Here is a 72,089-nt window from a genome sequence, read left to right on the forward strand (position 1 = left end):
GGCGGTGATTTGTTATCAAGCTCATTTTCAGGAAATAGAACTGTTACAACACTTACAACACCAGGGCCGCCAGCTTTGGAGGCTAATTGATCCTGACAGAGATTTTCAGTTAAATCAGTTTGAGAAACACGTCTTTCCTTTCTCTCTAAATGTTCATTCATTCAGTGCCAATAAAGTGTGCTGAGTTTTCTCTCAGCCTGACCCCTGCTATAAAGAGTATCTCTTTTACAACCAAGGTTTTACTGACTCCAGCAACATGTACCTGACACTGAGTGGACACTTTATTAGGTACATCTGCATGAAGTAACTGTCTGCTGATCCACAACTGTCTGAATGCCATTAAGGCCTGGATGGCTGGCAACTTCCTACAGTTAAACACAGGTAAGACTGAGGTGCTTAGTATCACTTTAGAAGCCTGGCTGGAGATATTCAGCCTGATGTTTGGCCTCATCGACTGAGAGAACAAAATGAGGGCCTTCTCCTCTTGCACACTAACTGTTCTACTTCGATCCTCGAGTAAACTAACAGGACACTCGTTTATGCACCAGATATTCCTGCAGGAGGCCCAGCATTTGGCTTTGTGGCCCTTCAATCAGCTCATCTACAGATCACACAAAGCACTGAACTGCTGTATAGGACCTGCTGTTAATCCCATAATTAGTGTCAAGTTCCCAGAATACTGCAGTGAATGTCAGTGACCTGAAAGCTCTGTAGGCCACTGTCATGTTCTCACTTTGTTATCCACACGGAGTATAAATGGAGACACAATGAACAATGGCTTGTGAAGCCTCCACCCCCGTCCTCCTGCGAGGACCACAGTGAATGATATTCTCTGTTTGGACCCTTATAGCAGGGGGAGCATCTTTATTATTCATGACAGGATTCCTCAGTGGCACCAAACTGGAATGCAGCTCATGCATGGAGCTGCCAGGAGACGCTTGGCAACTCGCTCACCATCGCCATGAAGAAGATCCAGTCCTACACACTGCACAGATCTGGTAAACACAGTCCTACACAGTTAATCCCAGCATCAGCGACAAAGTGTTTCCTTCAGCACGAAGGCTGAGTCAAGCATTTGCAGCCTTTAAGTCAAAGTTAAAACAGTTAACCTAAACTTAAAATTTTGATGAAAAATCTTGATGAGGTAACTGAGGAGGAGGTGGCGGAGGTGCTGGAGGTGGTGGAGGGGGTGGAGCAGGTGGGTCTCAGCTGAGCAAAAGTAAAGTTGGGTGAACGAGCGCCGAGCTGCACACATTTCAGGACACTGGAGTTCGTTTAGTTCTAATTACTTCTTTCATTGCAGCACTGTCTCTTCTGTTGCTTTCAGGGGAGCTCAGGTGTTCTTAGCGTCAAAGTCAAAGTTACAATTTAATGGAGCTTCCCTTCAGCGAGAAAATAACTGAATCGAACCAGAGGCCGTATGTGTTTTAGCCCCTTCAAAAAGTGCCTGTTTTAACTATTTTAATTTTTCGTCCTTTTCTTTAATTCCTGAGCAGCAAGACGAATCTGCTTACTGGGACATACTGTATTAAATAGAGATGTTTTTTTTTCTTCTTTGGGTTGTCCCAGTTTTGTTTATTTAGAGGATATCAGACTTTTGATTAAAGCTGAAGCAGACAGAAATGGTGCAGCAGGAAGCATTTTATCTAAATGTTGATCGGACTTGCACAAGATGCTGAGTGTAGACAAGGATGTGAGCCTGCTTTCTGTTTCAGCGAACTGATCCAGGATAAAACAACTGAATCCCAGCATTGGCCCAGTAAACTGTGCTGCTGAGCCCCCGTCTGAATAATTTTAATTCTGGGAGATTTCTTCAATCCCACAGAGCTTCCACAGAGTCCAACAGCCTTCTCCACCACACACTGTAAATACCTCCTGTAAAGAAAATAAAAGTCGGATTAATTTCATATAAAGCCAGATGGAAGAACAAAGAGAAGCCAAATAAACCCCCGACCCGAACGAATACTCTGATCTTATAAGCCTCAGAATCAGTCCCGATGGCTTCATGTTTCAGCCTCAATCCGGGTCAGGACATCTGATGAGATTTATTAAGCACGGTCAAATCTAAAGGAATGAATAAAACATGGGAAAGAGGTTTTATTTTAACTAAATGCTGCCTCAGTTATTTTTCTGAAGCCTTTCACATCCATCTGAAATTCTCACTACAGTCACAGCATTGAAAAATGACAAAACACATCAGTTTTCCTTGTGTGGAAAGGTGGATTGGATTTTGGATTGGATTGGATGGATTGGTGGTTGGATTTTAATGGATGGAACTTTTGACTCATTTTTATCCATTGCTGATTCATGATGTGCTCATTTTCTCCTGTCGTCTGTGGTCTGGAAAGAACGTGATCACCCGTTTTGTTAAGTGTCTTCCATAAATCACCGTCTTCACCAGGTCATACAAAGTGATTGCACATTGCAGGAGACGCTATCTAAAACATGGATTCGATCTCATTCTGATGGTTTTCTGAGTCTGTGAAAAATCAGCTGGCGTTTTAAAGTACACATAAGAAATGTATTATCACTTTTAAGCTGAATCCGAACTGCACTGATGGGTGTGAACTGTGGTACCAAAAAACCACAGAGGCACCTTGACGGGCTTCAAAGGGTACGTCTTTTCGCAGAGAGCATCATTCTGTGAGCGCTTCCTGCCAGGAGATGCTAATTTGTCTGTCAGGCAGGCGGCGCTGAGGGGAGCGTCCATAATCAGGGAAAAAAGATTGTTTCTTGTGTGACAGCGACAGTGAGTGGTGATGCTATCCTGAGGACATCAGCTAGCGTGTGTGTGTATGTGTGTGTGTGTGTGTGTGTGATCTGAAGACATCTTGACTCTAACACAGACTGACACCAGAGTCCAGCAGACCTCACTGCTGTTAGGACACGGACTTCACATGTAGCCGTGAAGTCCAGGGAGTCGATTTTCTACTGGGTGTTTGAAGCCATTTCTTCGATCCATCATCTGCCACATCGGTGTAGTCCTGAACGCAGATCACTCCACCGATACGGAGCCAGAGGAAGCAGAGGGGAAACCTTAAACCTGCAGCTCGGCCTGCAGTCACCCCACTGCATACGCATATGATGGAAGTTTCATGCTGCTGACAGCTCATAGCTCTGAATTCAGACACTTCAGTAAAATGGCACAGTTTAAAATAAAGTTCTGTCTACTGATGAACTTCAGTAAACCCCAGAAGGGAGATCAGTTTGTCATCACTGAGACAAACACAACGTACACAACGTTACGACACCACAGGAACACCAACCTTCAGTTCAACTGTGGTCGTCACAAAATCAAAAAACTTCTCAAACAAACAGGAGAGAAAGAACAGAAGAAAGAAGAGAAAAACTAATCTGTGGGCTGCGACCAGACCTCCATCATCATGTGGTTGGTGTTGTGAATCTGTTGCAGCTTAAGTTCGGTTGCATACGTGACTTAACGTAACCCAACGTAGATTTCTGATTTCATGTGGCGCACGAACAGCAGCCTTGTGGGTGAAGGTCTGGGTGTGTCCCACCCGTCCATCCACTCCTCATCCAGCTCCTCCACCTTACAGACTTTCTGTCCTCTCTGAAACATAAACAAACGGCAGGTTTATGGAGCTTTTCACTGACCACATCAGATGTCGCAGTAGCTCATTCTCTAAGGAAACAACTCAATTTGAAGACAAGATTAGGATAACAAAAAAGATTCAATTAATGAGAAGTGTTGAAATATTTCATGACATGTTGCTGTAAAAGATGTAGATTCATAAAACTAAAGCTACAGTATAAAACAAAGCAATTTAAATTTCCTTAAAGAAACACAAGGCCCAACACAGACAAAGTAAAATATGATTTGAAAGAGTGAAACAAAAAAGAGAGAAGAAGCAAAACAAAAGCAGAAGCAAACAGCCCCACCTTAAAGCCGACTGAGGAGTTTGGTCCAGATAAACGGAGCATCAGGTCTTTAACACACAGGAAGTCAGCCAGTCGGACCGGCTGGCTTCTCCTCTGAACTCCCCATCCTACCTGAGCTCCGCCATCCACCAGCAAAACTCACCTTGACTGCAGATACCAGCAGCTCAAATGAGTTGAGAGTTATGATTATACTTATATATCACTTTTCAGAGAAATGAAGACCACCTACCACTGCACAATAAAAATACATTCATAGCTTTTACACAGTTGGAGTTAACTTGTTCATCTGAATGATGAATATTTATGCCTTTATAATCGTTCCTCTCCTAATAAAACGAGGCCATAACGTCTGAAAAGTCCCTGTGGTGAAGGCCTAAGTGTGCTGCTGCTGCTCTGATCCACAGCCACACTGAACAGAGATGAAATCTGAAGGTTATCGTCGATGCCTTGTGAGCACACTGAAAGGTTCAGCTGAGCTTTTGAAATTCTCTTCAGGTTGATGAAGTCTGAGGAAGAGAAGGACACGACGGGCCCATTTGTCGGCAGGGTCAAAGGCCAGCAAAAGCAGCGGAAATAAATTTCACTTTCATTTGAATCGATTTTTTTCCTGAACTTCCTCCAAGGTGTTGAGGTGGAGCGCTGGCTCGGGTGATTGACGGCGGCTCGATGGTTGCAGGTTAGGCCGCGGTCTCGGACACGCGTCTCGGCTGAGGCGGAGTGACAGCTCGCCCTGCCGACCCCTCAGGTGGTTACCGTAACAAACACACTCCGCCGGTGACCCCTGAACCCCGACAGCGTCGAGCCTCCACCGGCCACCAACTGCCCACGCCGGGCTGTCAGTCTCAGAGACCCCTCAGAACCCCGTGAGACACAATCACACCACATTCAAGTGACAGGTAGAGGACACATCAGGAGGAATAAAGACATACTCAGAGAGCTCTGGCAGCAGCGTGTCCCCAGTCGTCCAAAAAACTTCAGCTGGATGTTGTTATTTTTTGACAGAAACACGTTCCTGAATGAAAGACGCAGTAAAACATGATCAGGAGCTTCTCCATTTTCCGTCATCACTGATGTACTGAGTTGAGATTCACTGAGTCGGGTGGAGGAAGAGCAGTGAGGAAGACTGGACAGGAAGGAAAGTGGAGCAGACAGAGAAGGGAAACCGGATGTGTCCCACATTTTTACAGACAATAACACGGGACATTTTAACAATATATTGACAGGTGAACTGGAAGCGTCCCCAGGTTTCACATCAGGAATGCGGCTTCAGAGACTGTGGGGACACCCGTCACCTCCTCGCTGCACCCCGTCAGCACACACTGATAAGGCTGTGAGTTACTGTTGTGCCTCTTGTGAGAATCAGAAAACCCCGTCTGGCCTAATTTAACTGAACCGCAAACCAAACGCAGCCTGCTGGTTAACGCGTCCCGTCAGCAGCTCTGAGACCAGCAGTGAAATGTGAGCCAACATGGATGTCTCCTCTCTGCCCCTGCAGTGATTTCCAGCTGAGCTGTATGTTATCAAAGGAAACATGCAGCCAGCACATTTCACTGACGTGCTGTTTGCCTTTTGATTATTAAAAATAAATGTGCCTCATTCATACGCAGCCTGCATGCAGATCATTTACTGTGACGAGCTGAGAGACCCAGCAGAAATCCACAACGCATCCAAGACCCAAATTCAAAATGACTTGTTGTAGTTATGATGAGTCATAATCTAGTTCACAGATATATTTAAAAACATCTTGAGACCTCAGATCAAGATATCACTGGTCAAAATTCAATCACTCATATGTGAGACTGATTTATGACTACAGCTCAAATATCTGATGACCGTTTAGCTTTACAGCAGAGATGATCAGGCCTGCAGTGAGCAGGAAAAGGCCTGGTGAAATATCTGCAGGGCTGACGAGGGGATGACGTGCAGGTGTGTAGATGGGCGGGGCAGTTAGGTGATGAGGAAGCTTTGGGAGCTATGACCTACATGTGGACGTGCTTCTTCTCTTCCTACTAGGAGGCATGAAAATGAAAAAACTCATTTGGTTTGTCCTCTGCGGCTCCTCCTGGCTCATCGTACTTTCAGCAAAAAGCCAGACATCAGATCATGGAGGACGTAGTTTTATAAAACCATAAGTCCTTCTGTTCAGTGGATGCTGGGATAAACTTCAGCCCTAAAGCTCTGAGCGAGACCGACTAACCAGGAAGACAGATAATAGACACACAGTCGTTTACTCCAACTCTTCTAACTCCTCCCTGCAGCAAACGGCTTGGCGAGGGGCTTTTTTCCACAGTGCTGAACAAACAGCAGTGCTGATCTTCATGCAGAAGCTGTAATCTCATCAGCCGAACCTGTAGACGCATAAACATTTGAAATATCACAGCGGTGACCTAAAAGTGTCAGAGCAGCTGCCAAAACCAAAGCAGCTGCAGCGACCTCGGGGGACATGGGGTTCCTCTGTCGCTCTGCCTGTGTGTCACTCTCTTCACCCTCACCAAAATACAAACTCCTGTCAGTGAGGCCTGAACCTCCTGAGACACAAGTGAAATTCACAGCGATGTAGTCTGACCCAGTCAGCAGCCCACAGCTTTGACCGGAGGGTCAGCTGGTGTTCAAGTACTGAACTTTCACAAACCTCATGTGTTCTAACCTCCAACTGCCACATAACATCAACAACACGCTTTAAAAAGGCTTCAGTATCTGAAGCCTCTTCGGTCCAAAGGTGCCCTGTGCTTTGCCTCGTGGTGACTCTTCAGCTATCGGTCCAGGTCCAAACGGGATGGCACACAGCTCGGGATCTGGACTGTTGCCTGCCTGTTGGTGATCTCGAGGGGAACCACAGCTCAGTGGACTCGGATAGAGCCGATCCTGATTTGACGTAGTCTGGACGAACAGTTGTGATCCGTCACATCTAGATTTTCTGAAGGTTTAAACCTGACAGCTGTGGTGAGGTGGAAAAGCTGCTGCTCCGTTGGGTTTTTGGACAGACTTGGAAGAGTGCGAATCAAATGATTCGATTTGAATCGATATCTCATAACCCCTCACCAAAAAAACAAAAGAAAAAGAAAAAAAACTCTTCACTGTTTATTGGTGAGTGTTGTGCAGAAAAAGTTTTTACTAAACTGACTGGGACTCCAAAATACTGAACACCACATTCAGACATCAACAGTTTGATACTCAAAAAGTCAGAAAAACGTCCAAAATACACAAAGAGCTTCTACCTGGAGTCCAGATGTTAGTGAGGCAACGGGAGGGAATCTGGCTAATCCAGGGAAACAACAAAACCAGATAAATCCTGAGGGAAAAGAAACTCAACGATGAGCTGGGCTCAGCGAACAGAAGAGGAAGGATGAAGTGGATGGAGTGATGGAACAACTGGGCACAGATGCAGCCGGAGAGCCTGTGTTTTAAACTGCAGGCGGGTCAGGTCACCAGGACGAGCCCCAGAGAGGGACAGAGGAACAGGGACAGAACAAAACACTGGGAAGAGGAACCCTGGAGAACAAAAAGCTGAGGAGAGAGCTGGCAGATCCGGACCGACTCAGTCCTGACGTGTTTCCTGACTTTTCCTCGCGAATCTGCGACGACGACGCTGCTCAGATGAAAGTCACTGGTGAGCAGATGTTTGTCGCTGACAGATGGAGCAACCAGATGGCTGAAGGCGCCCGACTCTTCATGCTCACTGATCTGTTTTCTCACTAGTTCACCAAGTGCTCATTAAAAACAGCCTGTCTGAAATGTGGCCTTGTAATGTGCTCAGTAAAGAAAGTCAATGAGAAAATGGCAGGATGCATGACTTCCCCAAGCCAGTATTCAGCATGGAAACAATTCATTTTGAATTTAGAGGGGAAAAATAATACACGCAAGACATGCGATTTGATACATGAAGTTTTCAGTTAATTAAAATGGTACAAAATACTGGGACGTTCTGATGTGAAATGTGCCCCTGCCCCATGAGGACTCTGGTTTGTGCACACAGCAACCAGTGAAAGCGCCAAACGTTCAGTCCTCGCCTGAACGCGGGCATCTCGCCCAGCCCGCCTTCTCCTTCCCAATTAGCAGCGTCTTTGCCTCAAGTTGCCATGTCAGCTCCGATCAAGGCTGCTCGTCTTCTCAGAGATGACTGAGCATCCAGCTCGCCGCCTCCGGGCAGGGCGGCCCCGAGGACGGAGTCGATACGCAGAGAGGACACGAGAGAGGAGGAGGAGGAGGAGGAGGAAGAATAAGGGGAAATGAAGAAGCTCCTGATCATGTTTTACTGCGTCTTTCATCTCTGCTGCTGAGCGTTAGTGGCGTCTTATTCTGTCAAAGTCTTCCTCTGTTCACTTCTGAACCACCACAAAGTACATCCACTCAAGTACTGTACTGAAGTACTTTACTTGAGTGTTTTTCCATTTTTGGGAAGCTTATAAAATAGAACATAATGTTTCGTATTAAACCAGTGAAACACATTCACATTCACTTTTGTTTCACAGATTTTGTGAAACAAAATTCCAAATCTCGAGCACAGAAACTAACAAGGTTTCCTTTTAATCTCTCTTCTTAAAAATCGATACACAGGATTTTGTAGAAGAACACGAAGTCCCTGCGTGACTGAGCTGAAACTCTGTACTGATATAATGCTGCTAATAATTCAATAAAACGAAGGAGCCGTGTGTGTGTGTGTGTGTGTGTGTGTGTGTGTGTGTGTGTGTTTGACGGCTGTATGAACTGACTGGAGCCACAGAGATTGCAGTCTGTGATTCATGAGCTCTTATGTGCTGAGTGAAAGCAGCTTAATTAGACGGCAGTTAAAGGACATTCTGTAAGGAGGTGGAGCCGCTGACACGCGCTGCTCATTTCAATGGATCGATAATAAAGCCCCACCCCCTTATGGTTATTAATAACAAATATTCCATCGTGTGCAGAACATCATTCAAGAGCAGGAAGCCAAACAAGAAGAGAAGCTGTGCCAACACATGACAGCTGGCTGCCAACAAAACTCTTTACTTACTGTACGATGTTACAGTGCAAAACAACACACACACACACACACACACACACATTCCTCAGGCCTGGGAAAAGGTCCAATCAGACAAAGTGTGTTGCTGGACTGACAGTGTGTGTCTGTTCATGTCATGATGACCAGATTCTGAAAGCTCCTCAAGTATCGAAGGCACAACTGGGAAAAACTCTGAAAGCTCCAATAAATTCATCTAATGTGTCAGTGTGCGGAGCCACACACTTCTTCTTCTTCACCAGAGTGTGAGGAAGCAAACAAACGAGGATGGAAATGAGTTGCGCCCACACAGTGCAGTGCTTACAAACAGAGCCTTTATCAATCATCGTCTGCATGACATTCACGATGTCTCTGTACAGGTACATGTGCTGGATGAAGCCAACAGTAAATATGGAATGACTCGACAAACCGACGCTGTGTGTGTGTGTGTGTGTGTGTGTGTGTGTGTGTGTGTGTGTGTGCGCGCGCTGTGCAGACTCGTGGTGACATTGTGTTTGTAGCGTATTTGGTAGCACCTTCCTTAAGGCATACAGCTGCAGCCCATTATAATGTGTGACGTGTGCGCGGCGGCCATCGAAACCTTCTAGTTTGTCTGATTGCTTTGACACGTCTGAAAGGGAAGATCAGAATTTAGAGCTGAAGGAGACGATTAACTCATCAGTGGATCGACTGAAAATCAATAAGCCGTCGTTTAAAGCTCCAGTGTGTGTGTGAATTGAAGGAGCCGCCATGTTGCACCGTCATGTTCCTACAGGAGCCTGCGGGGCTCCCATGTTTGCTTCATACTGCAGTGAATGTGGGCAAAACGTGTGTGTGTGGTGGGACGACTGTTTTATAGATAGTGACTGAGTGATAATCAGTGATGTGAAACTCTTTTCCTGTATGCCTTAAGTCAAGCGTCACCAGAATCTTTTGTCCTGTGGCGTCAGTTAAATACAACACGTAGAAGACAAACACTGCGTGCTGCACAAAGCAAGTTTTGTCCACTGACAAAATTCACGTTAGATTCTACAATAAACACGTTGACAGCCAACAGCAATGGAAAAAGGCAAAAACACTGAGAATATCATGCAACTGCGGCGTAACACTAAAACCAATATATTGATTAGCGAAGTCGTCATTTTCTTTTCCCCGCGTCCCCCTGGAGCTTCTGCTTCCACCGGCGACTCTCAGGGGACGCAGACTGCACCTGTGACCACACCCACCGCTGATGTCACGGTGTACTCACACGCCCTGGAGTGCATTTCTACATCACTGCAGGAGAAGAAGACTTCCAGGTGTGTGAAGCTGCTCTTTAATGTCAGAGCTCTCACACTGACGTTGTGCTTAAGCTTTGTGAAACTCGCTTACTGCAGGTGCACATATTTGGTAGAACAGATTGAGTTTCCAGTTTCTTGCCACCTGCACACAAGGACTGAGCGACTGTTTGATGAAGCGAGTATCCGGAACAGATTATCTATCAGCCGAGTAAAATGCAACTCCTCACAGGGTTTCACTGGTTTTCTTACTCTTGTGATCAAAAACGTTGATTAAATACAGCAATTTCTGATCAACTCTTCTCACATAATGTCAGGCTTAAATTAATTATATAACCCCGCCCACTTCAGGATTAAGCACCACCCACTTGTGGTTTAAGCTCCACCCTGCACACCCATCACTCTGTCAAACATCCAGCTGCGGGAACATAAAGAATATTTCCGACTGGAGAGGGACTTCAACATGAAATGACATTTCACAGTGTTCACACACTGTGAATGGGGCAGATTGATCTTTAAACGCTGCTGACATCTACTTTGTTATTCCTGATGTTTCATCGAGCTCAACGCCTTTTAGCATCATTTGTTTTCACTTCAAGCCTTTTCGATTTGACTCGGTGAACCAACTCTTGAATATTCGGTCTTCTAAAGACTAAAAACATCCCTGGATGGTTACATGAGTCTTATTTTCTCCCGTGGGATGAGCCACAGAGGATTTATATGAGAAAACAGCACGGTGGGCGGGAGTGATCAAAACGGATTCACGAGCAGGTGGGAGTGGATGGAAATCCAGCAGCAGTGAATGAACAGACTCTGATTTGGTGAATTTGTTCGTGTGTGGTGTTTCTAAACAAATCGCACACATCGTCGTGGCACGTCATCCCTCACTGGCTTCCTGCTGAAACCCGTTCAAACTGCACATCAGTGAAATGCATCCCATGGCGTGTTAACACATCAAGGTTCAAGCGGTTTTACGTCGCCAGTCCAATCAGAAGTTCCTGGTGGACGCACTCGTTGTGATTCCCTTTTAATTACATGACATCTTCAGTCTGAGCACCTGCATCTCGTTGTAACAGCACAGTGTCGGCACCATCGTAGCACAGGTAAAGGGTTTGGAGCATGCACAGCACTTCTCGATGACAGCAGTTCATTGAATGTACATTAAAAATGGTGCAGTTCGTCAGAAGGGTCAGTACAAAACAACGCTGTTCACCAGTGTTTTCACCAGCAGACCGGACAACCATGGCTCAGGTGCTGACCTGGGTCAAAATGCATTCGTGAATCTTTCTTAGCAGGGATTTTTTTATGAGTTTCAAGTATCAGATGGGTGGGTGTGGCTGCCACGGACCACAAAGTGCGTCACTAGGTAGCTTCATGCATGTACTGGGTAGCAGGTCTGCTTTCCTGCTGCTCGGCTGAGCGAACCCTTGGTGAGTGAAGCCAAAGAAACAGTCTTTAAAAGTACAAATTATCCATCTTTGTGCCTCAACAAGTCTTTGAAATTAGACAATGAAAATGTTTGTGGCGTGGCAGATCGACAGCATCGTTTGTCACCACCTCCCAAAGCCGTGTCTCGACAATGCAATTGTTCTCTGATCTGACACAGATGTGGTTAAGGTTTGGTCTGGCTTAGGCACAAGAACTACTTGGCTGGGCTGACAACTTTGTGCCTGACAAGGCTACGCTGTTTCACCCTTTGCTCCTGACAAGACGAGTCTGAATCCCGCTGACCACTACAAGCTTTGTTTTTTGAGCGCAAACGTGTCGTTTGGGATTTGGTCTTTGGGAGGACGGCCTGCGTAATGCACGTCCAGATGAAACCACGATGAAGTTAACATCACTGTTCATCAGACTGTCGAGTAATGGGAAACATTAACTCAGCAGTTAACAGTTCGAGTAAAGCACAGAGGCTGGATTCTCTGGTTGTGTTGGTGTTTGTCTTTTCCTGGTCGTGTTATAAATCGCACAGCCGCTGTTGATAAGGCGGATTGCGAGCTGCAGAAATCGGACTAACCTCTCTGGCTGTAGCAGATGTGTTTCAGAGGTGGGCTGAGTGGACGGGCTGATCGTCTGCAGGGCACACACATCGAGCCTGCACATCGATGGACGGGAAGGAACCAACGTGACGCTTCTTCAAGCCAGGGTTTGCGCTGTGCTGCTTGTGGCGTCGGCCTGCCCTGCAGACACCCGGACTGCTCACTTCCCCTCGACACAGCGAAGAGCGACTCCGGAGGAAGAGTGACCGGGGCACTGAGGTCTCTGCGTTTACCACAGCTCACAATCCGCTGTATCAGCACGGCCGCTGGCTGTTTCAGACACAGCTACCAAATACAGCCTCTCTGCATGCACAACATGAGGTTGCCCATTTGCCAAGATTGCCTGAAAGACCAGGTTTTTTTTCTTGTGTCAGCGAGACGCATGACACAAAAACACTGAATAAACACGGTTCTTTGTTGGCAGCAAACTCAAGCACACCCTCACAGGATGGATCAGAACCTCTCAGGTGCACTTCAGGTACGAGCTGAAGGCTTGAGGAGATTTGTAAAGCTAAAACCAAATCTGTTCTGTTCAGGTCCCACCCATGTGGTACTTCACCTCAGGTTTGTGGTAAATGTGTGTTTTTTTAAAAAATGTATTCGACCCAGGTCAACCTGGAGACTGTATTTGTTTGTTAAAATGGTGCCTCGGGTCCTCACAGCACCGTGGTCTCTGACTGCAGGATGGACTGGGTTCGGGAGTTGCGGTGAAACTGCACCATGTGCTCTGAACCGTTCCTGGAGGCGAAGGTGTTGTTGAAGTGGTGATCTCGGCTCAGGCGGCAGTTCAGACACATACTGTGCCACTTTCTCTTTAGTTCACCTTGAACCTGCAAAATTAGGTGAACAAACAATTTTCTTTAAATTTCAAAAACAGAATCAAATGTTTGCTATTGATGAGACTAACCAGCCTTGGCAAAACACTGCTGAGAAGAGTTCGTAGTTAAGAATACGAAAACTGTACAAATGTGACATCTAAAGATGTGTAGGCTGTGTTGGACTTCAGATGAAGCATTTAGCAGATGTGTTTTTGCCTCAGTTTGTGCTACATGGAGCAGATTTGTCTACTTCTTCACCCTTTCAGATGCTGGCTTTATTACGATAAGCTGTCCGCGTCTCTTTTTTGGCACTTGCTCTTATAAAAGCAATGGAAGTCAAAATATGCTTAATCAAAAAAAAGAAGAAACAAAAAAGATGAAATTAGGACACTCACACAAATTTCCAGCTCCAGTCAAACAAATTGCCAGTATAATTTACTGCTTATCAAATGTTTCCGCTTTAGACCACACTGAAATTAAGCTGTGCATTTTTTAAATAAGCGTATTATCAGCTGAGTGCAGACACATTAACTGGGATATTTTAATTACATATTTAGAATGATATATTTTTAATTATATTTTATTTTATGAAAATTGGTTTGTTTTTGTACAAAATGATGCCAACTGGAAGCCAGTCCTGCAGAGTGTTTACTCAGGTTCACTGACTTTCACACACCAGCTCACCTCGCTGTTTAGGAAGCAGTACAGGATGGCCACCACCAGACCCTGACAATAAAACAACAACAGGTAATTCAACGTTTAGCATTTACAACACAAACACAAACAAACACTTTGATTCATTCAGAATTATTAAGAAAACCGACAATAAGAAAGTAAATATTGTTGCACCTGAAAGGACCCGATGGCCAAGTCAAAGAATATTTTATAAACTTCTGCGATGGATTCACTGAAGCAAACGAAGACCACGTAGTGGATCCCGAACAGGGGGATCAGCAGGAGAGTGGATTTGGCCAACCTCCTGAGAGAAAAACAGTAACGAACAGTTACAGCTTTTGTGTTAGCAGGAAGTTTAGGTTTTAAGATCTGTGACCCTGGAACAGAAAAGGTGGTTTGACAAAGAGGGAAACAATTCTGAGCTTTCATTCACTTCACAGTCTTCATAAGCTTTTCAGATTATTCAGTCAAAAAAAGGAGCTTAATGAAATTCTGCAGCATAAAAGGTGTGTTTGAAAACCTCAACAGCGGTGTGTGTTCAGAGACAGAAAGGACAGACCGGCCAAAAGGTGTCCAGAGGGACCAGTTCAAGCTGAAACAAAAGGAAAACTCCGTGCAGCACATCTGTCGTAACATGAACTGCCATCACAACATCAGTCCGAGTGCCGGCTGAGGTGACGACGAGTGTGTTACTCGTGACTCTGAGGTTTGTTAAGAAGGGAAAACATTTTGGTGGCCAGCGATCAAATCCCTCAGTCAGACAAGCTTTGACCATGAAAACAACCACAGAAAATAAAATGCAGTCAGTTTGTGAAAGCTTCATTCATCTCATAAATATGAGTCTCTCTCTCTCTGTCTCACACACACACACACACACACACACTGACTCCCATCACAGTGATACTTAAAATATCTGGCAGTGTAACGAGCAGTTGGAGGCTGAAATGCATCAGTCTAATGCAGCAGGTGTGTTCAGTTTGACTGATTGTAGTGGAACCAATCAGATCTCTGGATTTCTAGAAATGTGGACAAATAAAACCAAAAGTATCTGAATGGCTTTGGGCAATAGATTTTTTTTGAAATGTAACATTCATGTAATAAAACTACTCGTGCAGTATTGTGTTATCCCTACAAGTCCTACAAAAGCCAGTGGGATCCTCAGCCGGACACACGAATCCCCCGCGCTGACACTGAACATTCGTGTACGCTAACAGGAGATCCCGCAGTGCAACAAGCCGGGCGTGTCGAGGCCTTTCGTCACCTCTTATCTCTGAATCTCAGACACTCGCGCTGCAGGACACGAGAATACCTGACAGCTCAGCACAGCTCAGAGTTCTCTGGAGGGCAAAACTGCCTGAAGATCGCACACATCTCGAACAGACACTGAGCTGTAAGAGAGTGTGTCGCCTCACACACACACACACACACACACACACACACACACACACTCCATTTCACTATGGCTGCATCATGAAATGCTGTCTAGCTGCGTGAGCGTTAGCACGGCTCTCATCTCTCCAGACAGCAAACACAGAGAGGATAAAAAATGTTCTGAGCAGCTCAGATCATGTGGGTGTTTTCATACTGCGAGGCGTTCAGTTGACTCCTCTCTCCACAGAAGCTTCCACTGACTGAGCACGTGCAGCGTTCGCTTAATGACACGTAAACGTTGACACAGTCTGTCTGCTCTGACACTTTTTTGACAGTCGTCACATCCACGTGGGCGGAGGTGAGATTTACTTCTCTGTCTAACGCTGTCTAACGAGCATCAGAAGTGAGATACCTGTACTGCGATTGGTCGTTGCCACCCACGTCAGGACACCTCAGCTTCTGAACCAAGATCCGAATGATGCTAATGAACAGGATGAAGTTCACCTTGGAGACAGGAAGAGGAGAGGAAGAAACAGAAATATCAGCTCACCTAACGAGAGTCAGAAAAATCCACGGGGAGTGATTTTCATTTTGCAAGTGTTGGAGATTTTGCCACCCACAGAAAGCAATGACTAAGAAGTTCAGACAGAGATGAAAAGAGTGTGGAAAATAGTGAGTCAGTTCTTCACCTTATAAGATAACATTAGATTTCCTTTATTGTCCCACAACGGGGAAATTATAATAATATAATAACATAATGAGCTGGCCAATTACATCTTAGCGACGACCAGGACTGGACTAGTCTGTCCACATAAAGAGATTCTTTTCTTGCCTGTCAAAGAACAACTAAGAACTTTACAGTCTTTAGGATAGTTATGGCCAACTTATTTTATTGGTTTAAAAAGCTTTTCACTGAATTGGTTTAAGACTTTGCCAAACACATCTTCAAAGACATTTTTTAAAGGAACAATATAAAATACAAAGAATGGCGCTGTAAATGAGATATATCTCAAATTAAACAACCCAACAGCGTCTGCCTTCATGTAGCTGTCACTCCATCAGGATAATTAACCATCTGCTCCTTTACTTCTGTGGCTCCTGCATGAAGCACCAACTTATGACCTACCATGATAGAGAATCCGATTGGTCCATTGATCACCCAGTTGGGTATGCGGTTGTCATTTGTCTCCCAGCATCTGAGGGTAACATAAATAACCATAATGTAATTATTACAATTAATTCTACAATTCTTTTGCACCTTAGTGCAAGTCTCATATCCTTCAGGGCAAATCTAAGTCAAGTCCATGAATTTATGGCCACTTATCCAGGTCAGGTGGCAGGTAAATTCCCTCCTGAATGCTGTGCATGTGCCCTGAGGGTCTCCTCCCAGTTAGATGCTCACAGACAACAGGAAGCCTCATTATCAGGGGCTGAATGACTCTGGCTTCTTCTGACATGAAGGAACAATTCAACCGCAATTAACCAAACCTCATGGTGAGGGCTGGGACGCACAACGCGCTCTCTTTATCTCGATAGCATTATGCTAATCTGCCTGTCGATCTCGTGTCCCATCTTACAAGACACCACAGTATTCAAAATGTTTCACCAGCAGCTCCCAAAACAGTAATGGAGCGTCACAAGTCTTAATATTAAAACTGCAAGTCAATATGTAAAACTGTTTTGTGCTCGTTTTGAAGGTCGAGCGTGAAGCTCCGCGGCTTCGTTATGATTCTTCGCACAGTCTCCTCTGGCTGCGTAGCTGTAACCTCGCTGTCCTTTGTCATCGCGCTGCTGCTCTCTAATTGTTGTTGCACAGTTGTTTCACAGAGTCTTTGTAAGAGCAGCGCCGGCTCGGCACGGCTCGCTCGGTAATGAGCTGCACCGTCAGCTGCAGCCGATCTGTGGCTCCGGGCTCGTAATGACGGCTTCTCAATGCAAATCCCACCAGCTGACTTATTCAATCAGCTGCTCTTTGTCATGAGGGATATTTGTCTTATTATTCTGGAAGCTGAGCCCATGGGATTACTTGCTCGCAGAAAGTGATAGAAATAGAATGTAATTTGTGGACTAATCAACTAACAGATGCAGTCCTGCTGAATATCAGTGTCTGTCACTCTCTTAACCTTATGGAATTTGAAGTCTCCCATTGAATAAAGGAGACAATAAATAAACAAATCAAGAGGGTGTGTGACGTACATTTGCACATCCCCGCGTCACAGAACAAATTACAGTTTATTAATAATATGACAGACAACACGTGGCGTGCAGATTCCTGTGATAAATGATTGGTTCACGACTGGCTGGCGGCGCTCACCCCGTGTCCTCCAGATAAATCCTCGTCATCACCCACGCAGAGACGACCACGGTGGGGATTCCTGCAAGATGCCACGAGAAAAATGACTGATTATAAAACTCTGTCTATTAAACCAATATCAGATGTAGATTCAAGACAACTCCAGCCTCTGTAACCTGACTTTGACCTTTCCTGCACATCAAAACTCAAAAATGCAAAAGGCATTAAATAAGAAAGCTGAAAATGAGACACACAACATAATATATTCATAAAAGTGTTGAGATGTTTGTACACCAGATAATGAGGGAACAATGAGGCTGATGAGAGCGCTGAGCCTGGACCAGCACAGGAGCTGTGCCGTTAATGTAGACTGTGAGCTGGAAGAGGCTGAGCCGCAGAGTTAAAAGATAATTCTGCGTGAATTAAAACAACAGGACAAGGAAAACATTTATCACATCTTTACACATTTGAGTCGGTCCTTCCTACCCCAGCCGATGAACATGTAGACGACAAAGTGTCTGTTCTCGGAGAAGATGACGACAAGCAGCATGTGGAGGTACAGACCCTCCACCAGCAGCCAGAAGAAGTTGGCCATGATGAAGTACTGGAAGAACACCAGGCTGGCTTTACATCCCACCTGAAAACAACACCACACAAAGCACAATCAGAAGTCATTTTCTCATATGGACCTCAGGGGCACATCCTGTTTGTCGTCTTCGCAGGGATGTGCTGTATGTGACGCGGACTCCTAAATCCACAAAGGTTATGGAATAAATAAAGCTTGGATCCACACTGCGAGTTCATCAGGCAGTTGTGCTGATTATTCAGTTACGTGAAGGTCAGGAGTGTGAAGGCCCTGAAGAGTCAGCAACATAAGAAAGGATCAAAATTTTGAGCTGTCAGATACTGAAAGCTTTCAGTGAGTTTGTGGATATTTGTATTTTATTTTTTTGGGGGGGACCATATTCATGCCTGTATTAGAGCGTGACAGCAGAGCCATTTTAACCACTAAGCTCTAGGAAAGTCCCATAGTGTGTGTGTGTATTCACTGATTTACACCAGCAGCAGTCAATGTGTTTCCACCTTAAATAATAATTTGGTTTTACGCCATATTTATTCATTTATCGGTTATCACGTCGCATTGGGGCTGCCAGGTTTTAATCAAAAGTGTGACTGCTGTGCAAAAGAAAATTGAGCATCAGTAAAATATTTGATCTGCAACCATCTTGCCAAATTAACACTGACAGCCGAGTGTAAACCACCACGGGCTCCTGTCCGGCGTAGCTCTGCGATCTGACCTTCTGCAGTCCTGCCAGCAGACTGGGATTTTTGTTCCTTGCATGCAAAGTGGAGTAAATCGCCCATCTGTTCTGAACAGATAATCATGACCACAAAGCATCTGAGAAGTCACTCAAAGAAGAGTTTTGGACTCACACTGCCACAGAAAAATGATTCGGATTACATTTTATACTTGTAAGCTTTTCTAAAAAGGTCAAGCCCTGTAAACTGCTCGATGGCGTGAAGGTGACTCATGCAGGAAGATATGGATCCCATCACTCCTGCTGTGTACTGGACAGAGTCATCCCAGCTAAATCACATTCTGGTACCAGTAAATGTCACACTACATGATTTGCCAGCTTTTATCATGTTTTAACATATAAGGCAAAACAAAAATCAAGTGAACAGAACAGAAAAATGTTGCATCTCGTTTCTGTAAAACCTAATCTACTATTATCTATTTTCATTTCCCTCCACAAACTGTGGCCGGGAGCAGTTGTGACGGTTGTGCTGTTAACACGAGCGCGCAGCTTCCTGTCCTCAGGACTCGGCTCAGCGAGGACAGACGTGGCGACCTCACCAGCGACGGCTGGTTGGAGCACGGCGAGTTCCGGTTGAAGAGGATGTCGTCCTTCACCAACACGGCCACGGCTCTCAGGATGAAGGAGAAGAAGAGGTTGAGGTGGATGTAGTTCCTGGTGCAGTGGAGCTTCCTGCGCTCCACAGAAACACAAAAGACAGATTTTACACACCAACATGTGAACAGCCCAGAGTCCAGATATAAAAAACAGCAGAACCTGCCGTCAGAAGGTTTTATCCATCATGAAGAAGCCCAGCTCTGCGTCCAATCAAAACCTCTCTTTGCTAATCAGAGTGGATGTGTGCCAATACAAGCAGCTTTCCTTAAGAGATACGAGCAGTAACAACTACTGCGCTCATAAGGAGAAAGAAGGAGAAAGAACCAACATGCAGAGTTCTGACATTCGTGGTGTTGAGCAGTTTGAAGTACAAGAGGATTAACCACCATCAACCACATGCACTCTGATAACGTAAATTACTGATGTAATTAAAGGAAAATTAACTTGAAAAAGGCTTTTAAAAGGTTTTTTCACAACTCTTGATGCTGCTCTGGTCAAACCTCCAGTGGTTTTTATTTATACTCTAATCCCAACTGCAAAGCACTGAAGAAGAGGAGCTCCAATCAACGGAATTTAAATGAACGAAATGAAATCCAATTAACACGTAAACTGAGAGGCTGTCGCACACACACACACACACACACACGCACGCCTGTTGACAATTAATGATAACGCTATGAAATTGCCTGCGCTCGCTTTCATTTAAAACCAAATTAAAGTGGCAGCTTTTTCCTCAGCGTGCTGACACATCAGTCAGCACGTGAGCATACGAAGCACGAGAAACATAGACATAAAAACTGAGCTTCTTCTTCTTCTTCTTCTGTCAGCGTGCGTTCTTACCGGAACAGACAGAGGATGGCGCTGCCTGTGGTGAGGGCGATCAGGGACAGACTGTGACCCAGAGTGTACAGCGTCTGCACGACCACGTAGAAGACCAGCTGCAGGCCCAGAGAAAAGAGGAGCGGGGGTTATCACTGTGTCCATCCTCATCACTTTGGTCCACAGGCAGAGAGGGAGACGCAGCAGGGACAGAAGCTACAGGACAGATACTGAGGCGGTTCTGGCCCACAGACCAGTCCTGGCCCAGTCCACCCCTCTCACATGCCACACTGTGATGTATCATGCGGTTGCTCTGAGGGTCACTTATTGACTTAGTTTAAAGCCTGGTGCTTCTCATACGGATGCTAAGCTAAGGGGACTGAAACCAGGCTGCAACCCACAGGAATAATGACACTACTTTGAGCCACGACATAAAGCTGAAAGTCCACTGAGGTTTTGTTTTATTTTGACAACACTTCCTTCTTTACTTTTTGTCTTCCTTTTATTCCTGAAGTGTTGTGTCTGACCTGATGGTTGTAGCCGCAGATCTGCTAATATCTGCTGAATTCAGCGGCAGGAAAGCTGATCTGAGCTGACGTGGACTGAGAGAGACGGGACAGCACAATGGGCAATTCAGCAGTGCCGTTCGTGACACAAAACGAGCCAAACAAGCCAACAGGAGGAAGATGCAGTTACACAACAGCAACGAGCCAAAAGCACAGGACCTCACAGGTCAACACAGAGCTCAAGTCCAAAAGATCCTCCATGTGAGGACAAGCACACAAAGCTGTGCCTGGACTTCCTTCATTAAAAAACAGCAGGAAGAGAAGAGAATAACGAGAGCACTGAGGCTGAAAGCTGATTTGTTGTTGGTTTCACTTGTGTTAGGTGTGTGTTGGGTTTTAACTTTTAATTTTTCCAGGGTTTTTGTCCTCTGTGACCTTCTGTCTTCCTCTCAATCTGTACTGTCAGATGTCTTGTGATGCGTCAGCACCACTTAACCAGGTCAAATCCCTTTTAATCAGGAAATTGAAGAAAGTCAAACGCTGAGGGATGATTTGAGGTTATATTCTCCAATCTGGCTAAAAGTAATAATATAGAAACTGGCGGTTAATAATCATTGAAAAGAAAGGAAAATAATCAAGTTGTTTTGTAGTGATGAACTTAGCATACGATATGATAAGAAAGAAGGGGAGACGGAAAAGGAGAAGAAGTTTGTCTGCACTTTACGGAAAATATTATGATTATGGTGACATTTCATATAAAATGAATGTACAGCTCAACTTCCAATTAAAGTCAGGGATCAAAAAGACATTTTGTGTTTCTCAGAAAGGAAAAAGACGTCAAAATACACTGCAGTGTTTCCCACACATTCAGTTTGTGGCGGCAACTGAGGAATATTTGGAGTCCTATTTTAGTGTTTTTGGGTTCTATTTTTTATCCTTCGGTTGTTTTCTCTGCTGTTTGGAGTCACGTGTGTGAATGTGCCTCTGCTGATTTAAAAACATGTTCCGTCTGGCTGAAATGAGTCCCAGTTCAGAGGGTGGAAGCGTTCACAGAGCAGGACTACTTGTGTTTTTTGGTCTTTTTGGAATTTTCCATTCAAAGGCTTCATCAGGACATCAAATATGTCTCATGTGTTTCAACACAACGTGATGCAATGCGGCTCTTGTGCTTTGAATGAAGGTTTGCGTCAGATCTGAGGCTCATTAAGCTGTACGTGTTGGAGGGTGAAAAGTGTTTTGCTGTTGAGAAAACTTCTTGGCTTGGAGCTCTGAAGAGCAGATAATTTCCTGCTGGAGACAGAAACAGAGAGATTGAAATCTGCCAATAAATGCCCTGTGTGTGTGTGTGTGTGTGTGTGTGTGTGTGTGTGTGTGTCCTGTTATCTTGCTTTTTGTCTTGTTTGATTTCCTCTCTTGAGTTTTTCTTTCTTCGATGAAAAGCTGAAAAAGGTGTGACGATAATCACCGTCACATAAATCAGCGTCTCTCGCCGGCTGTCACACACCTCAGTCCTCTGCCTCTTCAGTTTGTCTCCTCTCAAAATATTCAACCCCATTCAGGCTTTCGTTGAAGATGCACCGTGTCGCTCTCACGTCTGAATAAATTCACTTGCTTCAATAAGATCAAGTCAAAGTGGAGCTTAAAATGCAGTCAAAGAGGCTTCCTGCTTGAAGGTCGTCGTAATAAACTCTTCAGTTGATTGTTTTCCATGTTGTTAATCCCCACAGAAAGAGAATAAAGTCAGTTTCACACGTCTGTCCGAATAAAGACGTGCTTTTAGATCAAAGAAACTCCATTACTTCAGATGACGCCACCGATGTTGTCGGGTGTGGCTGTGCACACCGTGTTTCCTACAGTTTACATGACATTACGTGGCAGTGGAGGAAAACGTGAAAAGCTATCAAGACCGATAATCTGCAGACACAACAAACACATCAAAGCTTCTGCAGCCACTTCACAGTTTCTGCAGATGCATACGTCACGTCCTCTGAAATACACTCCGAACTCCACCTTTAAACTGAAGGAAGGAAGTACTCACATCCTTTACCACAGTAAAAGTACTCACACACATCATCCCGAACTGTGAAGCTGAAGCATCCGAGTGAAGGAACGAAAAGAAAAACACATTTTGGCGTGGAGGACGTCTGGTTCTTCGGGTTTCTAATCAAACATGTTGTCGGAGGGGTTGGGCTGCACAGAACGAAGACGCAAACATGCAACAACACGCAACCAAAAACTAGAATGAAGGGGATTTGAGCCTGCATGTACAATGAAGTTCAGTTCATGTTGCTTGTTTATTTGCCCTCACTGAGCTGCAGCTCAGCCAGACAATCAGCAGAAACATGCAAACCCAAAAACACTGTGATGTCTTCAGATTTTAGCGTCTACACGTAAAGACCAAAAGTGATTGCCGTTAAGTTTCACTCCATTAGCAGATCTGCATTTCCACGACTTCTTTGGTCATTTAGTTTCTCTGTGATTGTACATTTTTATCCATGAAGTATAACCTATAAGCTAATTAAACCGGTCAGTCTCGTGTCGAAGACGTCATCACAGACAGTCCAAAAACACCACGATGAAAGGTGGCATTTTGGCTCTTTTGAAGCCCCTTTGATTTCAGGTCAGCTAATTCACTTCACAAAGCAACAGCATTTTGTCTGCGTCACAGCTTTCACAGGGAACGTTACCAGCTGTGAGTTTGCCGTTTGTCTCGCGCTTCTCTGACCCCTAAAAGCTCGAGTTCGTTCGTGTTGCGACAGAACTGTAAGATTCTCGAGCCTCTGAATGCACAGCTATTGAAATACTAAAAAATGCAGCTTGTCTTCCTTTGTCCTGCAGCCACTGAAGGTGGACCGCATTCATGTGACAGATGTGGAATACTGTTCAGGATGTTTTGGGCGAAGTCACTGAGAGCGAGACCGGCTCAAACTGCGAGACAGGAGACACACGAAAAACAAGAATCAAAAGGACGAGTGAAGATGAGAAAGTCTGAAAGCAAACGAGAGCTAACGAAACAGGAAGAGGGGAAGACAGCAAGAAATGAAACGGAGAAGAGAGACAGGGACACAGTTAATTTAACGAGCACAATGGCTGATTCAGAAGAAGACTGGTCGTGACCCAAACTGAACCTCAGCGGTGAAAAGAGGACGGGAGCAGCAATTATCACCACCGAGGCCAAACAAGGCCAAACATTCTCCTCCTCACCAAAAACCTTCTCCTGCCTCCAACGACTGTCGGGTGGTGGAGGAATCACAGCACAGCAAAAAAAAACTAGACACAACAGAAGAAACCGAGAAAGGGATCATGGCCTCAGCCAACACCCTCAGCTGATAGGATGGGGAGGTTTCCTGTCAGTCGGCGTCGGTTTGCTGACGTCACGGTCAAAAGTCATCCAGTCTTTTAGTTGTTTGACGTACCTGATAACTACTGTTGGCAGGTATTTTCAACAGGGTCTTTGCCATCCTAACTTAGGAAATTCTTCAGCGAGGGCGGTTCTGTCGTAAATACATTCCTATCCTGAGATAATATGGGATTTTTTTTTTTTTTTTTTTTTACCTAAATGCAATTATTAAACATGTCTGTGTGATACCAGAGATCCTAACTGAGTTAAAGCAGTTCAGGTTCTCTAATGAAGCCCCTCACTTGTAACTCACTTTCCTTCTATGTTGGACCTGAAAATGTTTCTGCATCACTTTCAACAAGACTTTAGAGCGTGAAGAGAGACGGAGGAGTGTGCGTCTTCTCTCGCTGTAATAAATATTTTATCTCAATCATCGTCTCTTATGCACAAAGAAAACAAAATCAGTTTAATAAAGTACGAAAAGCTGTGACAGAGCTAGTTTTGTGGAGTCTGTGAAGACTGGCTGGGGGGATAAAAGATAAAAACACAACAGTAAGAATGTGACCCACAGTCTCAGTCTTTACATCTGACTCATTCCAGCTGCATGCTTGAATAAATCAAATATCCAGCAAAACGCCTTACAAACAGCGAGATAAAGTGGCGTCCACTGACATCTCCACGGCACACTTTGATCAGTAATCGCCCCTTTAATTCGATTTATTGGACCCTCTAATGTGATTTAATTTGGTCTAATTTTGAGAGATGTCCCTGTTAGGAGGGCATTTCCTTCCATGGATTGCGTCCTGTTTTCTGGTGGTGTCTGGTGGAGCAGCTGTCTCGGGGGCAGCATCACCATCTGGTGCTCTGGTGGGTTGTTTGGCTGGTCATTTCCTGTGTTTATTCATTATTAGTCAGTACAGTGCACAAGTACACACCAGGAGTTCTGAGGAGGACTGAGCTTCAGCCACCTTTGCTCATCTATTCAGGGGTAAAACTCTCCATCAGGAGTTGTCAATGGCAAATCAGCTTTTGTAATAATTGGGTTTCGGTTTTCAGCTTTTGGCATTGCAAATGTTGTAGAAGGAATCAGTTAGTGCAGATAGCTGATGATAGATGCAATCAGAAAAACAATTTTGTTATCTGTGTTTGAACAAGGGCCGTTACATGAAGACAAGCTCTGCGTGGCTGCGGCAGTGCAGGCAGCAGGTTTGACTTCTGAGCAGAAGAAACAGCTGCTAGCTTTGCAGTTTGAGCAGGAGAAGTTCCCGAGACCTACGCACTTACAGGAAGGAGAGGCTTGAGTTGGAAAACATGCAGCAAAATGCTGACGGACTCAAACTGGAGGTGAAGTTTGAGTTACAGCTGATCTGAGAGGGCAGGTTTTCCCCGGGGGATGTGGTCCCGTTGGCTCCACACTGGCAGGTACTGATGTGGACGTTCTACGTTTGGTGAGGTTTAATGAGCTCGACCCTGATGCTTTCTTCTCTCTTTTCGAGTATGTCACAGATGCAAAACAACTGGCCCGATTCAGATTCAGTGTGCTTGTGCTTGAGTGCGTCTTCACTGGGGAAGCCCAGAAGGGACACTCAGCTGTATGTGCTGAGGATGGCTTGGAGCATCAGCTAAAGGCATCTGGATTAAAGTCGAATCAAAAATTAGGCAAAGGGTGAGAAGCCAGTGGGTTTGCTGGTGGTGCTGTGGGTCTTCGTGAGCTGATCGTGTCCCTCAATACATTGATACTAGGATACTAGCGTGGTCCCTATACCACTTTAACAGCGCAGCATGAGGGTCGCTGAAGGCTTCTGAAGTCAACAGTTAAGCTCCGGTATGTGGATCACAATGCAGGCCTGGGTAAAGCATCAGGAAAGGTGCTGGTTTGTGTGGACCCAAATGTTGGTTCTGGTTTTGAGCTTCTCATCACAGAAGCTGTTGAGAAAAGTGTGTTCCCATTAAGCTGTCACATTACATGGGACACAAACGGAGCATTTTGTAACGATGAAGAGGACAGAAATGTCCAACTTGGTAAAATATGCAGCAGACTTTGCTGTCCAATGATCAATGATGAATTTGGTTTGAAAATGTGTCAGAGTGAAAGGAGAGGTCGAATATGGCTCAGTTCATGACGGTCGTTAATTAAGGCTTCAACTGCAAAATGGATTTTAAAATGCAGCAGTGAATCAGCCTGAGAGAACAGAAATCACTCGTGCTCCTCTTCATCTTTCTTTCAGCGTTCTCACTGGAGGTTCAGGACTGAAAATGTCCTGCCAGCCTTTCCAACACCAAAGACTTGAAGGCTAATGCTGTTCGTTTTCCAGTCGGTAACGCAAAACCCAGGCAGAGCAGCACACACACACACACACACACACACACACACACACACACACACACATTTAAATGTGTATCTCACTGTTGTTGGACATATTGACCTTTCAGAGATGCAGCCCTTCATCACTAAATGGTGTTAATTAACATCTGACCCTGCAGGCTTTGTCACTCACAGGCCATTACTGTGGCTGCTCTTCCTGCTGCACAGTCACAGTTCATCATCACAGCGCTGACATTTACAGCAACCGTGCAGATGTTTGTTTATGTCCTACCTTGTCCTGGTTGGGGTCCGACCCACACACGCTGTTGATGTTTGGGAAGACATCCGACCATCCGGCTGACGTGCAGTTCCTGCTAATGTTACCTGAGAGAGGGAGAAGAAGAAGAAGAAGAGGTGCACCACCCGAGACCCTGTCTGTATGAATCAGAGACGTCAAAGAATAAGAGCAGACTTTGCAAACACTGTTCGGGAGTTTGGAGATTTCACAGTTACAGCCGACACCTGATCAGTGTGGGTGAGAGTGTGTTTTGGAACAGTTTTTCGACATATGGCGTGTTCTTCCCCTGTCGTCTGAGGTAAAGCAGCAGCATGGAGTGTTACTCAAACCCTGCATGGGAAGCTGAAGCTCAGTGTAACTTGGTTGTTGTTTCAAACGAGTCCAGCAGCCAGTGAGCTCTTGAGGGATGTTTTCGGGGTGTCCCAGTCCCAGAATCGCTGCAGCGCACTAAAAGTTCATCTCCCTCGGAAATTCCCAGAATGCACTGTGAGAAGCGTGGAGTGTCTCTTGCTCACTGACTGGAAGTAACATCAGCACATTTCTGGCTCACTACCCCCTTAACAAACTCTGGCACAGCAGGGTAAACACAGCTGAAGCTGAGAGAGCCTTTTCATGGTGATTTGATGGTGTTTTCCTCAGCTAATAAGTACTGATGCTAACACTGCTGTGAGTGCTGCTGTGTTTACCCCACTGTGTCGTCTGTGGAAAATCCCACAGGCAAAACTTCACCTATAAATCCACATATTGGCCATCCGGTTCAATTATTTAAAGATTATCTGTCAGTTTGGTGTCCCATGAACCACTCTGGTTGTTATGAATTGTTTTTTGAGACTAAAGACGTCACCACAGTTGAATTGATCCAGTATTTACCCAGACTGGGAAATTATTTGCAAAGACAACAGCTTCGTATCTCACTGACTGGATGTATCTTACCAGGATGCACCTTGACAGTTCAGCTTGCTTTGTTGTCATTTGATGCGCTTCTACTGTATGTCTTCATCTCCTCATTTTTTAACTAACTCATTCTTAACTGTGAATGAATAAAGTAACTTACCATTTCTGCCAAACAAAGTCTTGAGGACTCGCGGACAGGAGATGGTGACGATCTCGCCGATCTCAGCTCGCCCCCAGCATGCAATGCTGTCCCACGCTCCGCTGCATCCTGACTCTGTCAAAACCAGAGGTGGACTTGTGAGCACATTTCCACACAGAGACATGAAGAGACTGTCCTCTGCAGACAGACGACAGCAACACTCACGGAGACATGATGAATGTACTGGTACTCGCTTACATCCCCATAACCACAAACAGCTGATTTAAAACAAGCACTTTAAAATAGGATGCAGAAGAAAGTGTATCCCGTGTAAAGCAGTTGTTCTCCTCATGAGGTTTGTGGATTTTTGAACCCAACCTTTTAGGCTCAGAGAAGTGGCCCTCCTGAAAGGAAACAAACAAACTGCTGCCCAGAATAGCTCTTCCAGCTCCTCAGCATGTGCCTTAATGGGTGCAAAAGTGCTGATGGCAAACTGAACTGTCGACAAGGCTTTTTAGTGATAGATGAGTGGAAACAGTGTGCTTGGTATAAATGTGGCCCTCATCTCCAAACATCTCTGCTAAAGAAACCAGCCGTACCATACGTGGCTGCTGACAGACGCACTTCAGGTCGCAAAGCTCAGACCTGTGACTTTGAAGACTCGAGAGGTCGGCGGTTCCTCTCGAGTCTTCAGCTCAGGTTCTAAAATCTCAACAACAACACTCCATCACATCCAGTCAGTCGGGTGTCTGGTGCTTCGTGCTCTCTGTGATCACCCACACTGCTTCAACCCTTCAACCTGCTCCTTAGTTCTTCATCTTGCTTTGCTCACTTTATTTACAGGCTTCTGGCACAGTCACAGTTATTTCCAGGAAAAAGCTGGGCTGGATGCAATCTGAAGTTTGTTGCAGCATGTCAGTCTTGTATCGTGTATGGACGACGAGACGTGGCAGCTCCAGATTGATAAGAGCCATGCTGACTCGTGATTGCCAAATCCTGCAGCAGGTGATGAAGCAAAATGTTGCCAGGCGGTCAGTCAGATTGTTTTGGGCTCAATCAGCTGTACATCTCACTTCTCTAAAGCTGCATGCACATCTTAATCAATTTCCTTCCATCCATCCATCCATCCAGTTCCTCACTCCTCAGAGCAGAAATGAGAGCTCTGGGACAGTGTGAGAGATGGCAGACCAGAGCCTCATATACTCTTCAGTTAAGTCTGCTGTTAAGTTTCTGCCGTCTGGATGAAGTTGCTCTGATCTTCCACCTCCTTACAGCTGGTTGCTGATTATATTTCTAATGGAACTGAAGCTTATGCTTGTCTTCACCTCACTGCAAAAGGCTGAACAGTGAAAAGCTAAATTCAGCCCATGAGGATGTTTTTTTTGTTTAGTTTCTTGTTTTTGTAGAAGACTAGACAGAGAGGAGAAGCAAACGGATGCGTCGTTCACAGAAGTACGACAAACCATGAGGGAGAACCGAAGAACGCGGGAATGAAAGATGAGAACAGAGAGGAAAAGAAGGTGGTCCAAATTGCTGAGGTAAAGAAAAGGGAAAGGAGGACAAAGGAGAGACAGTGAGAGGACAAAAGAGGACAAAAGAGGACGAGAAGGGAGACAGCGAGAGAACAGATGTCTTTGGGGTAAAAATGGCTCCAACACAAATCAGAAGTCACCGGACCGTGAAGAAAACTGCTCCCGCTAAGTGATCCATCCTTTTCTCTGTGCACTTCCAGGGAAACACACGGCGTCTATACCACATGCACAGCAGCAACATCACACAACTGAAGGGGAGTCCTCCCTCTCAGGTTTCTGCTCTTTTTATTCTGTATTCACTCTGTACGGGACAGCTGAATGAGCGCTGTGCCTTTTTTTAGCGTTGTCCTGATTCGCTTTCATGCAGTTAAAGAAACTGACTTTTTATATGTACTGTATGCCAGGATTCCATTAACCGTCCTCAACTGCAGACTCTTTTCTTTGGTGCATCAGATGTTTGAATGCATGTTCTGAAGGCAAACTCCATTTTCTGTTCAGCCTGTCAGATTTCACACATGATCTCAGTCCCCATCACCTGTGGAAGCCATGTGGCGGGAAGCCGGTGAGGTACCTTGATGCTGTTTACCACTGGGTGGGATGTTGTGGTGACAGTATGAACCTCCTACAAGTGTCACTCAGTGTGTGTGTGTGTGTGTGTGTGTGTGTAAGTGTGTGTCTGTGGTCCATCTAAAGGTGGACAACATGAAAGCTAAATGTGAAGCCAAACAAGTAAGTTATTTGTTTAATTTGTCCAAATAATTATATTTTATTACATTTTTGGAGTTTCATTATTTATACAGCATTGATTAAGTAATCCATGTGTCATGTACAGTAACTGACAGAAGAATTGTAAACAGGTGTTAAACACACAGGATCTCTAAGCCTCCTCCTTCTTCCTGCTCTCAAACACAGTCAGCTCCTCTCTGTCCACATGTTTCCTGTTCCCTCCCCTTCAGATCTACAGTTTGAAGATGGGTGGAACCAACATGGTGGTGAAGTGCAGGAGCCGACAGGCCTCATTCACTGCAGAGACACATGTTGTTTAGATCAGAGCTCAGACTGGTTTCACTTTTGATGAAAGTGAAAGCCAAACAGTTGTTGTTGCTGAGAGGTGAAATGGCGCAAAAAGCAGTTCAGCTGGACCACGAAACCTTCTGTTGTTCGATCTGTCTGGATCTACTGAAGGATCCGGTGACGACTTCCTGTGGACACAACTACTGCATGAACTGTATTAAAACCCACTGGGATGAAGAGGATGAGAGGAGAATCCACAGCTGCCCTGAGTGTAGGAAGACCTTCACACCGAGGCCTGTCCTGATGAAAAACACCATGTTAGCAGATTTAGTGGAGCAGCTGAAGAAGACTGGACTCCAAGCTGCTCCTGCTGATTCCTGCTATGCTGGACCTGAAGATGTGGCCTGTGATGTCTGCACTGGGAAAAAACTGAAAGCCCTCAAGTCCTGTCTGGTCTGTCTGGTCTCTTACTGTGAGAAACACCTCCAGTCTCACTATGATGTGGCTCAGCTAACGAAACACAAGCTGGTGGAGCCCACTGAGAAGCTCCAGGAGAACATGTGCTCTCGTCATAATGAGGTGATGAAGATGTTCTGCCGTACTGATCAGCAGTGTATCTGTTATCTCTGCGCTGTGGATGAACATAAAGGCCACGACACAGTGTCAGCTGCAGCAGAAAGGACTGAGAGGCAGAGAGAAGTCGAGGTGAGTCTACAAAACATCCAGCAGAGAATCCAGGACAGACAGAAAGACCTGAAGGTGCTTCAACAGGAGGTGGAGGCCATCAGTCGCTCTGCTGATAAAGCAGTGGAGGACAGTGAGAAGATCTTCACTCAGCTGATCCGTCTCATGGAGAAAAGAAGCTCTGATGTGAAGCAGCAGCTCAGATCCCAGCAGCAAACTGAAGTGAGTCGAGTCTTGGAGCTTCAGGAGAAGCTGGAGCAGGAGATCACTGAGCTGAAGAGGAAAGACGCTGAGCTGAAGAAGCTCTCACACACAGAGGATCACACCCAGTTTCTACACAACTACCCCTCACTGTCAGCACTCAGTGAGTCCACACACTCATCCAGCATCAACATCCGTCCTCTGAGATACTTTGAGGATGTGACGGCTGCTGTGTCAGAGCTCAGAGACAAACTACAGGACGTCCTGAGGGACACATGGACAAACGTCTCAGAGGCTGAAGTGGATGTTTTACTGCCACAACCAGAGCCCAAGACCAGAGCTGACTTCTTAAAATATTCATGTGAAATCACACTGGATCCAAACACAGCAAACACACAGCTGTTATTATCTGAGGGGAACAGAAAAGCAACAGTAATGAAGCAACATCAGTCTTATCCTGATCACCCAGACAGATTCACTGATTTGTGGCAGATCCTGAGCAGAGAGAGTCTGACTGGACGTTGTTACTGGGAGGTGGAGCGGAGAGGAGATGGAGTTCGTGTAGCAGTCACATACAAGAATATCAGCAGATCAGGGGGGTTGAATGAATGTGGATTTGGGTTCAATAACATATCTTGGGCATTAGATTGTTACAAAAACAGGTATAATTTTTGGCACAACAAGGTCCAAACTGCTGTCTCAGGTCCTCCGTCCTCCAGAGTAGGAGTGTACCTGGATCACAGTGCAGGTATTCTGTCCTTCTACAGCATCTCTGAAACCATGACTCTCCTCCACAGAGTCCAGACCACATTCACTCAGCCTCTCTATGCTGGACTTAGACTTTATGGTTATGGATCCACTGCTGAGTTCTGTAAGCTGAAATAGACAAAAGTCATTTTATGGGCTGTGGGTTATGTTCTGTGTTATGATTTTAATATTCAGATCTATAAAATATTCAGAATAATAGTAAAATATAAAATTAACCAATTATTCAGATATTACATTGTAATCTTCTGTTCTCTCTCCCTGTTTTTAATTTGGATGTTTTATTTCTCGCTCTTTTCTAAACTAAACTTTCCAATCTTTCTAAACTGTGCTGCAAACATGATTGATTTAGATGTGATTTTTTCATTTGTAAAATCTTCTTACTATTTTTCTGACCCTCTTCAATCGATTTTAATGTGGATCAATGCAGGTGATGTTGCTCTTGGCCATGTGGTCAAGTTATTTTACTTTTTTATTTCACGTTTTGTTTCAACTCCTCCTTAAAGTTTTTAGTTTTCCTTGAAGAAGTGAAATGCTGCTGAAATCCTTCAGTTTAATAAACCTCAAAGTGTTTTAATTATATATTTTATTTTGAATTCCTCCACTTACTACATTTTAAGTTTGTACATTGTACGTTTATCTGCTGAAATTATTTTGTACATGAATTCTTCTATGTTATTCTTTGGTCAATTATAAAAAGGGAATTAATTAAGGATGGGAAGCTTGCAGAATGTAATTTAAGTATTGCACCTGATTGTAGTTTATCTATTTTGGGTTTTAATTTCAGCCACGTATGAAACTGGTCTGAAAAAATAAAAATATGGAAACCTACAAAGTGAAAAAGCTGCTCAGGTTCCACAGAACTGCTCAGAAGAAGCCAAACCACGACACACAGCAGCTCCTCAGCGGTGCCTAAATCTTTACTACTATTTTACAATATTTAATTTTTACTTACCTATTTTTTGGTAGCAGGGACATAAAGGACATAAAGAATTTCACTGCACATTGTACCGTGTATGATTGTGTGTGTGACAAATAAATCTATTTTCTATCTTGTATCTTGACATGTACGCTTGATTCCAGTCCTGATGGAGGAAGAGACCCAAACAATAACAAAAAGAGATTAAATCAAAAGAAACGCTAGAAAAGAAGCCCTCTTGAATGCAGCCTCCATTCCACATCTGTTAAAGGTGTCGTTAGACAAAATCATGTGTCCAAAGCCCAACGTGACGGAGTCATCGATTGTCCTCAGCTGTTAGCGTAGCATGGAAAGAGTGTTAACGAGTCAAACCACAGTGAGCTGATAGAGTCGAGTCCTGTTCCAGTCACTTGTGTGCATTCGTTAGTTTATCTTTGGGGGGGGGGGGGGGGGGGGGGGGGGGAGTCAAAGAGGGAAGCAAGCCTACCTGATGTCGACCGGGCCATGCTTAGTCTGTATTTTAACATGTTAATTAGTTTAATATTTATTATACTATTCCCTTGCAAATTAATTTGATGTTTGTTTATGGTATTATTGTTTTGCTAAATTAATTGTTTCATTATCATAGTATGTTTTCAAATTATTAAATGAATAATAAAATAAATTCTGAGAATTTTGTTTGCTGCTGAACGTGTAGAGAAAGGACAGTGAAACTGAGTTTGGCTTTGAATCCTACTGGGGCTGAGAAAACTAGTCGAGAAGTCCTGAGAGCCTCAGCGCTCGTCCAAAGCAATGAAACAGACAGGAAAACTGCTCTGCCCGGCGGGTTTTTCCATCCACAGAGAATCTGAGCCATATTATTATACAGCTCCACTTTGTTGTGTCATTGAGCTTTAATTAACACAGCAGGGGGGGGAGTCACGCTCGTTAGCACCGCAGGAGCAAACAACTGCACTGTTAGGCTTCAGTCTCGAGTCTGGGACAGATAAAGAAGAATACTACAATACTGAAGTGAAACTGTTTTCATTGGCCTTTAACTGCAGAGGTAAGACCGTCAATCAGGTGTTGAACACAGTGAGACTTACGAGTAGACGCATGATATTATTACATGTGCATTTTAGTGCAGACAAAACACTGAGGAAGTCAGTTTTCTCAGTTCAAACTCAAACTAACTGGATGTCGTTCTTATTCAGAAAATGTCGAACCTCTTCAGTGCTGAACGTATGTTTAAGGCTGATAAAGTCAATGACAGCCACCAGTGGAGAAAATGTGCTTTGTAATGGATCCACATGGGCTGTATTTTAGAACCACACCTTTAAAACCTTCATGGTGCCGATAAAACCTACAGAACGACGTTCCTTTCATGGAGCATCATTTTAAAAATGAATCCTCTGTGTGTAAAGTACTGAAATATTAAACATCATTAACTGACTGCTGGTTGGAATAGGATGGTTGAAATAGTTATACTGTTTACACTGATGTTTATATCATCTACTGTTTCTCTTATATTCCACTGTTTTTATATTATATAGCGTTGTTTATATTTATATTTATTTTGTTAGGAAATTGGGCTTATACTGGGACCGGGGAAACTAATTTCGTTCCACTCATGTTCTACGTGTGTGAAATGACAATAAAGCTCCTTGAATCCTTGAATCCTTGAATCCTTGAATAGTTTGACACATTATGAGAGTATGGCAGTGTCCAGTACACCTTCAGTATAACAGTGTATGGAACAGTGTTGTGCTGAGTATCTCTGTGGAGCTGCAGTCTGAGCTGCTGGCTCTTCTGCTGGCAAAAAAAAGATTTTTACTGCTCCAAAGTACAAAGTTAACAAGAGTAATAACCCCATAATTACATCGGCTGCTCTTTCATAGTCGGCTTCATACGTTGGGCTCATTATTTTTTATTTCAAGAGTGTGGATTTTCTGCATTTTGATCCTCACACCCAATTCGTTTACTCACTAAAAACTGCAGAATCCGCAGTGAATTTTCTCTGCTTTTCTTTGTCTCTGGCTTCAATATTTTTTGAGCTGTGAAAGTCTGAAGAGGACCACATCATTGGACACTTAGTGTTGGGCGCAATAAATTCTGGTGAGGATCGGTTTAAAGCAATTGGTTCTTTCAAAGAAATAGTCCCAGCTTTTTGTGAAACATAAGATTTCTGTCTGGGAGTGAGACAAGAAGACTGATATCAGTCTGATGTCTTGGGGTTGAGTAGTGAGCAGGAGTCTTATTCATGAAAACATTTGATTTATGCTTTTTTTCTGATGATGTGCTTAGGTTTGATTCAAAACCTTGTTCACACAGGTTCTAAAAATACTCATATAATAATCAATTACGTCAAGTCTGGAGATCACGTCACTTCTAGGCCAAAGTGAGGTTTTACTTGTGCTTTCACGCTGGAAGGTAAGAAGTTACTGATGTTGGTACGTCGTTACCACGGTAACCTGAACAGGTAGGCTGGTGATGTCTGGACACACATATCTGATCTGCACAGTCTCTCTCAAAGATCTAATTTCAGAAACAAATCTGATTCACCTGCTAAACCTGACAGGAAGTGTGTGGGTGTTTAGTAGTGGTTTTGTCTTAATGTGGTCAGTCAGAGAATCTCACATTTCAGCATGAGATATAAAGTGATTGGTCAGTGTCTCATATTCAGAATTACTTCAGGTCTAATTTAGTTAGACTGAAGCCACACAGGTTTTGATTCAGTTTTTGGTGAGAGAAACTAATCTGAACACTGAAGTGGTGACAAAAGCTGAGCTGAACACAAAAATGGCTCACGTGTACCAACTGTATGTACGTATGAAACATCAGCTGAAAGTCTGCAGACTCTACTTTTGATCCACCTTTCCTGTTTTAAGGTCCAGCTGAGCTTTAACTTGTTTCTTTCTTTTTTGCTAGAGCGAGTGATTATGACCTTTGTGGCTGCTGGCGGCCTCCTCCTCCCTCAGCCTCCTCAGACACTCCGCCCGGTCTCTCTCCACTTCCAACAGAAAGTTACAGGTTGGATGCCGTCCTTCAATCTGTCAAGAGAAAACCGTAAAAAAGAATCAGATTCGTGTGTCAGGTTTCATGCTCTTATGGCTTTAAACATCGTGGCTGTAGAAGGAGTGATTCACCTCAAACACTGAGAGCTTGATGTGACCAAACAGGTAACAGGTGAAAGTATTTGCTGTCTATTTCAATTCAGTTCAACTGTTTTTGTTAATTTCAATCAATGAAAAGTCAATAAAATTTGGACCTCACAGTCTTTCAGATGAGATTTGTGTATCGTTTGACTTCTATCTGATCTCTAATACAATATTCATATGTGACAGAAGACCTCTCACAGTCCTCTCCACAGCAACATGTTCCCAAGCCGTTCAGGTTCAGGGTCTTCTGCTAGTTGGAAATATGTTCTTCTGCTGCACCAGCCTGCCTGCTGACCTTCACATGCAGGACCCCAACGTCCTTAACCTGCTTCACTTGTGGCACTGACTCATTCCCAACCCAGAGGAAGAAACTTCTAAAACCTTCCTGCTCTTTTTCTGAACCTCTTCAGTGTGTTTTAATGTGGATCAATACGGATGATGTTGCTCTCAGTCATGCAGTCAACTTATTCAGCATGTGGATGTTTTTTACTCACCCGGAGAAAAAATTAAAAACATTCTTAAAGCACGTGTGTGTTGATGTATTTGTTCCTGGATTTATTTGTCAGTATTTTATTTGTGTTTTCCTTAACAGTAACCGTGATGGGAGGTATTTCAAGCTGTTACACCTGGGGAAAGTCAAGGTCATGATGCATGGATGAATACAGGGTCAAGATAAGCTGCTTACACTAACCAGACAACACTCCCTCTTTGAGTGTGTGTGTGTGTGTGTGTGTGTTTGTGTGTGTGTGTGTGTGTGTGTGTGTGTTTGTGTGTGTGTGTGTGTGTGTGTGTGTAAGACATAAATCCTGCAGAGAGACCCTGATTCTGATTCTGATGTTGCTGGCACACAGAGCAGACACAACATGTAAACACCAGAGGGGTTTCAGTTATTCCCTGCAGGATTAAAGTTTTGAAAATCTAATGTCTGAATGATCTGATTCAACTGCAGGTTGAAAAGTCCTTGAACCACAGTTTGCAGGGACAGGAAGAGACTGTGACATCTTACCTTTAAGGTAAATTAAGATGAGCTTTTTATAATCTGAGTTCTGTGAAACTGAATGACCAGGCCTGACGTCTGGAACTGCTCTACAGACTAAAGACTTCACTCTCGGTAGAATCCAGTTTATTTTCATGGCTCCACTTATAAACAGTAGTTATATTAACGATGGAGCAGATGACGCTCACTTTGAATCTACAGGTCAGTCCAGCTTTGTCATCAAACATGGCAGTGTGATCGCAGCATTCGATCTTAGAACTTCACAAAGTGCACATCACAGCTGTTATGATAAACTGACCAATCATCATCAATATGACATGATTGACAGCTGAGTCTGAGGCAGAACTGGATCGAAGCAGGAGCTGGATACCGCGGCTCCACCTCCCGATCACTACTGCATTTTCTGAATGTTTTATGCTAAAGTTAGCCTTAGCTCAAAAGAGGTGGCAGATCATTAAAGAGTGCAGACTTTAGTGAAACTCTGAGCAGCTTCTTTTGTCACTCAGACTGTAGATTCCTCTCAGAGTTGTGGTTCGACTCTTTTTTCCTCTGTTTTAATTCACTCTGTTATTTTGCCAATAAGTGGATCAACAACATTTGAAATAGTTCCCAGTGGACAGAGTCGTCTCCTGTCCATCACTAACAAATCCACCCAGACGGACTGCAGCCCTCCGCTGGCACAGGCCGAGGCTGGCTGCCATCAAGACAACACACAGATTCAAACGCGCTCGCAGCCGTGCACAAACACGAGCCAAAAAGCTAAAACAGCATTTTGGAGCATCAAACACCAAAAACATTTTATCCTCAGTGTGAATAATAGATTTTAATTCAGCTTTGTACAGGTTTCCTCAGCAGGCACGTGCCAAACCAAACCAGCAGAACTGAACGCAGCTCAGAGGGAATGTGGAGGCGACAGAAGTGTTTTGTAACACGGAGCAGAATATTGTAAAAACCATCAGGCAGGATGACTAAAAGCCAGCACTTCTATTTACTGCAACAGCCTGTAGCAGGAAAGCAAAGGGAGATAACACACACACACACACGCACGCACGCACGCACACACACACACACACACACACACACACACACACACACACACACACACACACACACACACACACACACACACACACACACACATCTTTCTCTTAACTTCAGGCTCAACCTCAAGCAATGATTTGGTCATTTCTGGTCAAAAAACATCAAGACACTCAGATTAAAAACAAACCAAATTTATATGAAAAGTCAAAGCTGCATAAAACTGTCGTGTAAAAGCTTTCATATGACCATGTTTTAAACGTGAAGCTGGTCATGTTGAAATAAATGCTGAAACAAAGGTTATATGTAAACAAAATGATCCAATTTAATCTGCTCTGTGACCTGAAACATCACTGAATGCAAATTCAATTCCTGACACGCAGCAGGCAGATTTGTGATCACAGCGAGCTGTTGTGTCCAGCTCAGTGTTGCGATGCATCCCGGCATGGCTGCAGACAGCAAAGAGGTCGTTCAAAACCAAAGCCGTAAGACTTCAGTGTCTTTATCAGACTGCACCGTGAACAGGAAGTGAGGGGGAGAAAGAGAGCGAGACAGCATGTGTGACAAAACTCCATCACTTTAACTATGTGATGTCGTACGTGTTGACCTGAAAGCATCAACAGGCTTCGAGTACAGAAAGTAAGTGTCAGGCTTCGGGCCCACAGTATCACGCAGCTTTTAAAGACTAATTCCTCTGTCGGAAACAGCAACAACATTTACTGTGACAACAGTTGGCTGTTGAACACCTGTCCACCACAGAAACTCCTTATGGACTGCTGAGGTGTGTGTATGTTGTGTGTCTTTTTATTCAGGATGAGGTGCAGCTCAGTCCACAGAAGAAGAACAAAGACAATAAAATGAACTGAAAGCTCTCGTCAGTCAGATTTGGTCCAAAGGCCTTCATCAGAGCCCATTATGGCAGTAACAGAACCTCTCTGAGTTTCTCAGCCAAGGTGGCTTCTGTCTGCTCCTCTTCTGCTGGCCTCCAGACAAATGAGAAACTGTGAAACGCATCACTTCCTCTTCGCCAGACAGCGATTGTTTAGCTCATGGAAGAACTCAAACAAACTGGATACACACCAGGCCGAATCGCAGCAGCCAGAGAAAGTGACATGTGGATGGGAGGGAGATTTATGGTTCAGCAGGAGGGAAACACAGCCTGGGTCTATCAGATGTCGCTTTTAGTGGTTTCTGTCAACTCTGCTGCTTCACTTCACTCCTCTCCTGTCCTTCTTCTCCCTGTTTTTCACCCCATTTGGTGTCTGAAGATGTTTTCCAGGCCTCAGTCAGGATCCAGAACCTGGATAAGTACAGAATGATTCATGAAGAGTCTCCCTTCAGAGCTTTAGAAATCCTAATGAATCGTTTTTATCAGCTTGTCCTCCTGCTTCGTCCAGCCGCGATGTTGCTGGCTGCCATCGCGGGAGCTTTGGGAGACGACTGTGTTGTCTTTAGTTTAGTGTTGTCAGGGTTAGAGGTCACAGCAGAGGTCACTGAGGAGCAAGCAGGTCCAGGCCTGCCAAGCTGTCACAGTCACATCTCACACTGAACTAAGTGTGAGATGTGCAGTCCAGACCGAAACAAACTTACAAAACGAATTAAAAGTTCTGAAATAAAGCCGACAAACCTGACACACAACTTACTACCTCGTTGAATCTACAGGTAACATCATTTGAACTGAACGTGGGCCAGCTCAGTTCATGTTAAAGTAACCTTCTGAGTGAACAAACCAAACTCCGTTCTAAATGCAGGTGTTTTACAACAAGGTCGTATTTTATGAAGACTCTTCTGATTCGCTGCGACCTACAGGCTCAGTCAGCACACATTTCACTTACTCAGTAACATTAAATAACCACACATGGACCGGCCAGACCTCACAGGGTACCACAGCTCAATCTGTGGGTGGATTATTTCAAAAAGCTTCTACTACATATACACTTCCATTAACACCATTTATTTAAAAGTAACTGACCGGAGAGACAATTTAAAGTCTTTCAGAAGGTGTGCTACATCACCTCTGTCAAAATATCTTACCACAATATATCTTAATTTACATGCACAACACTACTCCTTTAGTCAAACTCATTTGGTCTGTTTGGTAGAAAAAAATCAGTATTCAGAAAGCAGGAGAGAGCGTAAATATGCATTTATTTCACTAATATTCCCGTGAAGGTAAGACAGAGTGTGAGGTTAACAAGCAAACTGGTGCAGCGTCAGAAATAGCGCGCTCTTCCAGACTGGAGGGTGAGCCTAATGACAAACCAATTATCACATTTGTTAACGAGCTTTGGGGACTGAGCACAGCTGCCGAATAGAGTAGGTGGGCTCAGTCGCACAGGTATGAGTGTTTGACTAAATCACCATTTACGATCAGTGGTTTCAGTGTATTTGTACATATATAATAGGATTCAACTTGGCTTCACACGCTCGAGGGCTTCACAGGCAACAAAGCACTTTGTGGCGGCGGATCAGATTTGAATGTGGGACCAGAAGGAGCAGCCACACTGAGCTGTGAAGAACTGCAGGCCACTGGCTACGGAAACAAAGTAACCAGATTTACTGCGTCCTGCTGTTGTGTTTAAAGGCACTTGTTCATGAAAACAAGTTGCAGGTGCACGGAGCACAATGGAAATTAGTGTTAGTTAATTAGTTAAAACAGTATTTTGTCAGGCTGCAAGTTCTGGTTTAAAACCCTCCCATGAGCTCTGCAGTTTTTATGTTTCCATATTTTCCATGTTTTCGAGGTTCGGGAGAAGGAACGTTTTATTTCCCTCTTCAAAAGTCTTTGTAAGGGACGACCAATCACCACCGTGTCAGATTACGTGTCATATGCTAACATACACTCTGCTGAGGTGACAGACTGGAGCAAACAAACGCATCTTCTGAACACGTACTGTATGTGGAAGAAAAATAAATAATAAATCCTTGACATGCGGTTAGACTGTGAAATGAATCACACTCCTCACTTGTTGTAACAGCATAAGCAAACTGCCTGAAGTGTAAATGTGGCAACAGACATCGTTGTGCAGATCCCCAGAGCGAAAACTTGATATAAAGGAGAGCACACGGTCCTTATCAGAGCCGCGTTTGTGGGCAGAAAAGCCTATTAGGACGCAGCGCTCCAAGAGATTACACAGCTACCAGAAAACATGGTTTCCTGATTTCTTTTATCACCATAATCACACCTCAGGGCCGACTCCGAGCACCACGGAGCTCCACTTACTCCAACCAGCTCATGTTCCAGATCACTTTAGAAATTCACATGCTTAAAGTCTGACTTGCTGTGGAAAGAAAAGTTTGATCTGAACTTAAGCATCTGCTGTCTCAAATAAACAAAAAGCATTCTTTCCTCCTGAACAGTTCAGACTGGGCCTGTTCAGGCTTCAGTGCCTTGCTGAGGCGCACTGAGCAGAGCCAGCAGCGGCGCAGGCAGGAAAGACTGCTGCTCATTCAGTTCTCCAGCTGGTCCTCTGGTAACAAGCCTGCTATTCTGACCTCCGGGCCACGGCTGCCCCAAATTTGAGTGGTCTAAATAAAATGAGACTCCGTAAGGGTCCACAGATATGATTGTTGACCTCAGAGTCGAACCCCGAGGCACAACTCCACCCCGGCTGCACCATCTGCTTCAGGGTTTCACAGCAGACTCAGAATAACGTCAGAGCAGACTCACCAAACCTCCCTTTGCTGTAATAACGCTGCCACCAAATAAACTCAGGGTTGTGGTGACTGATATTCTGGAATCTGAAAGCTGGTTTCATGTGGATCCCTTTGATTTGTGAATTGTGATGAAGGCATACTGAGGAGAACAATTTGTACAGTGGAAAGATTAATGAAGACACTGTTTCTAAATTACTTCAAACTGAAGTTAACATCAGCACAATAAATATATATCTGCAATCAGCTGATATTAGTCTTGCTCTATTATAAATCAGAAGCTGCACTAACTTCAGAGGGCTGTTTCTCAGGGTTTGGGCTCGGCCCCTGACTTCCAGTGAAGGGAAATCTTAATGCTTCAGCATACCAAGACATTTTGGACAATGCTATGCTTCCAACTCTGTGGCAACAGTTTGTTGAAGGCCCTTTTCTATTCCAGCATGACTGTGCCCCAGTGCACAAAGCAAAGCTCCATAAAGACATGGTTGGATGAGTTTGGTGTGGAAGAACTTGACTGGCCCACACAGAGCCCTGACCTCAACCCCATCCAACACCTTTGGGATGAACTGGAACGGAGATTGTGAGCCAGGCCTTTTGGTCCAACATCAGTGTGTGACCTCACAAATGCTCTACTGCATGGCCCAATACTTTTGTCTACATGGTCGCTGGTCTATGGTAAAAATAAAATAGTAAAGCAACAAGAAAGTGGAGGAGATGAGGGTATAAACTATTGAATCGGTGGTCTTCATGTCAAAATGAACACAGTAACACTCTAGTCAACACAATAGAAAAGAGTGAGATACATAGATAGATAGATACTTTATTGATCCCAAGGGAAATTCAATACAAAACAGTTAGCTCAACACTTTGAGGTTGGGAGTAAAACTGGCTGCAGATTGTGCTGTTCATTCACAGTGTGTGTCGTGGTCCTGCTCTGATCTCGCCAAAAACTCCACTCCTAACAGGAAATAAAGGGAAAAGATGGTCGTGCCACAGAGTTCCAGTGCTGCTGCACTGACACACTCGTTACCATGAACACACACAGCTTACTTTGACTCAGTGTCACCTACTGCATCCTGCTGCTTCACGTAAAAATACTCAGCTGTGTACCAAACCTCTGCAAACAGCACCACTTCCTCCTGTTCGAGTAACGCTCACCCGGCTGCAGAGAACGAAAACTCAAACTGAAGCTGCGTGATTGTTTGCTTTTTCTAAAAAAGATTTTACATAATAACGATTATACAATATGATTACACAATGCTGGATTTGGTCTGTTCATCTGATTTGTTAACAAAAAAGAAAAATAAACGGAGCTTGGGAAAATAAGCAGCGTCAATCCCATTTAGGCTTGTTTAGCGGACGCCTTTATCCAGCATGATGACAGTACAGCACAAAGAGCCCATCAGAGGAATACGCTAAATCTGAACCAGATCACGAGAACTAGAAGACTCTAACACCAAAGAGCTGTTAATATTTTTAGTGCCTCTATTATGCTGCACTCTGTTGTGTGCAGGCTGCACATAATGGAAGCGAGCGTTTCATCTCATTGTGTTAATGTTCGCGCTCGCAGCACAAAGTAACTGTTGGTTAAGCAGCTGCACACGGCAGATCACTGCGTGCTGTGGCTCGCTGCTCTCTGAGGCCTGAATACAAAGAGAACAAACACACAGTGAGATATTGTGTCGTCTCTTTGGAAAACTCTAACAAAGATGAAAAGTATGTGTAATATCAGTGTAACATGAGCATCTTTGGTGACTCTTTTGGAGACCCTGTGATGAAAATTCTAAGTTGTACTGATGCAAATCCATAAAGACCACAGTTATTATTGCACTTTTCTGCAGAATTACTTTGAAATTAATTATCCTACTCATCAAACACAGACACTGATAATCTGAAAAATGCTGAATCTGATAATCGGTTTGTCCCTGCTTTTGTTCGTCACCCGACTTCCTCTTCTGCTCCTGTCGTGATGGCTACAGTTGGTGGACGTAATTGATTGATTAATTAATTGGACAGTTTGGATAAACTGTTGCTGGTCAAGAAAAAGCTTAAACATGTTGCTCCATGCTTTGAGCTGCTGTTTGAAATTTTTTAATTTCTTTTCATTTCATTTTAAATGTTTGTGTTAACCTGCTGCTCATCAACAGGAGTTTCACTGCTCCAAAGGTCGTCAGTATCTCCGTTAACCCTCAAGATAAAATCAGTACAACAATTCATTTCCATATGAGGGTGAAGACGGCTGCAGCTCTCTGACGGCGAGTCCCTTTGCTTCCTTGAAAACGCCAGCAGGCAGCACACTTATCGCATGGCACCGTGAACTAAGGTGCAGCTCTATCACTTTGGACAAAACGTAACCAGCAACGCATCGGGTGAGTCTAACAGCCTCACCTGGCTGATGATTCCCGCTTTATTTCGTCAGCTTTATATTGCCGTTGCATGAATCCGTTCCTATCCACCCAAATCTGCAAAGTGGTATCGTTTGTAGCAGGAGAAGACGCGTGACTGCCACCTGAACGTCAGCTGTGTTTGGGCAGGCGACTGTTGTGCATTTCTGAAAAGCTTGTGAGGCTTTCAGCGAGTTGTTATGCTGATCAAACTTCAAAGTGTTGCTTGAATCTCGCGTCTATTTGGAGAAACGTAGGCTTGAAGCAGTACTGCAGTGCTGCTTTGCCTCTTTGTTGGCTCCTACTTGAGAAGGTGTGCGCTGCTTTGATCGCTGCTAAAGTGGGAGATGCAATTTTCTATACTTTTGTGCTGCCTCCTCGATGCTTGGTTGTTGAGAGGTGACGTTAAACATTCTCGGGCAGCGTGCGGATCATAATGCCCAAGCGTGATGGGAGCGCAGTGGTGTGGGTGTGGTGTAGGTTTTGTGGGCGCCAAAGCTTCCTGCTGATCCCTCTGGAGGTGGAAATACCTGCTGTCCTCTATCATCCCTCACAGTTCTCTGTGTAGGTGCTGCTTTATGATTTCATACCACAGGAGATGAGCACATGAACATCCAGAAAAACCTGAGGGACACAAAGGTCCTCACTGAGTCTCTGCAGTTCAGTTCATCTGGTCCAGATCCAGGAGAAACTTACACGACATCACCACAGGTCATTCATTGGTCAGCATCGGTGACATCGTCCTTCACTGCATCTCTTTCTTTGTTTTAAACAGCCTGTTGTCCATCAGTAAATTGTGTTAATTACATCCTGGTTTCCAAACAGACACACAGAAACATGGGAAACAACACTACAGTAACTCTTATAATCACGTAACTTTCAGTCCTGATGAAGCAATGATTGGTCACAGATATGAATTCTGGATGTTAAGACTGATCCAGAAAAAGCAGTTTTTGGAGGACGACCCCCCTTCCTGTAGAGGAGGGAAGCAAAGGAAGTAATGCTAAGGTGCTTAAGCTAGTGGTTTAGTTTGCATTTTAACTTCTGCCTGATTTTATGTCACACGTCTTAGATTCTCGTTTTTCTTCACCTCTCATCTCTCTTTTCTTCTTATAAATATTGTATGAGCACTGTTGAGTGGAGCCTGAGAACAAGAGTCACTCCATTCTATCTCTTGTGCATGTGACAAACAAAGAAGTTGAATCCACACTAAAATCACACACTTGCTATTAAAAAGTCCTGTGGTTGGTCTGTTCTACTTTCACATCACAAATGGCTGCTTGGCTCGGTCTGTCCAGGCTGCTGTCAGAGCTGTAAATTAAGACTGTGTGCACTTCATGACCGGACTTGCTTGTGGTGTGAAAGTAAAGTGGAACAGAAGATACTGTGATAACAGATGTGAGATTTTAGCACAAAGTCAAAAAACAAACTGAACACCCTGAACAAGAGGAGTTCAGGGTGAGGGGTGAGACGGCGAGGGACGTGCCACAAAGATGGTGTCTGACGCTGTTGGAGCGCCGCCGGGTTACTACAGGGGGTTTATGCCATCATGTCAGGAGAAGTTGAGCTGTTCTCGTGGCAAACTGCTCAACAGGTTTTGTTCACATCCAGTTTCTGTTTCCATTCTTCCAGTTTGAGTCTCGACAAATAACTCTCAGTTTGCTTCCACAGATGAGCTTCTGCGGACTGCACGAAGCATCAGCTCAGCACTTGAAATCTACATCACGCCTTTAAAGCACAACGCTTTAGCTTCTCTCTCTCTCTCTCATTTTAGTGTTGTTACTATTGTTACTTTGGTCCTAATACCCCGCGAAGAGCACGATTTGTCATGTTTTTCTGATAGATGTCCTCTTGTGGTCGTGTCAGTGATGACTGTGTGTGTCGTCTGTGGGGAAGGTGGAGGCGGTGTGATGTTGTCACACTCTCTGGCCCTCGGACGCTGGCTTTACAGGTGGTTAATGTCATCAGCGTTCTGCCACTCTGATGCGAAGGCCACTGTTCAACCTCTGGAAAGGGAGGAAGGCTGGTGACGCGACCGTTTTCTCTCCCTACAGCACTGTGTGCCGTCCGATGTCGCCTCGCAGAGACCAGACTCGCGTTGTTGTTACAAGGGTTTGCTCTGGAAAAAATCCAATTAGAATCGACTGAGCCGACAGCTGAAAATACGGCCAATCAACAAAGCGAAGTTATGCCATCGATTTTCCGAAACAATGAAATCTCAATTTCCAGACTCAATTAGCCATTTCTGTTTAACTTGTTTCTTACTGTTCAAGTTTTCAAAATCCACATTAAAACATGAAATCTGAGGCAGTGAATTCTGATTGTCAGAGGGCTTCTGGCTCATCAGTCATGAGGGAAGCGTAGATTAGAACAGCGGACATCTTCTCGACTTGTCAGGCTGCGTACTTTAGTTTACTTATTCATGTTGAGAAGTTGGGAGGTAGCCCGAGGTCGATCGTGAAACGTCTGCAGTGTGTTTTTTTGTGTGAAACTTTCTGTGATGAAGCCATGAGGCAGTAAATGACGCAGCAACAGGATTATACATGCTGCACACAGCCGAGACTCTTCTAATCTGTTCCTCATTTTCTTAATTGGCATTAGGAGATTTTCCTAAAATGGAAACCTGTGAAATTCATCTTCAGTCTCCGTCTTTACTAAGTCGCTTCATCATTGTTTCAGCTCCACACTCGCCAGACATCAGCTGTCAGTCAAACAGCGTGAGCTTTGATGTCTTCTTACAAGGATTTTCAGTGAATAGAACTGAGCTGGATGGGCTTTTTTCTGGTTTGCCATGAATGACATTCAAACCGTTGTTGGTTAGTTTTTATAAATGTTAAGTTTCCTGGTTTGAAAGTTCAGAACTTACAGAGCTTGTGCATCCTGTCAATAGTTTGTTTTAAATGCGCAGTTTACCCCAAAATCAAAAATACAATTTTTGCCCTCCTGCCTGTAGTGCTGTTTATCCATCTAGATATTTTTGATGAGCTGCTGAGTTTTGTGGAGGAAGCAGCTGTGGAGATGACTGACTTCTCTTGAACATAATGGAACTCGATGGCACTTTGCACCCAATCAGGAGCAGCAATCAGCTGTCAATCATGACAGAAAAATGAACATCGGTGTGGTAACAGCTACCTATATATAAACATCTAAACCATAAATACCATCTTTGGAAAAGATTTTATTTGACATGTATTTTGAGTTTTTAGTTTGGCTCATGTCCCATCTGCTAACATGGAGGGGGAGGGGCTTATGAGCTGTACTGCAGCCAGCCACCAGGGGGCGACCACATTCCTCGTGTTAATCATTTGTGATTCCTAGAAGTCTGATAGTAGTTTGTAACTTTACTTTTGTAAATCTGATTGTTTTCTTGTCGTTTCTTCCTTCCTTCACCATGTTGATTCAGGACAAATTTAATTCTACCTTTCCCAAACAAATGAATGTCTGTTTTATTTGCTTTGGTTTAAATTTTTGATTATTATTTAAGGCTAGTGAATCTCTGCAGTGTTTCAAAACAGGATTTCTTCTCTCTTCTCCTGAATGAAAACGTGTTTTCAGCAGATGTGCTGGTGATCTGAAAATCACCAGCTGATCCCAGGCATCTGGTACTCTTTGTTCTGCCAAATAATATCAGACAAAATCAGCACAGGTTAACCGAAGTGAGAACGCTGCCTTAGACATGAGGCCCTCCTTGACTTTTGAGAAACTGTGTTTCTGTTTAGAAGCTGCCGTGCTGAGCTGGATCAGCTCCTGTTCTGACAGGTGACTTCACACCTGAGTTCCTGCTGTCCTCTGACAGAACTGACAGACACACAGGGACAAAACTGAAAAATAACACCCAGCACAGATGCAAAATGACTTCTTCATTTCCTCTTAATTATAATTATGTGTTAATTCTTTGTAAGTCTGCGGCAGCTGTTCGGGCTCTGCTCTGAGTACGTCCACATGTCACACTCAATTTGTCCTCAAACCTCCTCCTTCACCCTCCCAGCAAATATGAGTGGTGTTTGTGGTTGTTGAAGAAGGTGACTTTAAACAAGCCTCTCGATGTACAGATCCAAGCCCTGTTCTTGGGAAGTGCTTTGTTTATGAGACAGACATGTACACCAAATTCCATTGGCTTTATTGGGAATTTACTGCAAGAAGAAAAGCACAAGTCGGAGTGATAGCAACCCCATTTGGTATCAGTGTCCATCCATCCTGAAGTGCCTTTGAGCCACAGAGACGCTGAACCCCAGACAAGAGGAACCGCTTCAGAATCTGTGCTTATGTGAAAAGGTTTTAGCGTACTCAGGGCAGCCGTGTTCATCAGTCAGATAATTAAAGCCTCACATTAGTTTTGGGTGATGAGAACATTTTGACAGCCCGGTCTGCTTTTAGTCAAAGGAGGATTGTAGAGAAGAGGAGCGAGCACTGTTTATCCTGTGAGGCGGATCAAAAAGCCAGATCACGTGTCGGGGCTGACAAAAAAAGTGGGATAAACAGCTGGAGGCTGGCTCGACAAGAACGACCAGCAGTGAGGGATTATTTCCACAAAATGATCTGAATTCATGAAAACAATGAGAGGAACTAATTATTCCTCACAGATGCAAACATTTCCATCTGTTCAACTGTCGGTTATTTTCTCCATTAATTGATTTGTTTTCCAATAATGGAAATGATTTTCAGAGCCCAAGGAGATGTTTGCAATTTGCTTTTTTGCCACGAGAAGATATTCAATTTCTGATCACATTAAGTAAAAAGCAGCAAAGTCTCACACCTGAGAAACTCAAATCAGGGAGTTTCACTTGAAAAATAGTTAGGACTAGTCAACAATCGAAATAGTTGCTGGTTAAATTCAGTACTGATTATCGACTATTTGTTCTAGTTTCAGCAGGTTTTTGACAGGCATCTGAGACTTTCAAAATAAAGCTTGCTGACACGGATTTCCCACACAATGACATGACAGTTGGAAAGTCCTTAACGTTGTGGGAAAGTTGCAGTTTGGTTAGCGTTAGACACAAAAACTGTTTGGTTCAAGAAAAGCGTTTGATTAAAACAAGAATGTTAACTTACACAAATAACGTACTTAAGTGTCATATGTCCTGTAACAAATGACTGATTTCATTAGTGATTAGACGTGGACCGATATGTTTATTCTTTTCAGGGTTGATATTCATAATTAGTAATCAAGAAGATCAATATTTGGAAGTGATATGTATGTAGAAAAATAAAAATTTAAGTTTAGAACAGCCAGTGATGGAATGTAACTGAGTTCAGTTCATTCAAGTACAATTTTAAGGTACTTTGCTTTTCTACTATTTTATACTTCCACTCCACTACACTTTGGCAAATACATTATATTATTAATATTAGGCAAATATTGTACTTTTTATTCCCTACTTTGCTTATGTATTAACACAAAATATAAATGTAATATTATGAACAATTATCTTTATATTATTAAAAAACATGTGCTGAAAGCTGGAAAATATTGGATAGATACTGAAGATGGTTATTTAAGATATTTAATGAAATATAATATAAAACAAGTAAAAACAGCAAATAATCACCCGAGTGCAGAACTTTGAGTAAATTAGCTGACGGTAATTTTATTATCATCATGTGCTTCTTCATCATCATCTGACAGGCCAGACAATCAAATGGGCCTTCAGCTTTAATGGTGAAGATAATGAGCAGATGAATTGATGGAGAAAATGACTAATCATCACAATTATCGCTCCCCACAAAACTCACAAATTCATTATATAAATATAAATGTTTTACCACCAGCAATGGCAATAAACCCTCCACATCCTCAGTGTTTCCCCTCTTAGAGCATGTCTGTACTAATCAGGAGGGTTTATCAGCATCAGTGAATCTGCAGAGTAAATCAGAGCAACAACTATAATAATACTTATTATTATAATTTACAAATCTTTAGTCGGGACTCACCGTGAGCAGACACGTGGAGAAACACAAGGTGACGAAGAGCCAAACTTTCATCTCTCTTCTCCTCAGGTGGAAGAAGCCTCTCGGTCAGCCGTCCTCACAGGAGAAACTTGGGTCAAAGCAGGAGTGCGAGCTTCATTTAAACTCCACCTCAGACTGTTTCAAACAGGATCTGAACACTTCATCAATTCCATGAGTGTGGGACAGAAAGGCAGAGGAAGCCAGAGCCGGTGATGTTCTGCATCCACACTGGTCTGCTCCACAGAACTGAATGTGCAGAGAGAGCAGCTACTCGCAGCTGCCTTCAGCTGGCAAGCTCACACACACGCACACACTTCCGCTCAAGACCTTCAAAATAAAACCTGCAGCGAGCCTTGCTGTGATGTCGGTCAGTCAGTTGAGTTTCCCATTGTTAACAGTTGTAGCAATGTTTTATCAGTTCAACAAAAGTAACATTTCTGTTAATTTCATTAACTTCCTGCCTTTGTTAGGACTGTTTTTGATTTTTGATTTCTAAAGAACGGTTCACCCCAAAATGAAGATTCACTCATTATCTTCTTAGCCCTGTCCTGAGGGGAAGTGAAGTTTCTCAGTCCCCAAAACATTTCTGGCATTGCAGCATCCTCTTAAACAACTGGGGAAATTAAGGATATTATTAATAATAATGAAGATAAGTTTGTGAGTTGGGACACTTTAACATGAGAGTCTATGGGAAGGGACTTGCTTTTGGAGCCAGCAACCAGTGGCCATTTGTGGAACTGTAGTTTTTGGTCATACAAAGTAAGGCTTGACTGCAAAACCAGTGAGTGTACACTGTAAAATACCAGCAGCTGTGGTTGCCAGAACACATTACAGTATGCATTTTTAATAACCATAAATTCCAAGGTAAAATAATGTTGTCTGTTTACGGTAAATCACTATGAAAAATCAAACAATATTTAGTATTTTACAGTTTTTCTGTTGCTATTTGGCAGATTTTTACCATAATTTCAACATCTTTATTTTACAGCGTAGAGACTGAAGGTGGGGAAGGTTTTACTGCTCATGGATTCAGTCTTTCATTTGTAAAAGAAAGGCTGTGCTCGTCTTCTTTCTGTAGTTACATAGTCAAAACAGCGTGACTACAGACTAAAATTATTGCAGACTAAAGTCCAACGATTATTCAGTCATCCAAGAGTCTCAGTGTCGTCTTAAATATTGATTTGGCTGCTGGGGAAATAGCTTTGGGAGCAATCACACAGTAGAATAATTGAGACTGGCTGAGAGAAAAAGGTTTTAAATAAAATAAATATGCACACAGACAGTGGACAATGAAGTAAACATACAGACATTCAAACCACACTCATTTATATTCACAGCCCATTTCCTTTAATGTGTACCACTGAGTTTGTCTGAAACTCCCAACATTCCCATGCAACGATTCAATAATTTGACTTTTTCCAGTCCTCTGCTGCTTCGCAGTACCGTCATCCACAGAGTGGGCCAGCGTGTACCTCAAACAGTACAGTCCCTACTTTTTGTCAGTACATCAGTACATCTCAGTGGGGTGACAATTTGTCAGATTTCTACATGAACTCATAGCTGCAGTGGTTAAATTTATTGTCAGATCCGTCCTCTCCTCCTCCTGAAGGGCGAGTCAGTTTGGCAAATCAACTTAAAAGCATCGACATATTAGACCAGTGTTACATTCACCATCTGTTTCTGTGCTGTTTTAATAACACAACTGACAGCAACACCTGAGCAAGCAACTACATGTTGTGCACATTCACAACACAACACTTAATGTTTATGTACATGCAAAATATTTCAGGACAACCAGGAGCAGCTGGATCGAGTGATTCTTAATTAGCAAGGTCACCGGCAACTGTTAACAGTGGAATAAACAGGTGAACTTTTAAAGGTGCAGTGTCTAAAATTTAAAAGGCCTTTCTGAGAACACACACGAGGTAATATAAACTGATTTCTTTTTAATTGGAGCGTAAGAATGCTGTGAGACACGACAGCTGGATTCTTGTTTGTGACTCCACTTCAGTGAGCTTTTAGGGTTTCAGCTGCACTTTGAGATAATAGAAAGTGTTTCTTTGAGTCCCAAGCAAAGGCCAGCGAACTGCCAGATGAAATACACCCACAGAAAGACCTCAGCCTCTCTCCATTACAAATGCACACACTCTCAGACCTGTACATGGTTTTTGTCTGAAGTGGCACATATTTACACAAAGCCAGAGACCCTCAGCTGCCCTGCTGTGGGCCAGAGTATCAACACCGCATTAAAAATGTGCAGACAGAAAACGTAAAGCAGTCACTCTCCGTCCAGCTGCTTCAAGTGCTTTACGGCTGTGTATAAAGCCAAATTTAAACAGTGCGGTGCTGTGAATCCACTCTTAAACAGAATGTACCCGTCCTGATCCAGACAAGGGAGAGACACTAATCATCCAGTTTTTGTTGTTGTTTGTTTTTTCCATGTCACGCAGACGTGAAGATGTTTTCTTGATCCTATCTTATTTGCAGGAAGAACACCTGAGAGCAAAGTGTGCTGACAGAAACGAAATGAAAACAGCTAATGAAAGTTTGATTGAGTTGATAAGTTTGCTCTCAAAGTTGTTCAGACTCGATGTGATGAAGACGGGGTTGGCGTTTAATGAAACAGGTTTGATCTGATTAACCTTTCATCCCAACTCTCATTAATCATCACTTCAGTTTGCTTTGGTGTTTTGTTGCAAGATGCAAACGGAGTTTTCTGAGTAGTTATGCATGAATAGTGAATTTTACAGGCTGAAAACTGTATGCCAGAGGTCAGTGTACAACACACGGGTCTGTGGCACAGCGGAGTCCATTTGAAATTCTGATTTTTTATTTTCTTAATGTATGTTAATTTTATTCTGCTCAATCTGGAAAATTCAAACGGAGTAAAATTTATGCAGCACAGGCGCAAAAAATGTGTTCTGTTAACTCGTGTGTTCACAATCAAGAACAAACTTTCAGCCTCAACTTTTTAGCAACATGGATGAGGTTTCCCCAAAGCGGCCAGCATGAAAGGGAAATCTGATTTACTGCAGTGACGATGGGGCCAAGATGTTTGAGGGACACCAGCCGCATGCGGTCGGGCACCAGGGACTCAGGATTCATTTATGGCGAAACAGTTAATAACCCTGTTTAAGATTAAACTCAGATATTATTTAACTGTTTAATCAGTTAGAGCCACATGGAGGCCAGATAATTCTTCAAGGCATGGGGCAGCATATACGGCCCTGCGTCACACTCTGCACACTGCAGGGGCACCCCGCGGGGCACCTTTGCAGAGGAGGATGTTTGGAGTTTTTGTATCTACTATATCAATGTTTGTACAGCAGGTATCACGTTGATATGTGAGTTTACGTTCGTATCAGGAGGAGGATGGGATGGTAATACAGCACATACAGCCACCGGGTGCCTTTGCTTTGATATGGCGTTTTAACACTTGTAAGGAGACGTTGAGACATTTTGCAGCCATCTTGGTGTTAAGAAAACGAGGCATTTTAATGCAACCAACTGGTCTTTGTGCTTAAATCTAACCAGACCTTAAATTAGGCCAAAGTGCTGTCACAGCATAGAACTGACAATTGAAAAAGTAAAGTTTTAACAAATCCACAGGAAACATATGGTATAAATGTTGAAATCATATACGAAATGCACAAATTTCTCATATCCACATTTTTTTTTTTTTTTTTACAATGCCAACATTAATTCTAATGATTGTGTTGAACTGTGACAGTCTCAGATTTTATCCTGATGAATACATTTCTCAGGCTTCCTCAGGAGAACTGTATCTTACTAAACAAAGTAAAAAGGCCAACAGAAAACAAAACGAGGCTAATTTTTTCATACCATTTGACAGCACATTGATCAAACCTCACAGACCAGCCAGTTTCTGCAATAAGTGGTAAAACAGCAGATGTGGGACGGCCAAACAAGGATTCTTTTAGATAAATTGTATACAACATAATTCTCAGCACAGTATTTGTATTTTACCTTCCTTGCTTTAGTCAGTACACGAGCTTTTCTAGTCTGAGCAAACACAGATTCTCTGAGCTGCGTGGATCTATTTGTGATTAAAAATGCTTCATCAGACCACATTTATTCCAAATAAATATCTTTCTCCTCAGCCTGCTCTCCTCCATATCAGATAACTGAGTCCATAACTGAGCTCCACCTTTCTGCCTCACGACCTTCCCACCATAAGCACTACATCTCCCACAACAGCCAGCTGGGATGCATTCTGGTGCACATCCAGAAAATATCCTACAGGATCACACGCAAGATCGAAAAAGTCTATGTTTGAAATCTCATATCCTTCAGGTTTTTATATTCACCTGTGATTCACCCCAAAACCTTAAAGAAATGAATGTGCTCATCAGTATAGAAGCTTAAATGAATACTGCATAGTTCAGCTTATGCGATTAAACTTGCAGTGTGAGAAGGAGAACTCCAAAAGCGAATAAATCAGATGTACATGTATAACACAGCGTCTGGTGTCCACACAGAGTAATGTACACTTCATAACCACACTGCTTACGTCTTATGTATATGGACATTCAGCCATTAGCTGGCTGTGTGGGCTCACAGGCCATTTGACAGTGGAATCTGGGATGAGAGCAGGTAATTTTCTGGTCATCAACAACAACACAGACGCTTGTTATCTGGAAACGGACTGCGGTGAGACATCTTAATGCAGCGATGTGTAGGTGTGAAGTGAAGGCTGAAACACACACACACACACACCTGTACATCACAGCCTGTTCTTGTAAAGATCAGTGTTGTGCAGAATGTTTTCACAGGACCAGACGCAGTGCGTCAGGGTGCGTTCGATGTGTTTTTCAGTCTTATGTGGCTCTTCAAGCCTCCTCACTGTCTGTTTTCACATGCTCACATGACAGGATCGTCTATGTGGACGTAACCACACTTCCCATTTTTAAAAAATGAGAGCATCTTTATCTCATTAAAAATCTGCCCATCTGTTTATCATTCATATTCTTTATCTTATTAATAAATCTGATTAAAATCTCCTCTTACACTTCTAAGGATATCCAATCGCTGATAAGCATTTCAAATTGTTCATATTAATAATCCAAATGATAACCGACTGCAAATGCATTTTATTATCATATACAACAGTAATTAAATGTGTGAAGAGTTCATCTTGTGGATATGTAAGATAACATGCTGAGTCATATGCAGAATAAAACAGAGACTCAAAGAGTCAGTGTACACAAAGTAATCACGAATTAAATCACAGTAAAAAACAAAAACCTGAACACATAACATAACATATTTAACATATTTTTCCAGTTAGCTCTCAAACCAGTTTCAGGTTCTGAGATTGTCAAAACAAACTGGTCTTAGAATCTGGCTGATTTCCAGGTAAAAGTACATAAAAAAGTAAAACTGCTGCCATTTTAGATAACTTCTAAAAACAAAGTACCAAACCAAAACAAAGTACATAAGTCTACTGAGAGGTAAAAGATGTTTCTCTGATGTGTGACCCTTTCTCAAAAGGCTGTAGAAAACATCACCTGCCTGTCATGTCCTGCATGAATTCATATACTTTTCTTTTTGTTCACAAGCACTTTTCTGATTAAACTTTTGTGCTTCTGATTTGCTTTTGCACCAAACAGTGCAGAGTCGTACACATACAGATATTTAGTGGACCAACCGAAACCCTCGCAATCCTGGAATGTGAACGTTCATCAGCTGCTCATCCAATGCAAATGAAGTAAATCCGCTCAGCGGGAAACTACTCAGAGTGAGTAGTTTTGAGTAATACTTTTGGGAAGCCAATCAGGACCTGGTTCAGCTGTGATGATGAAGCCAAGAAGAAAAATGATGGTAAAAAACACCAGCCTAACATCTGAGATGTTCAAGAAGAAAGAATGAAAATCCACAACAGGCTTTACTGCAGGAATTACATTTGAAACATGAGCATCTGCAGGGGAACTCACATCAAGGCTGTAAGTACACCATCCCCTAAGTGACACCTACACTACAGGGACCAGCCGCACTCCCTCAAGCTCTGCTGGAGGATTTCAGAGACCACCAAAGAAAAGAGTTTTACTTTTTAAAGGGACAGTTCAGATTTTTCCTCTTACCTGTGGAGCTGTTTGTCCATCTGGATGGTTTTGCTGGGAGATACAAGAGGGTGTGAGATGTCTGCCATCATTTTCCTTCAGAGTCATTGCAGAGAAACGGGCATCTACTCATGGACGAGGGGCTCGTGCTCGTGAAGGGGGGTGTAACCATTAAAGGCGTCCTCCTTGGCTGAGCTTTAACGTTAGCTAGCCTTGCTAGCTTAGTCATTCAGTTTGAATGTAACGTTTGGCACATTGGATGAACAACACTGTATTTCTCACCTTTCATGTTAGACTTTGACCAAACAAAAAGAAGTATGGGTTTGTCATGAAGAGGCCTTCTGCATGCCTCTGCTGGACAGCGAAAGTTTCTCTGTCCTTCCCCGAGATCTGTGTTCAAGATGTGAATGTTTGAGCAAAACTTGTTCTTGTCATGCTGTGATGTACATTACCACAAGTGTGATTGGGAAACTTAAAATCTCCAACTCATGCATATACACTCAGAAGGGATATAACCGGATGCATTTGCATATTTATTGAATTTTCACCACAGACAGACAAGATGAGCTTTTAAAGCCTTTTGCGGTGGTCTGTGGACCTTTTTATGGAAAGGCCACACACTGCAGGCCAAAATATTATTACTTCTGCAAACTCAAGCGGGATGGAAAAAGTGACACTGTGAAACCCCGTGAAGTGAAACTCTGAGGGGCAAAGCTTGCTGAGAAACATTTCACACAACATGAGTTTTGGACTATGGATTTAGCTTCCTGTTTCCTGTTTTCAAGATACAAGATAGGTTTATTTGTCACACACACAATCATACACGGTACAATGTGCAGTGAAATTCTTTATGTCCCTGCTACCAAAAAATAGACAAATAAAAAAATTAAATATTGCAAAAAGAGAACGCTTATCAAAAAATAATAAAATTAAAATTAAAAAAGTGAAAATGTGCAGTATTTACATGTACAGTATTTACATCTAGTGCATGTAGTGCAGGTGGGAGTGGGATTGTCCAGATTAACGCTCACTGTTGAGCAGACGGATGGCCTGGAGGAAGAAGCTTCTCCTCATCCTCTCAGTGTTGGTTCTCAGGCAGCAGAACCGACGGCCTGATGGCAACAGGGAGAAGAGTGAGTGTCCGGGGTGATGGGGCTGCCTGAGGATCTTCTCAGCTCTCGACCTGCATCGTTTGATGTAAATGTCCTGCAGGTCGGGTAGAGTTGTTCTGATTGTCCGCTCAGCTGAGCGGACTGCCCTCCTGAGGGCCGAGAGGTCCTGCTTTGTGCAGCTGCCCATCCATGTGGTGATGCTCCCACTCAAGATGCTCTCAGTGGTGCAGGTGTAGAAGTTCCTGAGCACCTTGAGGGGGAGCCTGAAGTCTCTGAGGCGTCTGCCGATCACTCTCCAGCCTTAGCCACATCCCTTTTGTTATCCATATCTGTAACTGATCAGGAACAATTTTATTTTTGCACCAGCGATTTGTAACAGTGTGACATCTGACTCTCATGGCTCAGTCCTGGAGGGGAACGGATCTTGTTTTTTGGACACACCTTAAAGATAGAAGAAATAGTCTGGACACTGCTGGTGTGAGGGCTCTTACAAAGACAAACACAAGAAAATAGTCCCGCAGGCATGAATTTGCACTTCTACTTGTTCATAGATGAGTATTTTGAGAACGTCTTTTGATTTTGAACTTGATATAAAACCCCCTTTTCTGTTACCTTGGAGATACAGGATGTTCATTGCCTCAGTGCTGCTTGACTTTGCAAATTGCTCTTCTCCAACCCTCATATTAGGTAGCACATTTGTTCCTCCTCATCCCGCACTCTGTCATTACCCGGCAAGGTTTCAGAGAGTGCAGAAAATTAAATGAGAATAATGAGCAGTGTTAGAGAATGCATTTTTTTCCTCCGTGATAATCTTTCATCACTACTTTTGCTACAGTTCCTTTTATTTGTTATGATTTTGGTGAGAAATGCACTTGTATTTAAGTGAATACATTGCTGTTGACCCAGATTCAAATGGGCTCGCTGTGTTGAATCCAATCATGAAAGTCTTTGTGGGAGTCCAACTGTAAGACCAGGATCGCTCCAAACTAATCTAATCAACCTACAGGAATTTCTTGAATGGCAGACAGTGGGCAGGTAAAAAGATGTGGGCACACATGAAGTCATGTAAGGTAAGACTACAGGCGAACGCCTTATTCCCAACAATTCCATTCTACATTTGTCCAACAGCTTTGGGTAGTATTATTGCAAACAAAATATATGAAACAGTTAGACATAAAATTAATTTGAATAATTGTTTGAGTCAGTTTTAAGCTGAAAATGTTCATGTTCATTTCTGTTCTGATTTTTGTTCTGTCTGTGAAATGGATGTCAGTAATTTACCTGTGTAACACAATGATCTGGGGCGCTGCTCTCCATTTTAAAAGAAAACTATTTTCTTTACCTCATGAATTCATCACTTTACATCCCTGTCAGGAGATTCTTAGCAGTGAAGCCTGAAATGTGGATTTGTAGCCTGCTGCACATCAGCTGACAGATGCTACCATGACATCTAGTGGGGAAATGGGCTCTGTGCAAACTCTCCTGTCCAGGTCTGCATCACCTGAGCAGTGATGGGCTCCATGCTGCCCACAATCTCTGGTGGAAGAGGTACTCTGATCTTGGATGGAAGTAAAAACAATACCACATGGTAGAAATACTCTGTTACAAGACTGGCATATTTTGGAATAGTGCAGTTTTGTATTATATTTCTGGATTATAGTGTTGATGCAATGCTGCTGGGTATTTTATGAGTAAATCAAAAAAGTTTTACCTTAATTTATAACAATGATAATTATAATCACAATCATTCAACAGAATTTATTTGTTAATGATGTTTGTATTTGTAGCCAAATGCTCAAAGTAAATAGTAATTTAAAATGATTAAATGTAGCGGAGTAAAAAGCGCAATATTTACTCAATTATGTTGGAGTAGAAGTAAAATAGCGAAGTAGTTGAGTGAATCTGCTTAAAGATTTTCCACTCATACGTTATTCATTATGTTTTCTTCGGATTTTACAAACTAAATTCTCTTTCTTAAAAATCGCCTTGATATTTTAGGCCAACATATCTTCACAATAACCTTGATGCTGAACCGAAACTTTAGCTTGAACAGAAATTCATTCTGCGTCATCGTTTTTCCGGCCACAAGATGGCGCCTGGATTTGCTGTTGTGGTTGGGTTTTGAAGCTCCCTCCCTGTCGGAGGCTGACCTCTTTCCCCACGATGACAGTTTCCTGCGGGCTGCTTGAGACGGACTGGTCGCCCTCACAGTAAGATGTGCTGAAGGGAAGACGGCATTATCTACACTTTAGCTGGTCGTCATGCAGTGGACTGGGCTGCTACAGTGAAGCGTAGTTCATTTTTTTCCCAGGGAAGAGTGAATGTCGCAGGCGGATACCGGTGAGTGTGTTGCTCGCTCAGCGGTGAGCGTAGAGGAAGAAGTTGTTTTTAGCTGGTGTTTGGCTTACGCAGTGCTGGCTGGTGGTGGAGCCCTGATACGTGTCACTTTGTGGAGAGAACGACTCGACAGACTCTGCTCAAGAAATGTAGCTGTTAAGAGTTGCTGTGTTAAATGAAACGTTTGTATACGAATGACGAATAACTGAAATATGTTATGGGTTTAGTAATTAGTTCTGTTCAATTCGGCATGCATGTAACCAAACCAAACATCTCCTTTTCCGCAAAACCTGTGCTCTCAAAACCCCTTCGCACTTGTTACCATTTGATGTTATGGGTGTGTGTTTCGACGGCTCAAGATTGTGTTCACAACAGTCCAGGTACTTTTCAAAGTTGAAATATTAATAAAATATAGTTTGTATTTGTAATAGACATAAGCCGAATTGAAAACTAGGTCTTAACGCTGCCTAATATAGAGTAATATGTATAGTTTATGATCGCACTGTTGACATTTTGCCCCAGGAATAAAGGTTTAAAAAGTGTACATTTTTGCAAAGGAGTTTCGTATGACGTCTTCTCCGTACAAGAGGGTAGACATTGGAATGCCAGCAGCCTGCATGGATATGCAATAGGGCTATGAAAACGTTTTGTAGACTAAACGAAGAGCATTTTCATTTGCGCTTGATGTGCACATAAAATAATAAAATAATGTTTCATTTTTAGTTAAGGCTATTTTATCATTTAATGAATTTCATCTTTTGCGTCAACGTTCACTCTACTTTTACAAAATTGTTGAAGGAAAAGTACTGTAACATGCAGCGTCTGGAGTAGGCCTATACAAAACAATTTCATTTTAGATAAATTCAAATTTTCAGTTATACATACTTGGCTTGCTTCCTTGCAAACTATTTTGTAGTGTTGTTAAACTTTTGTTTCTATTTACTGTTTGGAACATGGGAAACCTGGTAGTTTTTTGGGTGTCTCTGGCTCACATGAAAGGAATAAATAACATGTAATTATGCATGTGTGCTGTTATTACAACTCTATCCAGTAACCAAATAAACTAGTTATACACAAAAAACACAGTGGTACATTAGTGCTATGGCTCCATAGCTGGGCAGTTGATTCTTTGAACTGATGTAGTTTTATTCCCTGTGGTAAAACTGCTGCATGCCTGTGACATAATTGTTTGAACTTTGGCCAGTGGCGATAATAATCTTGCAACATGAGGCCTCTGCTTTGCAGTGATGAATCAGTTGCAGCTTTGTAAGCCGTTATGTGTGAGAAGATACTCATATTTTCTGTGAATATCTGCCTAAAATGTCTTTCTAGTGGGTAAATGAGTAACAGGATGGAGGGTTCGGCAGGACCAGGTGACAGGGCGAACGGACCCATCGCAGCGCCCAGCAGTCCGGTGAGCTCGACTCATGGAGCACCACTGTCCCCGGAAGAGCTGGACGAAGAACCCCAGTCGTCTCTCACAGATGTCACCCAAATGTGGATTAAATTTGGCAAGACGTTTGCCATCATCTTCCCGATCTACGTCTTGGGATACTTTGAGTTCAGCTTTAGCTGGGTTCTGATTGGACTCGCCATGTTGTTCTATTGGAGGAAACACCATGGCAGTAAGGACTACAGGATAAACCGTGCCTTAGCATTCCTGGAGCATGAGGAGAAAGCACTGAAGCAAAGTGTACCCACTGCTGAGTTGCCTCCGTGGGTAAGTCCTGAAGCATTATCACAGTCCTGGTATTTTCACTGTCTTGTCATTACTGCTTTGTATTTTGATTCTTTTCCAACTGGAAAAGCACCCTTGGCTGTCCTTCCTGCTGACACCAAGTATTGGATGTCAACAATGAGTGTTTTCCTGCCTAACTGGCTCATAGAGCTGATTACCTTCAGTTTCTTCACTCAAAGTAAATATACTTTTTTCTCTCAGGGAAACTGGGGCTGAGGCTGTCCTACTTACGTTTTGTAGGACACCACTACAGAATATCTCAGCTCACACCTCTTGGAGTTTGATCTGACATCACTGAAATCAAACCATAAGACCAGTAACCTCTCATTTCCTTGTTTGGGTTAGTAGTTATCTTCCCAAACTCTTGTGTTATGAGGTGCTGAAACTGGAAAGTTGTGCTACATGTAATACATGAGACGTATGCCATTTGAAATGAAGGAATGAAAGTTTCTGAATGAAAGTATTTATTTGCATTTCGTGTGATACTTTACATATTTCTCAGATGGTTCAGTGCTGTTTTATCATAGAGGATAGATGCAGAGCCCATGCATCTTATTGATTTTAAAACACAGGGCAAAACAAAAGGCCGACAGGCCACAGGCCTTCCTCATAGCAGCCATTCTCTCTGTGTCTAGTCATTCTCTCATCTTGACAGGAGGCAAGTTCATCGAGCCCGAATTACTAGTTACCAGCATGCACGGAATGGAGGTTATCATTGGGTGTGTACACAGAGGATACAATTGTGAGCAACCCAGTGACCTTTGCTCATCAGAGCTCAGTCTGCAAATGAGTTTCTTTGAACTTCGTCAGCAGAGATCCATGAGAGCACAATATTTTCCCTAAAACAGAGAATTCAGAAATGCATAAATCCATTTATAATTTCCAAACTTTGTGAATTCCAAAAACGCCTCGGTGTTTTCCCTAGTTTGGCCTGGTGGCGAATGGGCCCTGGGATGAGGGTGGGGTGGTGCAACATAATGAACACAAAGAATCAAGTTCTTGTGCTGTAGGGACCTTGTAGCAGTCATATTAGAATTAACAAGAGTAGAAACACAGAGAAAAAGAACAGAGGAAGATGGAAACAATCCTGTACCTTTACTTAACTTAACTTCAAAATCAAGGAATGAATGGATATTTGGTGTTAATTAGATGCATTTCTTTGTCCTAATAGGAATGTTTTTGAATTTGTGATACTGGGCTATATACATAAAATTTCTTGATTTGACAAGTATGTGACTGAGATTTCATCCTCTAATATAATGTACACTGAAAGTCCAACATTTGAAAGTAAGAGTATGAATACATAAAAATACATGCCAGCAGGACCCAAACGCAGCCCCTCCCCGGCCATGCCGACCCATCAACACACCCATGACCACTAAGGCCTTCAGAGATGCAGTGCTCAGCAACAACCCCGTGCAAACAGCTTTCCTGCAAGCAGAGACACAGTCGTGTGGTGCAGCTGCCATCAAGCTTATCTTTTTTCTTTATGTTGCATGTTTGACCCACGACGACGTGACTAAAGACGTTCGGACGCTGATTGACGGCTCATTGTTTGCTTTGATTAAGGGGAAATGGAGAAACCAGTGAAAGGATGTCAAAGGGTTAACGTGTCCTTCTGATAATGAGCCAAATGATCAGCAGTGAACTTTGACCCCGAAAAACTTTCAGATGCTGTGGCTCTGTCCCCTGTCCTTCACAGAAGTTACTTTATTTGTTTCACCTCTGTGACGCTGAAACTCAAAACTCTGTGATTAGAAGCTTCCAACTTTCAATTAAAATGTCGGCGTTGTGAGCAAAGCGTCGAGCTGTTTGGTGCTGCGCTGTCAAAAACACAAGCTAAATACAAGTCAAGCGTATGCTTGTGTTAGTTAATCAATTAATCATACAGTCTGTAAACTCCCAGAAATCCACACAGGAAGCAACAAGAGGGTTTGACGGCCAAATTCGATTAAATTTTCACTTCGGTCGCACAATGGCAGACAAACCAAAACTAAAACTAACATACAGTCCATCTGTTATCCAAATTCACCAAAATGAACAATGTGTTGGAGAGCTGTAATCCGACAGCGATCACGACTGAAACATGGATTTTGGTCGAGAGCCTGTCGTCTTGGCTCGCTCGCTCAGAAACTATGCCTGGAATGAAGCTTGATGGGCAGCGTGGGCAGCAGCTCGTAGTGAACAGGCCAGGACTGCCTGAGGTAATGATACAGTTTTATCTTAGTGAAGATAGAGTGCACGACTCCCTCAAACACAAAAACATGCATCTGGGAAGTTTTCTCACGGGTGTTCAGCAGCATGTAAAGTTACGGCCCAGAGACAATACTACAACACATATTCTCAGGTATTATCTGAAGTGTTCTAGTATGACTTGTAGATAATGCTTAAAGACTTTTTCTGTGAGCTAACTAACTAACTTACTGATATTTTCTTATTGATAATTCTGTCAATTAATGGATTTATGTAAATGTACGATTTATATAAGCTTTGTGTTGGGAAACAAAAGTCATCACAGCTAATTGCTGGTTGTCAGGATGTGATGAATGTGGTGTGGGTGAGATGGAACAGCAGCAGCATCGCTGAGAGGGAATGAGGTCAGTAAACTGATGGTCTGGAAGAATTTAGTGGGCCACAGGTTTATACAATAAAACCATGATCCTGTGACGACAACCGGATGTCATTTAAATAGGAAATGTTCCTTACTGCCTCTGTTATGGCACATAGGACTGTTCCTTTAATGCACACGTCAACCTTTTGTCCTCAGAGTGTTTGGCAGTTTAGAGTCGTTTAATTGCCATTGGATCAATGCTGACTGCTTCATCGCTTTTAACCTAATCAGAAGGAGTGACAGTGGAGCAAACCCACTACTGTAATGCAAATCCATACTGCACCATTTATACCGTTCAGTCAGTCTGTCAGTTATTCTTATGATTATTCAGCTAATTGTTTGAAATACGAAATACGTTTTAAGAACAATATCAGAGTTTAAAGTGCTGTCTTTAAGGGTTTTTTTTGTTTGTTTTGTTTTTGCTAGGATGATGGATTGAAGCAGTTAAGTCTTATTTATCATTAAGACAGCTGAACCACTAACTGATCAGCTGATCAGTAAGAATTCTATCAGCATTTGTATATCTTTCATTTTATCTTTTTTTTTTCTGGGCTTTCCAAACCGCTGCTGGGTGCATGTTTGCTGGAAGCAGTAAGTCTAGATGGTGTCACAGATATGTTTATGATAAGTCTGAATGCTCTTGTAGAGTTTCACTAAACTATAAAAGTGAGCAGTGTTAAGTGTGTATTATCTTGTTGTTGTTGACATGTGGGTTTTGAATACTTCACATGAATTATGTTGTTGTTCGATGGCCTGTGGCTGTTCGTTCAGTAGGTGTGGATGTGTGAAGCTGGCTGGGGGAAAATTTCAGCAGACTCAGCCTCCGCCTTTCCTTTGACAGCGAAATGCGTGGTTCAAAACAGTCTGACTTTGTCGTCAGCCTTTAAAGAGACGGATCATATGGAAAGTTACTACGACCGCAGTGTAACGGTTTCCCTCTGTGGTCCTTTCTGTTACTCTTTGTCTCTGTGTGCTCGTATGACATGGCATGGGTGGGGCTTCCCTGTCCTTTTGATGTGCCAAAGGGTGGGGCTCGGCTCCACAGCAGAGAGTGGAAACAATATGGAGGCACAGAAAGGCCTTGTGCTGCTATCCTGCCTCTGCCTCCAGTCAGAGTGTTTGTTTCTTGCTCTCCAGCACGGTGGGCCTGAAAAAACTGACTGACTTTTAGGTTAAGGTGCTGCTGAAGGAGTTTACATCAAGATCTGTTGAACAAAAATTACACATTGCTGCCATTTTTGTTCTGTACGTATCCTCCAGTGACAGCAATAATGTGCAAAAACTGGATTTTGGTGCAGCGGGGACACGTGAACTTCAGCTCTACACACTGTGATGTGCCTTCCTTCTCTGCTCATCTCTACCAGACTGCTTTGCAGGTTAAATAAAGAGATGCTATTTAATTTAAACACGTAAAGCTCCACTTGCTGTTATGCTACTTTGCAAAACAGTTAAGTCCAGTTTGCAGATGTTAAGCGTGAAATAAAACGCTAGTTTTTACACTCTGATTTTGCAACTTATCTTTAAAATGAAGTGATTTCTCTTAACTTAACTGGAGCAGAAGGTCGGAGTCTTTGTGGCCGTACGTAACAACAAATTTCAAACCCGTTGAAGGTGCTGATCTCGATTTGAAGAGTCCTGGAGCACAGATGCTCAGTTTTCAGTCCTCGGCCTGCCTGTTGCTGGCTCAGAGGGCATCAGAGCACGATGCTAACAAATACTCAGTTTCCATTCAAATGTATTCAAACTATATTGTCCCCTGAGGGAGACATGCTGTAAAAGCACACATCAAAATGGTTTCAGCAGCACAGTTTATCACATGTTAGTTCTTTTGCTTCAGCTAGCGTAGCAGTCGGCAGTTTGAAAGTGGACTGATGCTTGTCAATATGTGGAAAGTATCCTGTTGGTTTAAATAGATATGAAAATATATATTGACACTTTAGTTTTCAAAGCTTGACTATAAGATTGTGTGTACTTGTTGTGTACTTGTTGTGCCCAATCAAGTTTTATGAGACTCCTTTGTGGAATTTATGTATAATTTGTTTATTTTGTAGTCCTGCTGAGTTTAACAGTTGACAATATGAATTTTATTTTTTATGCCATTTCATAAAGAATATTGTGTCAAGTTTCAATCAAAACTAAGCTGTCAGTAACACAGATATAGCGCACTTCAGTAAAACTAGAGGGGGCAGTTTCTGAAGCAGTTGCGGTGTGAATGTCAGCAGTGAAAGCTGACGGTAAACTGCATCGCTGGCTTCACAGATGACGTGAATCCATGATGTGAATCCACTACACATTAAAATCCAGAGTGCTTCTGCTCCTCCATCCTCAGCACAGCAGAGGGCTCAGATTTCCTCGGCTGTCCTCTCTCTCCTCCTGGACAGCTCGTCTCTGTCTCTCAGAGCCTAATTATAGACGTCAGCACGGAGCAGCCGTCTCGTCATAAAGGTTTCCTGTTTCTGCACCTTTCAACGCCTCCTGCTGCTGGACCAGAAGCTGACTGAGCAGCTTTGTTGTTGTTGTCACACTGGAGAGGAGGGTCCCTGCCCACCCGTCGTTTGATTTTTAGCCCGTGACAGGACATGCATTTAGAATGATGACAGGAAATACCGTTTTCTTTTAATTTGCCAGTTGTAGTTTAAATTAATAAATTCCAGCAGCACTCGACAGGATTATCCAGCCTCCCCACACCTCTCGCTCTCTCACAGACACATTGTACGTGGGGTGTGGCTGGAAAAGGATTTTAGGATTCCCAAACAGCTGTTACATAGTTGGACTGTGAGTCTCACCCACACAGAGAAGCACACACACACACACACACACACACACACACATACAGTGGAGATGCTCATGCCCTGCAGTGTTTTTCTCCATTTTACATTCACCCGTTTTAATCTGCTCTTTAAACAATATCCTTAATGTTCTTTAACAGAGAAACTCAAGACTCTTCGGGATAATGAAACAACCCGTTTATGTCATAGCCACCAGTTTTAATTATTTCAGCTCCATTTTTGTGGAATCTTCTTAGTTCCTCTATCATGTTGACATGACGGACAGCTTGAAATAACTCCTTCCACTTCACGATTCCTGATCTCGAACAATTTCACAGAAAGCTCCCAAGCTGTCACACTGAGTCTTCACGTGTTTTTGTTGCAGGTTTGTTCTTGCTGCTTACAGCTGGCTTCATGCACGTGTCTGTGCTGGTGTGAACGTGTTAAAGCAGGCAGAAGAAACGCGATACAGACAGAACAAAATGTGCACAATGCATTCAGGTCTGTTAGACGCACTGCACAGACTTTGCACAGCAGTTTGGAATACTCTCAGACAAGATTCTAAGTCTTGAAATGACACTAATATTTATTTGCGTTTGATTTTTATTCATTTTTTTCAAACCACCTGTAACATAACAGTATAAAACATTAACATCCTGGTCTGCAGGTAACAGTAATCAAACAGGCACAAGAGCACAGTGTGATATATCACCAACTCTCCTCACTCCTCATTGATTACTGTTAATAAATCTGAGGAAGCTGCTTCACATTTCATTGACATTCGTCACAGAACCTTTCAGCTTCACCAGCATTAACTCAAATGAAGCCGTCACAGTTGATCCTTATAGTCCTTATAGCAAGGTGTGCTTGGGTTTTTCCACTTCTTCAGTATAATCTTGGCTGCATTAAAGAGGCGTGCAGGAGCTAACCCAGACGGTGTCTCTGTAAGCCCTGCTGGCAGAACAGATTTGTCCAACCGCTTCTCAGTTAAACCCAACGACCAACCAATCAGAGTCCAAAATGGAGAAAGCAGCGGACAGCTGCACACATATTTCATGTTTCCAGACTTTTGTCCAATTCCTGACGTGTGCGGTATGTGTTTTTAAATCAAAGCAAACCAAACCAAAAAGAAACCTGTTGGCTCCATTAGCTCTGTGTGTTAACTGTGATCGCTAATGTACAAAACAAAACCAGCAAAGAAGACAAAAAAACCCAAAGCCAAACAAAAAGCGATCTGTTCACTCTGGCAAAGGAAAACTAATTCTCTAAATGGTCAGGAAAAATGACACAAACCCTGTCGGCTCTCTTAGCTTCGTTGGTCGTGTTAGCTTGTAGCATGCTAACACTGGCCATCAGTACATGCAGATTAGAAGCAAACCAGATGTTCTTTTTCCTTCTTCACCCACCTGTTTTTTGTGGCAATGGTGTGAAAATGTTTATACCACATCTATAACCACATCCAGAAAACACAGAGCAGAAAGAAGAAATGAATGACCTTCAATAACCTCTCCTTCCCTCTGCCTTTGTTTCTATAAAGAGAGTGAAATTTTTCCATTTTTTGAGGAAATGAGTCAGTTTCCTTGCTTTGTCAGGTCATAGGCCATAGTACATCATCATTTATTTTCTTTATTGCACTTTCAGTCTCTGAAAATCCTCCTTGAAAAAATCTTCCCATTTCACTAGAGTCTCTCTTTCTTGGCTTTGTTTCCTCTCCTGCTCATATTTGTTGTGTTTTACTCTCTGTTTTGTGTCCAATGCTGAGTCATTTTGGCTGCCTTGTAGCACCTCCTAATTGTTATTTCCTGTTTACTTCATGTGAATGGCTGTCGTTTGCTGTTTGGGCTCAGTTTTAACTCCGTTGTTTACCCTAAAAGGAGAAGACGTTGTGCTGCTGCTGCTGCTGCTGCCTGTTTTATTGCACATATGAGTCATTCTTTCCTCCTTTTGCTCCATGGTTCCAGCTCCTTTCTGTTACTTGAGATGCGTCAAGTTGCAGCACATGCAGCCAGGATAGCTGTGTTTAGAGCAGGGACTTTCAGTGTTCGCAGTGAGAACGTGGAAGACCATCAGCGTTGTGTTTATGGCCACTGTCCTCCAGACTTAAGTTGGATGTGGTGATGAAGACTGATGATGACAAAACCAAAAACATTTGCATTATGACAGGATATCCATCAGTCTGGTTGTGTCAAAGAAATGCTCTTGTTAACACCAGATACTCACATCTGATCGGTGAAGACAGGACACTTTGCTCATTGCATGTATAACAAGTAATGGTAAAAACAGAACAGTTTTTAGTTATAACGTGATAAGCCTATCAGCCTATCAGATATACTGAGCAGGGAATGGCTTGATAGCAGATAGAGGATTATTATTAAAAAGCAGGTCATCAAACGGCGACATGCTTCATGAAATCCACCCACACTTGCAGAGCCCAGAAAAGACTCTGTTGTCAGTGTCGTATAAATAGTGATTGGAGTTTTAACCCACAGACAAACACCATGTGACGCCGACATCAGTGTGTGCTTGTTTGTGTGTGTGTAGGAATGCACGTGGACTGTGTAATGTGTACTTCTGGATGGCTTTTCTAAATGGGATGACCCATTTAGAAAGTAAAAGAAGGTTCCAGTTGTGTGTTTTGAACGTTGGTGAAGCTCTTTGGTTTTTATGTTTGCATCATGGCTTTATTTAAAAATTCTCTTTTTGTTCAGTGCAGGTTTACTTTTGAAACTGGACTTGAAAATAGTGATTGAAAATATGAATTCAGCTTTTAAGTTAAGTAGACTTCTTAAGTCTTCCTTACTTTTGTGAGCGCTTTTGATAAATTGGATATGAGTACTAAAGGCTAATGTTTCTGTTTATGTATTTAGAGACTGAAGCCCTGCTGGTCCACCTGAATGTGGTCTCTATTCAAGTGTGTTGTGTTTAAGGCCTCATTCACATGTGCTCATTAAGGCTTTCAGGCCGGAGAATCCTCACTGTGTCTCAGTTATGTAACTGGTCTGTCACACTGGACTCCCAGTCCTCCACAATGCCGTTAATGACACTGCGCCGACATCCTGTCAGACCGCATCCCGCCGTGGCTCTGCGGAGTCCGTCCTCTCAGGTCGTCGGCACTCGGCCGATGCAGTCAGCAGCTTCATTTCTCTGTGGGACAGCCATCATTTGATAGAGCTAACAGTAAAACAAAGCAGACTGAAATATCTCAGCCACACGTTGATGAACTACTTTGCTCAGACATCCGTGGTTCCTGTGTGATGCATCCCAATGACTAATTTTCCTGTAGTGCCACATTTATGTTTCTGAGTTATCGTTATTATTATTGTTTATAATTTTTCCTTTAGTTTTTTGACCTCTTTACTGATTTTTGTGCGATAGTCTCTTCTGCCTTCACTGTAAATCAGGACGTGTAAAATACGTTCATCTTTGAATTTGATGAAAACAATATTTATTTTCATTTATTAAAGTTGTTTCAAGCATCATCTGTAGATGGACGGTGGATTTTAGTCCTTGTCTCTATGAGGTTAGAAAATCAAACTGGTCATGTCTGAAAAAGTATGGAAATAGAATTTTACATTAATGGGAAATCTTTTGCCTTCCTGTCTCCAGGTCCATTATCCAGATGTGGAGAGAGTGGAGTGGCTCAATAAGGTACACACACACACACACACACACACACACACTCGTTAACTGTCTCTCTCTCTCTTCTCTCGCCCACTGGTTTGCTCTACATCAGGCTTTGGTAGCCTGATAGCTAACAAAGGCAGACAGGTAGAATATAAATAGAATCTGGAGCTCTGCTAGACCCTGACCCAGTGCTGCCACATCCCTGGAGAGGAAGGTAGAGAGGGAGGGGAGGAAGAGAGGGAATAGAGAGATATAGAAAGAGAGAGAGAGAGAGAGAGAGAGAGAGAGGAATTGAAGTAAGAAGCTAATGGATGTAGATGACAGGAAAAAGAGCTTTTTAATATCCAAGCCTGATGTGATGGTTTTCATATTACAGTCATGTTTGTATTTGTCTTTCAGTGTTGTTTACAAACACAGACAGTCTGATTTAAAGATTTAAGGTTTTCATTTTTATTGCACATGTAGTCTAAATGTTGCTTACTGATTATTAGTAACTTGTATGGGCCCTGAACAAAAAAGCATCTCAGCTGATCCTTCATTAATGCAGGATGGTGCAGGATTTATATACTGCAACACAAGTCTCTCATGTCTCCAAACAATGAACTGCTGGATCGTTTCCTGTCCCTCCCCACGTGTCAACAGTGGAGTTCCTCACTGCGATGGCTTGAGTTTAATTTCCACCATGTGTGCAGTAGAAACAGACAACAACTGCAGGTGTACATGAACAACTGAAGACGTTACCAAGAATGGGGCAGGTCATCTGAGACGGGTCTTAGCTCCAGCCTGCCGGAGACCACGTGGGATCTGGACCTGATAGATCGTGTCTCATTCCTTCTTCCTGTCTGTCCTCCCTTCAGACGGTGAAGCAGATGTGGCCGTTCATCTGCCAGTTTGTGGACAAGCTGTTCAGGGAGACGATCGAGCCGGCGGTGAAGGGCGCAAACCCTCATCTCAGCTCCTTCTGCTTCACCAAGATCGACATGGGCGACAAGGTGACGAGACAACAGCACAAGATACACTGACTATGATGATTATGATTATTGTGAAGTAGTGTGGCTGAAACAAAGTTCTGTGAACTGTGAAAATACAAAGACACAAGCATGCAAGCACCTGCTACTGTTTGACAGGATTTTATTTCATTGTGTTACATGTTAGAATCCATAACTGCTGTCCAGAAAGTTAGCCTCGCGTAGCATCAGAAAACTATTTGTGCTCCTCCGCCCAGCAGCACCTGTCCCCCGAGTCCGAGTCCCTACCTGTCCTGTAAGTGAGCCAGAGCACAGAACTGACACCTGCTGGACCAAAGTGGTGTCCTCCATAGCAATGCCTCCTTCATGGGCATTAATACAATAATAATAATTTCAAAAAATAGTTTGATAACCGAGTAGTGAGGGAAGGAATGCTTAAACGACTACTCTGAGACGTCGCTGAGCCTGACTGTGCTCGCGTCGTGTCGCAGAGCGTTGGTTGTTGGCAGCGAGCAGCAGATCTGAGTCGGATGCTCACTCGTATCTCGTTTTGTCATGTGTGTTTCTGCAGCCGCTGAGAGTGAACGGGGTCAAGGTTTACACAGAGAATGTGGACAAAAGGCAGGTCATCATGGATCTGCAGATCAGGTACACAGCAAACCTCTCACATTCACAAACCCTTGATCCCTGAGCCCTTTAAATCTCTAAAGGAGAAGACTTGTCTAACTTGATGGAAGCACATATACACTCAGATGCACTTTATACTCCTGTTTGAAAACTGCAATGCCCAAACTTTTTCAGGACATTTCTGAGCTTTTTTGTGGCCACAGCTGATGATGTAAGTTCGTCCATACCAGTTTAATGAATCCCAGGGAGGCTTCAGATGCTTGAACTTGGACTTAAAGATGAACTGAGTAGAATTTGGTGGTCAAAGGTCACTGTGACCTCACAAAACACAGCCATAGCCATAATTTAGTCATAATTCAAGAACTAATTTATCTAAATTTCACACAAA

At 43.2% G+C, this 72,089-nt stretch overlaps 3 protein-coding genes across 4 annotated transcripts in view; 2 read left to right on the plus strand and 1 right to left on the minus strand.

Annotated features, from left to right (window-relative positions):
• Positions 1-9,136: 9,136 nt before the first annotated feature.
• LOC124069394 (vasoactive intestinal polypeptide receptor 2-like) lies at positions 9,137-49,955 on the minus strand. The gene is made up of 13 exons (XM_046408554.1): positions 49,819-49,955; positions 35,601-35,706; positions 27,584-27,697; positions 26,524-26,615; positions 20,102-20,199; positions 19,204-19,336; positions 17,832-17,982; positions 17,367-17,427; positions 16,179-16,248; positions 15,465-15,556; positions 13,856-13,985; positions 13,691-13,732; positions 9,137-13,018 (listed from the first exon to the last, which is right to left on the minus strand). Exons 1-13 carry the CDS (start codon positions 49,867-49,869, stop codon positions 12,845-12,847), a joined length of 1,314 nt encoding a protein of 437 aa, XP_046264510.1. The 5' UTR covers positions 49,870-49,955; the 3' UTR covers positions 9,137-12,844.
• On the plus strand, positions 30,150-33,114 carry LOC124069393 (tripartite motif-containing protein 16-like). The gene has a single exon (XM_046408553.1). The coding sequence runs from the start codon at positions 30,169-30,171 to the stop codon at positions 31,876-31,878; it is 1,710 nt and encodes a 569-aa protein (XP_046264509.1). The 5' UTR covers positions 30,150-30,168; the 3' UTR covers positions 31,879-33,114.
• A 9,241-nt stretch (positions 49,956-59,196) lies between the features above and the next one.
• LOC124069023 (extended synaptotagmin-2-A-like) overlaps positions 59,197-72,089 on the plus strand; it is a 36,622-nt gene continuing 23,729 nt past the window's right edge. The window contains exons 1-5 of one of the 2 annotated variants that reach the window (XM_046407710.1): positions 59,197-59,368; positions 60,698-61,085; positions 70,089-70,130; positions 70,964-71,098; positions 71,646-71,722. In XM_046407710.1, the coding sequence (XP_046263666.1) occupies positions 60,705-61,085; positions 70,089-70,130; positions 70,964-71,098; positions 71,646-71,722 (635 nt within the window). In that variant the 5' untranslated portion in view covers positions 59,197-59,368; positions 60,698-60,704. The remainder of the gene's footprint in view (positions 59,369-60,697; positions 61,086-70,088; positions 70,131-70,963; positions 71,099-71,645; positions 71,723-72,089) is intronic. The other variant, XM_046407711.1, reaches the window with a different exon arrangement.

The sequence above is a fragment of the Scatophagus argus genome, chromosome 13, assembly GCF_020382885.2.
Source record: "Scatophagus argus isolate fScaArg1 chromosome 13, fScaArg1.pri, whole genome shotgun sequence".
Lineage (NCBI taxonomy): Eukaryota > Metazoa > Chordata > Actinopteri > Scatophagidae > Scatophagus > Scatophagus argus.

What these genes read in the sequence shown, in the direction of transcription:
- LOC124069393 (XM_046408553.1), top strand. Translation starts at nt 30,169, where the DNA reads ATGAAAGTGAAAGCCAAACAGTTGTTGTTGCTGAGAGGTGAAATGGCG.
- LOC124069394 (XM_046408554.1), bottom strand. Translation starts at nt 49,869, where the DNA reads ATGAAAGTTTGGCTCTTCGTCACCTTGTGTTTCTCCACGTGTCTGCTC. An exon ending in GGCCGCCAGCAGCCACAAAG is followed by an intron (nt 27,698 to 35,600) that starts GTCATAATCACT and finishes TGGTTTTGACAG; the next exon opens with AGTCAGGATGCAGCGGAGCG. An exon ending in TGGCCATCGGGTCCTTTCAG is followed by an intron (nt 13,733 to 13,855) that starts GTGCAACAATAT and finishes TTTTATTGTCAG; the next exon opens with GGTCTGGTGGTGGCCATCCT.